Source organism: Nicotiana tabacum, chromosome 7 (assembly GCF_000715075.1).
Source record: "Nicotiana tabacum cultivar K326 chromosome 7, ASM71507v2, whole genome shotgun sequence".
NCBI classification, from domain to species: Eukaryota; Viridiplantae; Streptophyta; class Magnoliopsida; order Solanales; family Solanaceae; genus Nicotiana; species Nicotiana tabacum.
In genome coordinates, this window is record NC_134086.1 from 159,529,621 (window position 1) to 159,601,709 (window position 72,089).

Below are 72,089 nucleotides of genomic sequence, written 5' to 3' on the forward strand. Positions count from 1 at the left end.
TCAAGTGTGCTGATCTTCTCACCTTCCAAAAGGTTACGATTGCTCAACATCTCCAGTCCACGTGCGCTCATATGACCCAGTCTCATGTGCCATAGTCTTGCATTGTCATCATTAGATAACTGCACTGTAGATGCATTTTCAGAGCCAACAATGGTGCTTCCGGCCAATGTGTAAAGGCCATTCTCCAGCTTGCCTTTCAGCATGACTAAAGAACCTTTAGTCACCTTTATAGTTCCTGCTTCGCTCATGTACCTGTAGCCTTGTTCATCCAGAGTACTCAGGGAGATCAAATTCTTCTTCAGATCAGGAACATGACGGACTTGTGTAATAGTCCTCACGACTCCATCATGGTAGTGAACCCAAACTAAGCCAATGCCAACTATTGCACAAGTTGCATTATTGCCCATTACTACGGTTCCTCCACTTTTCTCATAGCTGCTAAACCAGTCTTTTCGGAACGTCATATGCAGAGTGCAAACAGAGTCTAACACCCATTTGTTTCCATAACTACTATTATTATTACACGATGTTGTTAGTACATAATCATTATCAAAATCATGTACCTGTTCAACTGTGGATGCACTCACCTTTTCCTTGGACTTTGACATTGGGCAGTCTCGTTCAAAGTGCCCCTTCTTGCCACAACCCCAACACTCTGTATTCTTCTTGTTCATACGAGACTTTGATCTGTGCTTTGATTTGCTCTTTCCCTGTTGGCTAGTCCGGCCTCTCACAAAGAGCCCACTTGCCTGGTCATCTCTATCTCCTTCAATGTGCCTCCGCACATCACTAGAGTTAAGTGTCTGCCGCACTTGCTCAAGCTTGATAGGCTCCTTGCTATACATCATTGAATTCTCAATATCACGATATCCTGAAGTCAATAAAAATAGCAAAGCACATGCAAGCGTCTCCTCCTCCTTTTTAATTCCTGCAATCTGTAAGTCCATGACAAGTTTATTGAACGCATCTAAATGATCTTGTAACGAAGTACCTGACCCCATCTTAAATGTGTGAAGACGATGTTGTAACAACATCCTTGTTGTCACTGATCGGTCTTGGTATAGCCCTTCTAGCTTTTCCCATAACTGTTTGGCCGTCTCTTCGGTACCCGTACTCACTTCACAAAGCACGTTAGGTGCAAGGGATAGTTGGATTGCACTCAATGCATCCCCTTCAATCTTCTCCTTGTCGGGAGTTGATATATCCTTAGGATACTTTCCGTCAATAGCATGGATTGAACCTTCCCTCCGTAGTAACGCCATCATCTGGATCTTCCAGATATTGAAGTTGTTGCGTCCACTGAATCTATCAATTTCAAACTTCATGGAACTCATCTTTGCTTGTTCTTCCTCCTTGGATAGTTAAAGAATCATGTTTCTCTGATACTAATTGTTAGCGGAAACGTAAAAGAAAGAACACAAGATTTAACGTGGTTCGGATCAAAATAATCCTACGTCCACCAGAGAACAGTTGCCTTTTTAATATTAACAAAGGAAGGGGAGAGTTCTCAATTACACTTAAGAGAATTTCTCTCTTAACTCTCTACTCACTACAATGTATTGTATTATTTTTGGGATGGTTTCTACAAATGAAGGAGTGCATCTATTTATAGAGGTAAATACCTCCTCTTGATGTCATTGGTGACATCAAACTACCTCCTCTTGATGTCATGGGTGACATCAAAGGAGGAAGCTTCCTCCTAGCATCCACACCAACTCTTTCCACCAACTCTTCCAATTGGCATGCCATTGTTGACTAAACATAAACCAACACCTTCAGTATTTGATTATGTTTTTTCATTCTACTTTAGTATTGTTTACTAGAGTTATATTGTTTCTAATAAATTTGGTTCCAGTTTATTATGTTAGAAGTCTGATCTCTAAAGGCTTATTGTCCAGTATTTTATACTGGAGTTCTTTTTATATACTAAATTTTAATCATGTTTATTAATCTAATTTATAATATGCTTGTTTTCATGATTTTGCATAAATGAAATCTTCAAGTAGGATATTGAAGGTGTGTATTTCTAAAACGTTCAAGTTTTCATCTTTAAATTATATGTAATGTTGCTTATATTTTATGTATTTTAATTTTAGGAAGGAGATAGATTATATGAGTTTAACGATTGGTTTTCTGCTGATTGTTACAGGAAAGATGATAGAAATTTTGAGCAAATGATTTCATCCTTTTTGTCTGGAACTCAAATGGATAGGTGTATTTAGGAAATTTTTTGAGTTGGATGAAGTTAGTCATTATGGGAAGTTGACTCATTGTATGTTGCTGTCTCAACTGTTCTATAAGGATAAAAGTAAAATGGTTTTTAAAATTTTTGGCCATGAGGTAGTATTTACATATGAAGATTTCCAAACTATTACTGGACATAAGGTTGAGGCAACTGATTATAACCTTACTGATATTAGAGAGAACCGTTTGAGGGAACAGTATTTCCCTAAAGTGAAGAGGGGTTTGAAGGTAGAGAATTTATTACATTTTATGCAAAAACGGTTTCGATTGCATTATGGTACAACTATTGAAGTTTCTGTTGATGTTGATGTTGATGTCTGTGATGAAGATGCGGTGAAGCTTGCTCAGATTTACCTATTGCAAGTCGTTCTGTTCGGTAAATTTGAAGGTCGGAATATGAGTGACCGTCCTATGAAAATCATTGACGACGAAGAGCTTTGTGCCTCTTATCCATGGGGTTATGTCGCGTAACTTTTATAAACAGAGTAGGAGTATTTTTATCAACAAATTATTTTTATGGTAATGTACTGGCTAAATATAGTTGACTTTTGATTGTGTGGCTAAATTTGATTGACCAACCGTAAAAATGGCTAGTTATAAATTTTACGCCTAATTAAAATATAGTATAATTGGATAGACTGTGCTAATATTAATATAATTTATATAGAAAGTTTAACATATAAGATTTTTAACATCTATGTTCGAATCTCACGTTAGATAGAATTTATGAATTTATTTATACAACATTTTGATATAAAATACTTATGGATCATAAATTTTTGATATTATGTTAAAAATTTCACGATAGATCGATTTTGTATAATTATCTATAATTATGTTTTGGTATGAAATATTTTATGAATTATATAAGGATTTTGTTATTCCTATACACTATTTAAAACTTTATTACCCTTAATGTCCATGTTTAGCTAATTACCTGGCACAAACAAGTTTTGTTTACAAAATATATACAATCCACTTTAAAAGGCTCCCAAATCTATTATTTGTGCCTTCAATCAAGATATTTAGTTACACCTTTTTCCTTCTTTTTTTTCTCTTCTTCTTTTTCCTTATTTTTCTCCAATCATCCATGCTGATTCGGAACAAATTAAGAAGTAGCAAAATTGAAAAACTAAATATAATTATATCTTCCGGACGCCTCCCACTCCCATAACTTCTCATAATCACATCCTTTTCCACTCCATCCTTCTTTACCGATCACTACTCATTCCCTCTACCTTAAAATGTGAGAGTAATTCAAATATAAAATATCAAAAGATAAAACGAATCTATTAATAGAAAAAAATAATAATAGAAGGGGGCCATCAGGAACCAAAATTGATCCCTAGAAGCTTAAGGCTATTGTACGGTCCACATCATGGTTTGATCTTTTCAAAGACCAGATCACATGGCTCCTATATGTGTGTAATTGAGTAAAAAAGAATAGAATTTTTTTTAGAAAAAATCAAAAATAATCAAAGCAAAAAAGTAAGGAAAGGAGCTCAGAAGAGTATATGGGTATGAGAAAATTAACATCACTATAATCAGAGTGGTGTATGACTTTCTCTAAATAAATGTGGAATCAGAAATAGAAGATATTCAAGAAGAATGAAACTAACATTGAACTTGGGTTTTCCAAGAATATTCTTGGTTCTGTTGGGTTTTTTAATAAATTTTTCACACATTATTTCTATCCAGTTGTATACAACTACAATGTCATACCACTTAAATACAAATTTTATACAATATATCTTTTGTATATTTTGCATCTGATTTATACATAGTAAAAATAAATTTTATATAACTAATTATATATTATACAATTTATCTACAACTTATCTATAACTTTCACACATTATTTCTACCCAGTTAAATACAACTACAATAACATACAACTTAAATATAAATTTTATACAATATGTCTTTTGTATATTTTGTATCGGATTTATACATAGTAAAAACAAATTTCATACAACTAATTATATATTATACAACTTATCTACAACTTTCATACATTATTTCTACTCAGTTATATACAAGTACAATATCATACAACTTAAATATAATTTTTATACTATGTTGTTCAACTTTCATACCATAGTTAAATAAATAAAAGAAAAATATATAAACAACAGAATACAATTTTTCTACAATTTCGTAAATATAATGTATATCATGTCTTCTTCTTCTTCTTCTTCTTCTTCTTCTTCTTCTTCTTCTTCTTCTTCTTCTTCTTCTTCTTCTTCTTCTTCTTCTTCTTCTTCTTCTTCTTCTTCTTCTTCTTTTCAATCTGAAATTTAGCCACTCCAAACCATATTCCCACTTGTTTCCGACAATACCCAATCCAAACAAATAATGATTTTTCAAAACCCAAATTTGAATTCAAAGTTTCAAAGCTTTTTAATAGCTGTCAATGGTGGAATTCCTTCTCTCTTTTCCTTTGCTTTACATTACTAAAATTAGGGATTGAGAGATAGAGAGAGACGTAGAGAGAATTTCTAATTCTTTGCAACAACACCCAATTCAAACAAATAATATTTTTTTGGGTGAATTCTCTAGGAAAACACCCAAATCAAATATAGGAATATCGGCTCCTTTACCTTTTTTAGGGCTGTTCTTTGAAGCTATTTTCTTCTTCATTGAAAATCAAGCTAAGCGCAGACATTAATGGAGGTGATTTTTTGAAGAAGAGAGTAAAAATTTAGAATGTTTATGGAAGAAGAGAAGAAATAAGCATTAATGGAGGGATTTTGAGTTTTGTGAAGAGAAAATCGTGGGTGAGTGCAAGATACGTGGGGGAAGGGGGGTTGAGATGTGGAGAGAAAAACGTGGGTAGTGGAAGATACGTTAGAGTGATTTTAGGACACTAATTATTATCATTAATTCCCTTAAAATGTACATAAATGGTAATTGGGTATATAATATGTAACTATAATAAAACTAGTAGGGAGGGTAATATAGTTTCATATAGTGTATAGGAATGTAAAAATCTCATTATATTAAGGCCTTTAATGACACCCGAAGAATATTGTCACGATCCTAAATACCCCGATCATGATGGCGCCTATCACAGTACTAGGCAAGCCAAACCAACATTTACCACATCGAATTCCTTTAATAAAATCATTTTCTAAAAACCAATTAAGTTTCAAAGCTTTCATAAGAAAAATTAAAGATCAACAGAAATATGCGAAAAACAATATGAAATACACTAACACAGCCCAACAATCCGGTGTCACTAGTCATGATCCTCTACATACAACCAAAACACTGTCTAGATAGTACAATATGAGTCTGAAATACAAAACACTACGATAGGAAGGAGGAAGTCAGGGCTGCGAACGCCGTGCAGCTACCTTGCGATCCCCGGTGAAACTCTGAGAGTGCTGGAAGCTCTCACTCTGATGCTCGGGCACCTGGATCTGCACACAAGGTGCAGGGAATAACATGAGTACGCCAACTCAGTAAGTAACTAAAGTAAATAAGGTCCGAGTGCTGTGAAGAGCAATTTAAAACCATATAAGAGTTTTCGACAAAAATATCAAGTCAAAACCATCAGTGCCATGATCAGTTATCTCGTAAAATTTCAGTTTCAATTAAAATAATTTGAAATCATTTACTCAACATTTTTCAACAGAGGCTTAGTGTAAAAAGAAGAGTGGAAGCAACAAAAATATCATAAACGGGCCCCTCGGGCAAGGTATCACTCATAAGTATAGCCTCTCGGGCAAGCCTCTCAGTTACTCGTGACTCAGCTCTCATCAAACAGTACTCACACTCAGCACTCCGACTCAATAATATCTCATAATAATAATAATAATCATAATAACCGTTGCGGTGTGCAGCCCGATCCATATTTTATAGTCGACTACGCTCACTGGGAGTGTACAGACTTCGGAGGGGCTCCTACAACCCAAGCGTCATATCGTTGCGGCGCGCAGCCCAATCCAATATATATATCGATGCGGCGTGTAGCCCTTTCCATATAAGTATTGTTGCGGCGTGCAACTCGATTCATATATATATATATATAATCCTTACCATTAGGTCCTCAACCTCTCTCAGTCATTAACCTCACAACCACTCGAGCATATCAGTGGAAATCAGGGAGCTCAGCCCAAATATTTTTCATATATTAAGAAGTAGAGTGATGAAACCGGATTTAAATAATAGACAGGTAAAACATGACTGAGGATATGCTTTCAAAACAAATAGAGTGAGGAAAGTAGTAAAAATACCCCTAAGGGTCTAAATAGGTCGACACAAGGCCCTAAACATGGCGTACAACCAAAAATATAGTATCAACCTCTAAAATACGGGATATCATAAGATTTCAAATCAAATACGCGGCTTAATAGCCGCTACGAGACGGACCAAGTCACAAATCCCTACTGGTGCACGCCCACACGCTTGTCACCTAGCATGTGCGCCACCTCATTTATCAAAATAATACGAAATACCGGGGTTTCATACCCTCAGGTCCACATTTACAATGGTTACCTACCTCATACCAGATGAAATACTACTCTGCGACGCCCTTTCCTCTCGACTCGGCCTCAACTCGCGTCAAATCTATCCACAATCAGAATTATAACGTCAATATATGCTAAGGAAATGAAGCCCATGCGAAAATAATCAAATTATATAAAAAAAAACCCCGAAATTGGTCCAACCGACCCCAGGGCCCATGTCTCAAAATTTGATAAAAGTTACATCAATAAAATCCTTATCCTCCCACGAGTCCATACATACCAAGAACATCAAAATCGGACCATGAACGACCCCTCAAATCCTCATATCAAAGTCTCCAATCCCAAGCCCTAACTCCCCAATTTAAGCTTCAAATCCCACTAATTTCATGTTTAAACAAGTAAGAGTCAACATAGGATCGAGTTTTAGTTTCAATAATCTTACCTCAAAGAAGTTCTCTTGAATTCCCCCTTCAATCTCCCCCAAGAAGTTCCAAAACCGACTCAAAAATGGTGAACTATGGCCAAAAATCGCGAAAATTACCTTTTAAACATTCTGCCCAGCGATTTAAAATTTCTTTATCACGATCGCGAAAAATGCCTCGCGATCGCGAAGCACAAAACTGACTGCCCTAATTTTAACCCTACGCGATCGCATACAAACCCCACCCGACCGGCCGGGTCGTTACAAATATGGCATAAATTATCAAAAAGTACGAGCCTTTGATCAAATGCATAAACACAGTCCAGAAATACAGAAAAAAGATTCTTGAGACTTAATAGTTATTTTGGGAAACTTACAAAAATGTCCCAAATAAGTCCCAACTTACCAACCTCTAGCCATTAACCATAGACTTACCAAAACTAGTCAAACACATATAAAAATTGAAAACCCAAATAAATAAGGTTCTTTCTCTCCAAGAATCACACGCAAAAATCTCCTTCCATATTTTTAAGCGTGATTAGTAACATTAGATGCAAGGCAAAAAGTAAATTTCATGGACGAGGTAACAAATAAGGTGATGTAATGCAAAAAAAATATATATATACAATATTTCAAAAATCTAAGCAAAAAAGGACCTTTTTCAATGAGTATAGTTGAAATTCATAAAAATATTAAGTTAATATACAAAATTTGAGGAAGATTGGAGGTGATTTGGACTAATTTAGTATCAAAATTCGTAATTAAAATCGAGTTCAAAAAATTCTTCTTCTACACATGTATCACGCATTGTCTCACGTACAGGTATACATGGATATACATGTGATACACAATTGATACAATATGATACATATGTGATACACAAATGATACATAGTATGATACACATTATTTTTTTTTCATGTTCATCTTCTACTTCAAATTTTCAATTCAAAGCACATCAAAACTCCATCAAATCATCCCAAAATTGATATTCAAGCTCCTTAAGATGTACCCAATCTATTATAATAACACCTACTCAAAAGAAAGCAAAAAATTGACCTTTTTTTGGCTACAAATTACTAATTGGCTAATATTAATAATATTTTATGAATTGACCAATTTTTGTAATAAACTATTTATAAATAGACATAGCTGATAGTTTTCCTATTTTCTCCCCACATCCTAAATCAATTAAAGAAAAATTAACCTAGCAAAGAGTTGCATGTACGACTGATTCGGATATATTAGGCTTATCACCTTTTTCATTAAGTTGTATTAAAAGTGCCGTAAAAATTGCACGGCGCCCCCATTTAACCTATACCCATTTTTTCTTTAAAGTTTTAACTTGTACCCACTTTTTAAACAACTTCAGCTCCCTTTCTCCTCCTCCTTCGTCTTCTTCTTCTTCTTCTTCTTCTTTCTTCTTCTTCTTCTTCTTCTTCTTCTTCTTCTTCTTCTTCTTCTGTTGTTATTGGTGCTGCTATGAAACTTCAATTCATGGGGATGATTGTCATAAGTATGTTTATCAGATTATTTAAAAGCAAATTATAAATAACTTTCTAAATTAAGTACGTACATGTATGTAAATGTAAGTCCATTTCCTTTAATTCACATTCTATTTTTTTTTGAATTCAGCTTTATACATTATCAATGCATTTTAACCCGTTGTGCTAAATTATTTATCTAATTTTTATGTTACTAATTCTACTTATGATAAACTTATTATCTGTACAAAAAATCAATTACATGATAGCATAAAACATGCTGAAGTTCAGCAAATATAGAACAAAACTTCAGCTAAAACATGCTGAAGTTCAGCAAATAGAGAACAAAACTTCAGCTACTAGAATGCTTAAGTTCAGGAATTGCAAATAAAAATTTCAGCAAATAGAGAACAAAACTTCAGCTACTAGAATGCTTAACTTCAGCAATTACAAACAAAAACTTCAGCAAATAGAGAACAAAACCTCAGCTACTATGCTTAAGTTTAACAATTACAAACAAAAACTTTAGCACACTTGGTTCATCAATTTTTGTTACTTCAGACCCGTCTACTAGAATGATGAAGTTTGCATGATTGTCTTTGTTACTTCAGACCCGTATGCTGAAGTTACGCGAAAAAATGGGTACACTTACAATTTTTTTGCAAAGCAGGCACTAGCTAAAACGTGAACCCAAAAACGGGTATAGATGCAAATGCCCGAACGCCCCATACTCTAGTATCTTTCCAAGGATACATTCATACAGTCATATTTTTTCAATGAACTCTTTTTCTCGCATACTTTATAGGCGAATGTGTAGACATTGCAGACCAGTTTGTGCTTTCTACGGCAAACAAAATGGGACTTCCCATTTTTCCATTTTTGCTTTGGACTGAAAACGAAAAAGAATCTTCTTTTTTCTAAAAAATAAATAAATTGATGACTAATAAAATGAACAAGCAAATCACTTTCTACTTCATACAGTAAGGAAAACAGAACTTCCTATCCACTTATATATTTCTGACTGAACAGAAAAGAGAACCTCTGTTTTAAATAAGTTGATGACAAACCAGAAGAAACAAGTATACTTGCAAGAAAAATGGAACTTAAGAATATTTTTTGGTCTTTTGATTTAAAACAGAAAAAGTACCTTTTCCAATTCTAAGCTCTAAAATAGATCACCAATGCCTAGAGAAAACTACTACCCATTGTATTTAACATCAAATTTTATCTCAAAATTTTCCTCTAGCTTAATACACGCTGGTTATATCTCTCTTTGCATAACAAAAACTCTCAAAAGATGTATGCACTCATCCTCTAACTTAGGCTGTATTCTGCTCTTCTGACTTGTACTGTATATATTTCGTCAGTCCCCTTGTGATCTATTAGTTCAAAAACTGGGTGAGACATCAAAAGCTTGTCATTCACGGGGAAAAGGCTCTGTCGCTTGTTCACGATGCATTCAGGGATGGAGCTGCCCACAACTTTACTTTCTTATCGACACTGGCTGTGGCCAACACCAGAACTTGCTTGTCACCTGATACATAGTTACAACAACAAAAACAGAAACAACTTAATATTGTTGGACCGTTTGGGGAAAGCAATTGCTGCCATCAGAAACCCTAGCTAAAAGCACCCCATGAATTAAAGCCCTGATGGTTATTAAGCTACAATTTTTTCAACATAAGTTTAATGGTAGCTTCCTCCTAAACCAGTTGGTCCTACTTTTTAATTTTCATTTTCACTCCAGTTTTTCATACTTTTCTCCAGCATAACTATAAGACAGAAACTGAGTCTCATATCTGTACTTGCTAGAATATATAGGAAGAAAATGGAAGATTCAGAGAAGCCACTAAAACTAAGAGGAAGACACATTGAAAGCAAGATTCTAGCGAAAAGAGACCAGCTATTGTTTTACTTAGTGACAAAAGACTTAGAAAGATAAAAGGAAAAAAAGGAAAAAAGCTGATCCACTTTATGACCTAATGTAGACAAGAAATGGAAAAGAGAGAATCACATAATATAAATCTTCTATTTGATAAGGTAAGATCACATAAAATAGAACTTCACTTGGGATTGGGGAGAGATATACCCATTGGAATTTGAGAAGGCGACCATGCCATGTCAGTGATATCACCTGCACAATAAGTGGAAGAATATAAATTTCCAAATCAAGTTAACACAAGTTGATAGCATGGCTGGCATGACTGGGCTACCAGCCACCTTAGATCACCACGATAGTTCAACTTTCCCCTCATTACCTATTAACCTAAGACATCCCCTCTCCATCTCCTATTGACCTAAGACATCATATTGCTTCATACAGAAATCCTACAATGCAAGAAACTATGTAAATGAAGCAGATGTTCTAAGACAAAACTCATGAAACAAACAAGAATAGTAAGCCCAATGGTTCTAACGCAGTGCCTCACAGCACCCTAGGAAAAATGATTCTAACTTAAAAGTATTCATGACTCCTGCGCAAATGCGCAAACCGAAAAAAGAAACACTCATGAGGAATAGACGAGCTATCATAACAATATAGAGCTCAACAGACTGAAAGCTAAGAACTCGCATTATGTGTCACTGAGATTCTAGCTAACACTAAATAAAACTTCGTTGTTCTTTCGATGGGGCGGGGCTGAGAGGATCGAACTTGGAAAATGTTTTTGAAGGATGTATTCCATTCAGGTTCATGTTGTCTAATAGGGAAAAATCAAGAAATTGAACTTTTGCCAAGAACTATAGCTGCTTCAGAATACAGGAAAAAAAAATTCTAGACAGGTTCAACACATACATAGGGATGACAATGGTGGACAGCTTTTGATAAAGGGGCTAAGTAATTTGGAAAGCATACCATCATGTGCCTTTTCAGCTGTGTCCAAAACCTTCCCAGTCTCCGGACATAGCCATTGCATCATTGAACCATGAGTGGTGGCCAATATCTTTCCATCAGGTGATAGACATAAACGATCGTAGTGTAAAGTTGTGCCATTTGCATCCTTAAGGGGAATAGGGAGCACCCTTAATGTCTTGGGGTCCTCGGAAAGATGATAGCGCACTGCAAAAGAATAATGTTGCAGGCAAGTGCCAAAGGAAAATAATTGGACGAGGTAACAATGGTACAGTAACTACTAAGAGCTAGGGAGGGAAAGACATACCATTAATATTCCACACTCTGATGCTACCATCCTTCGATGCAGTAATTATTTGTTCAGAATTCGGGGTAAAGCATAGGCACGTCACGGCACTCTGCACAGAACCCATTAAAATTTTAGACATCAAGCAACAAATTAGCAGCAAATCAAAAAAGAAAGAGATCAATAGCAAAAGTTTATCAAACTAAATGACAGAGTCAGTCGAGAGAACACTGTACACCTATAATAAGAGCAAGATTTCATCCATTAGCTGAATCATGAACATAATGGAAAAGAGATAATCAACAACAAAGTATTTGAAGCTTGAAAAGTCTTTGCTGAAACAGCATATTTCAATTGTTACTCCCTTCAGATTTTTCTAAAATTTCTCCTTTCCCTAAAATATTACTCCAATAATATTTTTCCCCCAAAGTACAAATTAGCACAATGATAAGCCTGTTCACATCTTGTTCACACTAGAACCATCATCAGATACAACTGAATGCAGATCACATTGATCTAACCCTAGAGAAAGATAGAAAAAGAGAAGATGTAAATAGACTTTCATGGCGCAAGAACTTGATATCATGTACCTTATGCCCCTTGAGCTCCATTACCCTTGAAACCTCCTTTACAGCACCATCTTTTGAATACACAATTTCCCAAACCTGTCAACATGATACATAATTCAATCAGGAACTCTTCTTTGATGACATCCAAAAAGCGAGAGAAAATTATGAAAAAATCATTTCCAAGTTGACAAAGGAGCATGACATAAATTGCATCAGGAACTCTTCTTTGATGGCATCCAAAAAGCGAGAGAGAAAATTATGAAAAAATCATTTCCAAGTTGACAAAGGAGCATGACATAAATTGCATAAAAAGAGCATGACATAAATTGCATAAAACTTAAAAGGTCCCAAAACCACACCACATGATATGCAAGCTTTATCAGAATATTTAATCCCCACCCTAAATTTATACAACCTACTTTTCCCTTATAGCTTATTCCAATTTACTTGACTCCCTTGGAAAATGACAAATATCTACAGCCTCCCAGAGTGAAAAATAATACTTAAACAATCTCAATCTCCAACTTTTTCCGGAAGGATTGGAAAGCGTTCAGCTATTCACACAGATTACATAGGAAAATATATTTTTTGGATTCCCCACTGTCTGCCTGTCTGTCTGTCTCTCTTCAATTTACGTAGGCAAACCATACTATTTGGATCCTCCTCCGTGGATGGATGGTGGGTCTACATGGTTCTGAAAGGTGTTCTACACACCATTTAATCATCTTTATCCAAACTTTGGTGCAGCTGCATTTGAGATGACTAGAACCAACTGATGAGCAGTGTCCTAATTTCTTGGATAGATCCACATACGTCCTTTGTTATAACTGGCCTTCCAACAACCACATTGACAAAATCATACATAACAGCCCGACTCACATGCCACACTGCCTGACGCTTGATACAAAACACAATAGGGCAACTGAAAAGAGTGAATCTGTGGAAGTCAACCTTTGTACGTCTCAGGAAACCGCTGGGGGGAAATTTAGCACAGGATATTAGCTTCCACTCTTTGTTTCTCCTATCTACCCTCCCACCCCCTAAACCACTCAAATAATTTTGAACAGAAAAAAGACACTTGAGTTTCTCATCTTCCAATAACTCTTACAACTAACTAGTTTCATAACATTATTTTCCTACTACTTAAACAACATTGAAATTTGACAATAAATGTAAACTCCTGACAAAAGCTTAAAGCAGTTCAGCCTCACAAATGATAAGATTGCAACATCTAACTTCACCTTGACATCAGCAGTAAAAGCTGCAGCAGCTATAAAACGCCCATTGGGAGATATAGCAGCCATATTATTTTTGAGTTGATTAGTGTCAACATTCCCAACAATCTTGCCACTTTTTCCGTGAAAAAGCACAATATCAGTACCTAAAACACCAACAAATACAAAAGCATAGCATTTCAATCATCATTTTGCTCTATGAAAGAAATAGGTTCTTCCACACAAACAAAAAAACAGGAAAGGAAAATTCTGATTGTTAGGATGTTCGTGGATATGAGGATCACAGAAGCAAAATTAGCAACCAGAAAAGAAGAACTACGACACAAAGAGTTATGGAATTCAAGCATTATGAACGAGCTGGTCACACGTCTATGGTCATATCACTAATATCTATCAGAACTCAAACTTAGTATCCACAGTCTAAAGGATTCTTGGAACATCACAACCACATAAAGGTTTAGGGTACACCTTTATGTCATTTCAAATCTATCCACTTTCTTCCAAAAGAATTATAATGTGATTGTGGGATCAGATTGGAATTTTTTTTCCAACAACACCAATTAAAAGCATTGCTTGAAGCAAGATCATTTTTTTAAAACCAAAATTCACAATGAAATCTTAATTAAAGCGATAGAATTTTAAAAGATTTTGCACCATACTATCTTTATCTTAGATTTTGGCAGTTGAATTTACAACAGAAATTTCTCCAAACAAGTCTCTAAGTTACTATGATGATTCGTCCAACAAATACAACAACAAGCAACAGAAGTTTTTATTTCCAGAGCCCAGAGAGAACCAGAAGGGGGAAAAACATGACAAACATCCAAGCCTAAGGTAGTGTTATCAAACTTTATAATTTGGACTAGGTGAAGCACTTTCAACCCAGTTCTATGATCCTCATTTGATCCTACGATCCAGTCAAAACTTAGGATGGTAGGCTGAAACTTGATTTTATGTTTTCTTTTTCCAGATTCATTTTATCCTTGTCTAATAATTTCACATGTAATATATCAACTCATTTATAAAGTAAGTGGTACTATTATATAGTTTGAAGTTGAGGAAACTTTAGCACTTGCAACGAACTGTGTGCGCACATGTGCAAGAAAAACAAATTGTATTGATTTTTCATTCTTATCTGAATTTTACTTCTGAGACTTTGTAACAAGGGAACAAAGTAATTATCAGCACAATGGTAGAGTGTGATTTTTCTTCTCTTCACAGAAACGCACACAGAGCACACCACCGAGGAAAATGCCGGCCGGACATGGATTAAGGTCTTGGACGAGGGATTCAATCTATCGCGCCTTCAGAAAGAAGGGAGTAATCCCTCTTTCCACCTACCTCAGGATCTTCAAAGTCGGTGACTATGTTGATGTCAAAGTGAACGGCGCCGTTCACAAGGGCATGATGTCACCAAGCGTGCTGTTGGTGTCGAAATCAACAAACAGGTTCATAATAAAATCCTCCGAAAGAGGATCCATGTGAGGATTGAGCAGGTTCAACTTTCCCAGTGCTCCGAAGAAGTCAAGGAAAGAATCAAAAAGAATGATCAGCTAAAGGCCAAGGCTAAGGCTATGGGTGAGGTCATCAGCACAAAGAGGCAACCTCAAGGACCCAAACCAGGGTTCATGGTTGAAGGTGCTACTTTGGAAATTGTTCTCTCCCATACCATATGATGTGGTCAAAAATTTGAAGGGAGGCTATTGATTTTACTTTGTTTCTGAGCTTGTTTTTTTCTTCATGTGCTGCTATGCAGTTGAAACTACTAGTTCTTCCCAGCGTCAGTTGTAAAACTCGCATTTTAGTTCCAAATTTTGTTTGCAATGTTAGTAGTTATGGTGGTGAAGAATATCTATTTACTACCTAATTTTTTATGTTGAGTTTGCCAATATTTTTGTTGTTTCAACATTAATTTTCTTCCACACGAGCACTTCATCTGCTAAGTTAATTACCATTTTGTTGTTTACCATTTTCCGGTTGCTATGGGGTTGCACCAAGAATCTGCACTCATCCGTTATTTTTGCGCTGGTGATGGATGCTCTGACACACCATATTCAAGGGGAGGTGCCATGGTGCATGTTATTTTTCTGATTGATGAGACACGAGGCAGCGTTAACGAGAGGCTGGAGGTTTGGAGACAGGCCCTTGAGTCTAAGGGTTTCAAGTTGAGCAGGACGAAGACAGAATACCTGGAGTGCAAGTTCAGCGCCGGGTCGAAGGAAGAGGGCATGGACGTGAGGCTTGGATCTCAAGTCATCCCCAAGAGAGAGTTTCAAGTACCTTGGGTCGGTTATACAGGGGGATGAGGAGATCAACGAGGATGTCGCACACCGTATAGGGGTGGGGTAGATGAAATGGAGGTTAGCATCTGGCGTCCTGTGTGACAAGAAAGTGCCATTGATGCTCAAAGGTAAGTTTAGACCAGCCATGTTGTATGGGGTAGAGTGTTGGCCAGTTAAGAACTCACAGATCCAGAAGATGAAAATAGCAGAAATGAGGATGTTAAAGTGGATGTCCGGGCACACTAGGATGGATAAGATTAGGAATGAAGATATTCGGGAGAAGGTGCGCGTTGCTCCTATGGGTGACAAGATGCGGGAAGTGAGGCTCAGATGGTTCGGGCACGTGCGGAGGAGAAGCCCAGAAGCCCCAGTAAGGAGGTGTGAGCGGTTGGCGTTGGCTGGTACGAGAAGAGGTAGAAGGCGACCTAAGAAGTATTGGGGAGAGGTGATCAGGCAGGACATGGCGTGACTTCAGATTTCCGAGGACATGGCCCTTGATAGGAAGGTGTGGAGATCGAGCATTAGGGTTGTAGGTTAGGAGGTAGTTGATCATATTTCTACTTCCTTCTGGGTGAGAGACTAGCCCGATAGGGTTTTGGCTTAGACTGCTAGTGGTTAATGTTGTGTCCATACTATTTCATAATACCGGGCCTTATTTACTTGTTATTGTTATTGTTTTTCATCTATTTTCTGGTCCTTATGTTGTTGTTACTATTTTTATGATTTCTATTGATGGTACTCATTTATTGTCTTTGTTCGTCTTCTTGAGTCGAGGGTCTTTCGGAAACAACCTCTCTACTCCTCGAGGTAGGGGCAAGGTCTGCGTACTCACTACCCTCCCCAGACCCCACTTATCGGATCACACTGGGTTGTTGTTGTTGACACAATAAGAAGAAATTTATACTGTCAGATGAAAAAAAAATAAAAATAAAAAAAAGACCACCGAGTTCTGGCGTGGAAAGACTTTTGGTGCAGGACTGCAAGTGCTTTTTGGCATTGTAACATTTTCGATCATGATATTGTAGTTAAGGACAATAAGTTAGAGAAGTAGATAATTAACACTTCCAGTAATTAATGATTTCGTGTCTATACCAATACACCCAATTACGAGATAATGCACACAAAATGTTGACATATCAGATATAATGTTCCATGACTTTTTACCTGATTCTCAATGATCTCCTACAATGCCAAGAGGCAGTAAGAATTAAGCATGGCTATTAGAAGAAAATGAATGGAATGTCGGGATTAGAAGGAATTGCTTCAACTGGGAACTTACGAACTTCTTTTGAAGTTGGGACAGTCAAACAACTTAATGGAACTCCTGTCAAGACTCGTATGGACTGCAACTAGCAATGAAAAATTCACTATGAATCATGCTATAAGTCCATGGCCCAAGCAAAGTAGCTTGCTTCAGCTGGGTTTTGTTGCATGATGTCTGTTTAACGCAGAGAAATCTTCAGAGAAAGGGCTTTCATATGTGCAATAGGTAATATTTGTGTGGGTTTAATAATGAAGAAACTGACTGTTTAATTTTGCATTGCATAGTACTAGGCAGACATGTTTTTTAAGATATTTGGTTTGAGGTGGGTCATGCAAAAAACCCTAAAAGTATTGTATTGCTTCTGCAATGAAAGGAAAACTACAAAGCAGCTGACTAAATCTGGATGACAGTTCCAGCATGCATAGTGGGTAGTTTGAACTGAAAGAAATCAAAGATGATTCGAAGAAAAGACTACGGCAATTCAGTATTTAAACTTCACATGCCTTAGTTTATTAGGACAATCGTGTAAGTCTATTGTTGTAAATTGTGAGGACAGTATGTTAGAATTAACTGAAATGTTCGAAAACAGGCCACTGTAAAGGATGGAAAATCTTTGTTAATCCAGCACAAACTTAGTGTTGGTCTTTCGCTGCCTCAATAATACTTTACGTACTGATAAAAATTAAGCATGATAGTCAGGCCAATCACCACTAGCTACAGTATGAAATTGAATAAACCTAAAACTCTGTTATAGAATTCAAAAATCAATATGATACATGACAGCATTCTCATAATCATGCATTCTCCAGCAACAAATATGAAACCATGGAGCTTTTACTATAATTAAGAATCAGGATAGCCATTGAGTTTTAACTCGAGTTTACCTTCAGAACATGAAACAATGATTGTGCTCCCATCAGCACTACCATAAGTTGCTTTGGTACCAACTAGAGTTAGGATCGCTCTCTTGTCGTGAACTTTATGCTGTTCCCATTTGATTTCTGGAAGAGGAAGCTTGGCCTGTTTGGAATCAGTGGCTGCTGTTTTCTCTTCACCATACATGTACAGGGAAGAACCAGAAAAAGCATCGCATGCCACTACAACTGAGGAAGCTTCATCAGCAAATGCAACTGCAGTTGGATGACCTCCAGCAGGCAAATTAATTCTCAGAAACCTGAATAAGATACACCACAGATTAGAGTTAGAAAATTGCACTTAGATTCACACTTAACAATACTAAAGCTTTTACTCGAAGCTTAATAATAACCAAATTACTGTCCTAATAATAATAAGACTGTAAAAATCATACTTAAAGCTTTTGCTCGAAGCATCATCCAACTTGAAGACCCTAACAACCCCGTCACCACAAGCTGCAAGTGGAAACCATTAGTATGGAAGATTGACATCTATCTCCCCCATCCTCCTTCCAAAATATATAAATGGAATGTGAACAACAAGTGATGGAAGATATGCAGAATGTGATTATGTCCTACAATTTAACGCATGTTTTCTTTCATTAAAGAAATTTGTGGATGAAAAATATATTTTGTTAGGGGAAACGGTCTAGACTTGCCCTTGTACTTTGTGAAAAGGTCTAACTTTTCCCTCCGTTAGAAGCTCCACTCATCCATGTCCTCACCATTACAACTTTTTATCTACAGCAGGTAAAGCTCTTTGGAGCGGTACAAAGCTTGCAACTAAATGCTACATCTAGCTTTGACCCAACACGCATTTATATCATACAACTTTTCAGTGATTGTATCAATTGCTTAAAGTTCTCTGGTCATACTTTAATACCTTAACTCTTTTGGAACTTGAATTCTTTCTGCACTGCGTTGTAATACAGTCTTCTTGTGACAAATCGTTTTCCTTATAAAAGAAACTCAATTCATAGCTTCAAGAGGGGGATGTGACACAAAAGAAGAGAATAAAGCAAGACCCCCTCGTGCTAGCTTTAACCTACAATTTTCGGCAAATGGCACCAAGTGTGGAAACAGTAACGCAACCAAAGTGATTTTGACATGAATTATATCTTTCTCACTTTCAAGCACAACTCATTTCCAAGCAACAGCGGTGTGACGGTGTCGTATAAGGTTTTTCCAACAATCATCCTAGTACAATAGCTTTCTTTAGATAACTTTAAATAGAAATGAATGTTTTTATAATCTCACAATTTTTCTAACCATGCACAACATGCTCACGGGACACATATCAGTTCTTCTAGTCTCATCCACATCCACGATGAGGTCTGATTGGTGCAAGCATAATTCTACCATGTGGGTTAGACCAAATTCAACAACGATATAAAAACCCAACATGATAAGTAGGTTGCTCTAAGTAATCTTTAGGGCTTGATTCTCAAAAATTGGAAGGAAAAAAAAAAAGATTGAGCACTATTTGATTAGCATATCAAAGATTGGAAAGTGTGTCCTACAAGGCCTGTCCTTTTGAAAAGGGATCCATCAAGACATTTAATCCTGCAAAAAAGAGAATTTCTCAAAAGAAAATGAAAAGAAAAAAGCTGGTTCCAACATGCATATCTCGACAGATTGACTGTGGCCACAAACAGGCAAATGGAGAGTTGTGCATCTTAGTAGAAGTACAGCGATCATACAACTTGCTTTGTGAGGCTTAGAGCTCAAACAAACAAATACGTAAACCAAAATTACCAGTTGCCAAAGACTGTGCATTGGGTGAGAAGCAAACTCCAGTGACAATATCCCCATGACCTTTTAGAGTATTCAAGTCCAGTGGGTGATGCCTTTTATTTGCATCCTGCAGAGCACAACCAGTACCAAAAATTACTTTCAGTTGACTGGTCATTGAATACACAGCTCAAGGTCATATCTGTAATGAAATCTAGAAACACATTAACTTGGCTAGTTTGTTGAAATATATTTGGATGAGAAACGAAAGTTGAGTTATTTATTCAACTTGGCTGGTCCGTTGAAATATATTTGGATGAGTAACGAAAGTGAGATATTTATTCAAAGTGTTGAAAAGAAGTGACCTATCACAGCAAAGTGAAGCTGTAGAAGGCAAAAACAGAATGTAGCAAAGTGAAGCTATAAAAGGAAGCTAACTCAAATTTACCATACAACGATTGGGGTCTCCAACTCTAATGAATGAAGCTTACATTAGTGGATACTTATATAAGGGGCAAGCATAACAATATCCAAGAGAATGCCATGACAGCTTTGACTTTTTGGTTAACACATCACAGTAAGCTTCCTATTGCAGTATTCACAAAATTACGAGCTCGCCGAGGACTGTAGGTTTGGCTTTTAGTTACTCATTGGACGGACATCATATTCCTAAAACTGTTATTAGGAATTTGCCAATCTCAGGGGCCGAGATAGAGAGTCAACTATGGGTTCGGCCAAACTCAATTCCAAACCTTGTTATCTTGAAAGTCCGTTGAATATGTACAAATTATTAATTTAGTACCCATTAACTTAAAAGAATTATAATCTCAAACCCATAAGCTTCAAATCCGGGTTCCATATCTGATCTCTAACTAGGCTTTGATAAGCTAAGTTTTTTATGCTTTTTCCCCAGCGAAATGCCCCTAATTGATCTTTGCGGATATCCAGCAATAAAACCTTCAACTACTCATAAGAAGTTAAGACTTTATCAAATCCATACGAGATACAACATCTTTGTACTTCTTGGCTGCTACTAGTCCAGCGCTGTCTTAGTGCTAGGGAAGTTACTTGAATATAAGTTTGTTACTTATCCAGGAAAAAAAACTACTCAGAAAAGGTCTGGTAAGTTTCACATCAATCATATGGTTACATTTCATGGCTTGTATCATTTATATCATTTCACAACAATAAATATTTTAAATAATTTAGTAATAAAGAACATCAACGAACCCTAGAGCCGGGAAAAAAAGAGAGAACTTTTGTGTGTGTATATATAGTAAATGTAAGGGATCATTCATACCTTATGATCGGCGGTGTGAGAATGAGATTTGGCTTGCGATTTCTTCAAAGTGTTCTTCTGAGATTGCTGAGGCTTCGAAGCCTTCTGAATTGTCTCCGGCTGGGCGATAGATTCAACCTCCGATTTCCTCTTCTGGAAATAGTTTCCGAACACTAGAAAAGCAATCACGGTTCCGATAATCACCGATACAATCGCAATCGGAAGCATTGAATCCATTGTTGAATCCTGTGAATCTCGAAAATGGAGTTCTTAGACCGAAATTTTCAAGCCAAGTGTTATCAATTCAGTACGAAGCTGCTGCTCGATGCACGTTGAGTGTGTGTACATTCGCTTTATATATTCCTCTCAGCGTATTTTATAAAATTATATATGGATTGGTTTTCTTTTGCTTTTTTCTTTTTTTGAGGAAAATGATCTCGAGTGAGCTTTGCTGTTTATGATTTGAAAGATATACTTCTATTAGCATTTTGGTCTTGGTTTTCAAACTTGTATTAGTGATTGAATGTAAAAGTATTTGGATTATTAATTAAAATAAGCTTTTGTTCGTAGTTAATTTCCTTAAAGAAAACGTTTAAAACTCCAAATACATATTGTATGGGTACAAATTTGACCGACCTCAACCTATGATGAGTACGACAAACGACCAAGTACCTTCGAATCAGTGTGCCGAGGGAGACGACCTTAAGGCGAAAATCAGCGTCCCGAGGGAGACGACCTTAAGGCGAAAGAAGAAATTGTACGACCCTTGTAGGAGTATAAGCCCATTAGGGGACATTAAGAATATTCCGTCGAATATTCCTTATATTTTATTTCTTATAATTTAGAAGGTTTTCTCGCTAGTATATAAGGGGGAAAAGGGACCCTGTAAAGAGGGGAGGATTATGAAAAACTTATCAATCTTAAACAAAAAGAAAACTTTGCAACTCTCTTCTCTTTACTTATTACCATTCTAGAGATTACTATATTCAGCTACGATTTACCCCTTCATCTTTGATTGATTTGTTCAAAAAAAGTTCTAACATCTTTTTGAGTCAAACAATTTGGCGCCGCCTGTGGAGATTTCTATAGCTGAAACCATAATTCTCATCTAGATTCTCGAAAGTGATAATTATTTTTCCTCAAGCTTCGTATAAACCAACAATGGCGGGAAAGAAAGCGAGGCTAAAGGCGGTAGCAGATCTCTCGAATAATCTCCTGAACTCCCTCGACGAAGCCGACAGAGAAGACATTGAAAATGCAACACCAAGCGCTACGCTGGAGGGAGATATCTCACCTCTTCCACACGGGAATCTAACGATCTTACACGAAAAGGAAACCTCAACATCCACGGCGGGGGAAGCCCCACCAGCAGTCAAGAGGCTACTAGAAGAATGGTTAACGAGTGCTTTGAGCAACATGCTCAAGAAATCCTTCCAAGGAGACGTCGAAGACGTGCCACCTACAGAAATTGCGGCTCCCGCCGATGAGCCAAGCGCTACACGAACAGGTAACACCCGCACTATTACTAATGCAGGTGACGATGCATCCATGGCCATCTTGAAGAAAATGGAAGAGATGGAAAATGAGAACAAAACACTCCGCGACCAAATGAAGGAACATCAGGAGAGGGTTGACAAAATACCGGGCGCTCCGAAGCTATTACCAAAACGCGATGTGGGTCGATTCGTCAAACAACCATACAACGAAGGGGCTGCTCCTCATCCTATTCCAAAGACCTTCAGGATGCCGCCATACTTGAAAATATATGACGGGACCACGGACCCGTAGGATCACCTAATCCATTATGTTACTGCAGTAAAGGGCAATGATCTGTCAAAGGAACTGGTACCGTCTGTGCTGTTAAAAAAGTTCGGCGAAACTTTGACAGGGGGAGCATTGACATGGTACTCCCATCTACCGGTGCGATCGATATCGACGTTCGAAGAGATAGCGGATAAGTTCGCCACCACCCATGCAGGAGCGAAGAAGGCCGAGGCTAGGGTCAATGACATCTTCGCCTTCAGGCAAATGATGAGTGAGGGACTTCGGGATTTCCTGGCCCGATTCAACAGAGTAAGGATGAGTCTACAAAAATGTGTCAAAAGGGATGGCAGTAGCAGCCTTTCAAAATGGGTTAAACAGGAACGGATCAAAGGCGACCAAAAAGCTACTCAGTAGACTCATGAAGTACCCCCTACCACATGGGAAGAAATCCACAACGCCTATTGCACCGAGGTAAGGGCAGGCGAGGATGACCTGAATGGGCCGCTTCAGCGATTGACATCAGTCCAGACCGAGACAAGGAGAGATCGATATAACGATGGGCGAAGAGATCAACCACCACCTTTCAATCGAGAAAGGCATCAGCCCTATATCCGCACATCTAACCCGCCCCCTCCACGACACGCAGACATCGTGCCGCGACACACTTCACCCTTTCGAAATGAAAGAGGTATGCCTCCACTACTATCTGCTCATAATTTTTGTGTTTCAACTTCAGAAATAGAGTACGCACTGGAGAAACTAGACACGAAGGTGCAGTGGCCGCAAAAGATGAAATCAGATTCGAGCACTAGAAGGTCAAACGTCCTCTGTGAATTCCACCAAGAAAGAGGACACAAGACCGAAGACTGCATAGGTCTACGGCAAGAAGTAGTTAGATGTTGAACCAGGGGTACCTGAAAGAACTGCTAAGAGATAAAGGAAGGGCCAACTTCGCTCGAGGGCTTGACCCATCTCAAGGACCTCCAAATCCACCATCACCAGCGCGTACCATACAAATGATTATTGGCGGCAGCGATGATACGGTAATCAACCATGTGAAGTTTACCACCACGCACAAACTCAAACGGACAGTCGCCCACGAACGGTATGATGACCTCGAAAATAGTATCATCTTTGATAAGTCAGATATCGATGGTTTGTCTTTCCCTCACTATGATGCTTTGGTTATAACTTTATGCATCGCTGACACTGATGTAAAAAGAATTATGGTGGATGACGGAAGCTGTGCATGTATTGTTCACCCGCGAGTTCTCATGCAAATGAGGCTCGAGGATAAAATAATATCGTGTTGCATAACACTAACGGGTTTTAATAATGCAGTAGAGCGGACATCCAGAGAAATAGTGCTACCTATCCTAGCAGGAGGGGTTAACCTGGAAATAACATTCCACGTCATGAACCAGGAAACGACCTACAACGCTATCATAGGGCGACTATGGATACACGTCCATGCGAGCCGTCCCCTCAAGCCTCTATCAAGTAATCAAATTTCCCATCCCATTGGGGATATTCAGCATATGAGGCGAGCCGCGCACCGCCCAAGAATGCTACCGGATCGCCCAAGATTGCACACACACCAAGCAGCTAAAAGGGGAAAATGCGGAAGCATAGCAGTCAGCCATGCCGGGCGCCAAACCTGACATACAAGTAGAGGCCATAAAAGATCCTCACATTGTAGAAGCTTGCAAAGCAACCGTAGAAGATTTTGATCCCGTCCAGTTAGATAACACCGACTGCACCAAAAAGGCTTATGTTGGACATAACCTCTCGGAGCTAGGTGAGTATCGTGAGTTTTTAGCTAACAACGTCGATTTGTTTGCTTTTCCCCACTCAGATATGCCAGGAATCCCAAGAGAGATCGCCACGCACAAACTGAATGTCGACCCACTTTATCCATCGATATGACAAATAAGGAGGAAGTTCAATACCATAATCAATGAGGTAGTCAGCGAGGAAGTTGATAAATAACTCGCCAACGGTTCCATCAGAGAATCGAAATACCCCTAATGGGTAGCCAATGTGGTCATGGTCAAGAAGAAGAACGGGAAGTGGCGATTGTGTGTCGACTTCACCGATTTAAACAAAGCATGCCCGAATGATCTTTCCCGTTACCCCACATTGACCAACTTATCGATGCAACAGCGGGACATGAACTATTGAGCTTCTTGGACGCATACTCCGACTATAACCAAATTCTAATGGCTGAAGAAGATCAAGAAAAGACCACTTTCATCACTCACCAAGGTACATACTGCTATTAGGTGATGCCATTCGGGCTGAAGAATGCAGGGGCCACGTATCAAAGGTTAGTCACCAAAATGTTCAAAGAATAACTTGGTAAGACAATGGAGGTTTACATCGACGTCATGCTAGTGAAGTCGGCAAAGAAAGAAGATTACATTTGTCATCTGAAGGAAGTCTTCAAAATATTAAGGCAGTACGGAATGAAACTGAATCCCGAAAAGTGCGCCTTCGGCGTGACCTCGAGAAAGTTCCTCGATTTCCTAGTATCATAAAGGGAAATCGAAGTCAACCCTGACCAAATCAAGGCCATCGATGCAATACCGAAAATACTAACCAGCAAAAAGCAGGTGCACAAATTAACAGGACGAATAGCCGCCGTATCAAGATTCATTTCACGATCCTCGGATAGATGCCATAAATTCTTCAATGTACTAAGGAAGGATCACGGGCTGCAATGGAATGATGAATGTATTGATGCCCTAAGAAAGCTGAAAACATATCTATCCTCGCCACCACTACTCGTCAAAGCGGACCCAGGTGAATGCCTACTTATGTATCTAGCAGTTTCCGAAGTTGCGGTAAGTACGGTTTTGGTCCGTAAAAATAAAGGTACGCAATCTCCGATTTACTATATCAGCAAAACTTTAATCGATGCCGAGACGAGGTACCCTCACCTTGAAAAACTAGCTCTGGCACTAGTTATAGCTTCACGGAAACATAGACCGTACTTCCAATGTCACCCCATAAAAGTGGTGACAACCTTCCCTCTAAGGGGTATCCTACACAAACCCGAACTATTGGGTAGACTAGCTAAGTGGGCCATAGAACTAAGCGATCACGACATAACGTACCAACCGCAAACTGCCATCAAGTCGCAAGTGCTCGCAGACTTCGTCGCTGATTTCAGCACGGAAATATTACCCGAGGTAGAACAGGAAGCACTCCGCACTTCTACGCATACCGACCTCTGGGTCCTCTACACCGATGGTGCCTCTAATGTCTCAGGATCGGGACTGGGACTCGTCCTAGAGGTCCCTATAGGCGAAGTATTTCGCTAGTTCATACGATTCCCCGAGATGACTAACAACAAGGCCGAGTATGAAGCTGCGATTGCAGGTTTGAAGTTAGCCCTCAAATATGGCGCTCGATGACTCGTCCTCCACTGCGACTCTCAACTCATGGTGAATCAGGTCACTGGGACTTTCCAAATCAAGGAGCAGAGGCTACAAAGATACCAGTCAGAAATCCACAAACTACTGCCAGAATTCGACGAATGTCGCCTCGACCACCCAGGGCGCAAAATATCAAAGCAGACGGCCTCGCTAAACTAGCTGCGGCCACCAGAAATATCAACAAAGAAAATGTGGTCACCCTCCTTCATTTCGCGATAGACCACATCGAGGTACATTCTATAAACTTAACTTGGGACTGGCGTAACCGCTTTGTAGCCTATTTGCAGGATGGAATGCTCCCGCAAGACAAAAAAAGCCAAAAAGCTCCGGGTGCAGGCAGCCTGGTACAGCCTAATAAATGGCGATCTCTACAATAGGACGTTCGGCAGCCCCTAGCCAAATGTCTTGGGCCACATCAAACAAGGCGAGTAATTGAAGAGGTACACAAAGGGCATTGCGGCGCCTACACGGCCAACCGCGCCCTCGTTCGATGCCTCATTCGCGTCGGGTACTACTGGCCCACCATGAAAAAAGAAGTCGCCGACTATATCAGGAGATGCAAACAATGTCAAAAGTACGGCCCTATGATACATCAAGCAGGGGAACTCCTTCATTCTGTCACTTCACCATGGTTGTTCATAAAGTGGGGAATGGACATAGTTGGCCCCCTCCCAGCAGGACGAGGTAAGGTACACATCCTCATGGTTTTAACTGACTACTTATCTAAATGGGTGGAAGTAGGTGCATACACCCAGATACGTGAGTAGGAGGTCATCGCCTTCATATGGAAAAATGTTATATGTTGTTTTGGCATCCCCAAAGAGATCAACTGCGACAATGGACCTCAATTCGCGAAAAAAGAACGACTGAGTTTTTCGAAAAGTGGCACATCAAATAAATACTCTCTACGCCATACCACCCTATCGCTAATGGTCAAGCCGAATCCTCCAATAAAGTAATATTGAACATATTGAAAAAGAAGCTTGAGGAAGCTAAAGGGCTATGGCCTGAACTACTACCTGAAGTATTGTGGGCATACCGCACTACACCAAAAACCAGCACCAGAGAAATGCCATATTCACTGGTCTACGGGATCGACGCAGTTATACTCGTCGAGGTCGGGGAGCCCAGTTTGAGATACTCCAACGAGAGCAGAACAAGCAACGACGAAAGTAGGCTACAAGATCTGGATGAAGTTGAAGAACGAAGGGATATGCCCACATAAAATGGGTAGCCCAGAAGCAGCAAGTAGAAAGATACTACAACAAGAGGACCAATGTGCGACCACTCAAAGTTGGCGACTACGTCCTCAAAGCCAAAACACAAGCATCAAAAGACCCTTATGAGGGAAAATTGGAAATGAACTGGGACGGACCATACAAAATCGTAGCAGCAGCAAACAAATGAGCGTTCCAGCTAGAAACAATGGAGGGAAAACTACTCCAAAACAATTAGAACGTCGCCTATCTCAAGTATTTCCACTTTTAAAAGAAGGCGTCACCTAAGTCATACTCTTTTTCCCTCACCCGGGTTTTGTCCCAATCGAGTTTTCCCTGGGAGGTTTTTAACGAGGCGTCAAAGGGGATGCCTTAAGGAGAAACATGTTGTTATTTACCTCGACCCATCGATATGGCCTCCGGATCGAAGTAATGAAGGGACTGCATATAGATAATCGAATCTCCACTGTACGTACAAAATCAAATTTCCATTGTACTTACAGAATCAAATCTCCATTGTATGTACAAAAATAGAGCTCCACTAGTCGACATGTGATGACTTCCTACGGGAATACGATCAAATTGACGAAAGTACAAGTTTGACCTCGTTCGAACTACGACGTGATTCTACTTCGACTACAGTTCGAAGCAACATTCCAATGGCCAAGGCCATCGACGAAAGTATAAGTTCGACCTCGTTCGAACTACGACGGGATTCTACTTCGACGACAGTCCGAAGAAATATCCCAAATGACCAAGGCCATCGACAAATGTATAAGTTCGACCTCGTTCGAACTACGACGGGATTCTACTTCGACGACAGTCCGAAGAAATATCCCAAATGACCAAGGCCATCGACAAATGTATAAGTTCGACCTCGTTCGAACTACGACGGGATTCTACTTTGACGACAGTCCGAAGCAACATCCCAATGGCCAAGGCCATCGATGAAAGTATAAGTTTGACCTCATTCAAACTGCGACGGGATTCTACTTCGACGACAGATCGAAGCAACATCCCAATGACCAAGGCCATCGACGAAAGCATAAGTTCGACCTCGTTCAAACTACAACGGGATTCTACTTCTACGACAGTCCGAAGCAACATCCCATTGGCCAAGGCCATCGACGAAAGTATAAGTTCGACCTCGTTCGAACTATGACGATATTCTACTTCGATGACAGTTTGAAGCAACATCCCAATGTCCAAGGCCATCGACGAAAGTATAAGTTCGACCTCGTTCGAACTACGACGGGATTCTACTTCGACGACAGTCCGAAGCAACATCCCAATGGCCAAGGCCATCGACGAAAGTACAAGTTCGACCTCGTTCGAACTACGACGGGATTCTACTGCGACGACAGTCCGAAACAACATCCCAATGGACAAGGCCATCAACGAAAGTATAAGTTCAACCTCGTTCGAACTACGACGGAACATCCCAATGGCCAAGGCCATCGATGAAAGTATAAGTTCGACCTCGTTCGAACTACGACGGGATTCTACTTTGATGACAGTCCGAAGCAACATCCCAATGGCCAAGGCCATCGACGAAAGTACAAGTTCGACCTCGTTCGAACTACGACGGGATTCTACTGCGACGACAGTCCGAAACAACATCCCAATGGACAAGGCCATCAACGAAAGTATAAGTTCAACCTCGTTCGAACTACGACGGGATTCTACTTCGATGATAGTTCGACGCAACGTCCCAATGGCCAAGGCCATCGACGAAAACGTAAGTTCGATCTCATTCGAACTACGACAAGATTCTACTTCGACGACAGGTCGAAACAACATCCCAATAGCCAAGGGCGTCAACGATATCATTCGTATGGTAAATGCAAGAAATAAACAAGCTGACAAAAGCAAGTTTTACATTATGGCAAAATATTATTTATAGTTGCCCCTACAAACGGGCCCAAGTACAACCCGTGCAAAAATCCCTAAACAAAAGCAAATGCAAACTAAGACTACGAGCGTCTTCATACCACGAATCTGAAGTAAGGTGATTTGCATCATCAAAGTTGATACCACCCCCGTCAGGTGTAAGGGGGTCGTACCCACATGATTCATGAGCTGCACGAGCTTCGGCGTGCACAGCCTAAACCTCTGCCTCAGTAGCCTTTCCCTCGGCATGAAAAGCCTTATACACATCAAGCCGAGCCTCTGCGTGGACCCATAACTCATATAAACAACGGGGCACAACCGGATCGGCTGAGGCACGAGACGTAGAAGGCTGAGAACGTCGACTCACATCCTCCGCCCTCAGCAAGGCCATCTGTCCGTTTAGTGCGGTCAGCTCCACTTCTAGCTCTTTGACACGCCCTTCGAGCCCTACAACCCGACGACCAGAGGCTTCCTTCTCCCCAGTCAACTCGAGCTCATCCTCATTCACCTTAAGGGAGGCCTCCAACTCACTATTACGGGCGACAACCTTAATGAGCTCCTCATCCATATCCCTCAACTCCTCTATTTTGCGCTCCAACTGGTCCTCTCGCTGCTTGAGCCCCTCACGAAACACTTGAAACTCAAGGTCTTGATGATAAATGTCGGACATCGCCCGATGCTTAGCACGATATTGCATATATTTGGACAATATCTTCTTATAAAGGCCCGTCCTTTTTCTCTCTCGACGCTCTCTCTCGATCTCCAAGACGAGGGTCTAAAAAAAGGGAAGGGCAGAAGTTAGAAACAAAATACAGAACGATGATTACCGCATCAATCCAACAACAAAAAGAGAAGGAAAGGCACCTACCTACAAGGACATACCAGCAACCTTCTAAGATAACTTCATATCGCTCATCGCCCCAAGCATCTTGCTTTAAGGAGCGGCACATAGATGAGCTAGGGCCGACGCCACCTACTCACTATTCAGCAGCAAGTTGTAGTTCCCCGGAACGACCACTTGACTGTCGGATCCGTCCATACTAACCTCCACATGGGTATGGCGACCCACAAATTCATTAACATCCTCTAGGTCAATGTCCGAACCCGAGCTGCCACCCTCCACATGACGCCCTCCAATGTTAGACGATGCAACACCCTCAATAGAGTGCACCAAACCAGCTCCTGGGCTAACTCCTTCCACTTGGGGAGATCTTCCCGACAAAATGGCATCGGCCATGAATACGGGCACAGGGATGTCCGGGACGTCCTGCTTCCATTAGCGTCCGTAGCCATGCCCTTTCCCAGCTCCAGCCTCTTCCTTTTCCTTGACAACGGCTCGTCCATATTGGAAGATTCATCCAAAGGATGTGAGGCTGGAACCGAAGAAGCCTCTTCCCTCGCGGCCACAACTCGAGACGGATCTCCCAATTGAATAGGTTGAGGACGACCCCCCCGAACAGACTCGCTCAAGACAAACTGCGTATCTGTAGTAGCAACGGCTTGTCTAAAGGCGGGGACTAGCGCCCTCCGCCTGGAAGCTCCTCGACCTGTCATCACAAAGGGTTGTACCATTAAGCAAGGTCTCATGGCCAACGAAGTACTAAGTAAGACATTTACCAAAGGAAACCTTAGGGCCATAATGTTGTACAAAGGCGGGCCAAGTTCGAGTTTCTGCTGCATGAGGCAACAGGCGGGCTACCCAGTCCTTGATACCCGCAATGGGGCAAGGCGGACGACCCATAGCTATAAAACGGCAAGCGAATAAACTTTACAGTGAATACAGAAGAGAGGGGAACATAACGAATAACGGTACTTACGAGTCCCGTTCCACTACTCTAGGAATCTGGCGGAGTCAGAAATGACGTGCTCAGTCTTGACAAAGAAGTACTTGTGCCAAAACTTGCGGCTCGCCCGGTCATCCGTTCCAACTACTAGCCCTTTCGTACCACGAAGCCTCAAATGAACCATGGTATCCCTGAGGAAGCCAGGCGTGAACAAGTGAAAAAGGTGGTGGACAGAAACGCTACACTTCGCCAACTTTGTATACTTAGTCAATAGCAGAAGCACCTTGAGCGTGTATGGCGAAAGTTGTGCTGGGCAAACTTGGTAAAATTTACAGAATTCTTCCGCTAAGGGGAAGAGAGGAAGGGTGTAGCCGATCATAAAAAGGTACTCATAGAAAGCACAGTACCCAGGTCTGTGGACGTCTACGTAATCCCTCCCCGCTGGAACCATTTCTATATGAGCAGGAATGCCATACTTTATACGAAGGGCATCAATATGGACCTGCTCCGTCTTAGAAAAGATGGGGTTCGGGGTAGGAGGTGAATCTTTGTGGAAGTCACTCCGGGATAAGGGGTGCCTCGGTAGTAGCTCCTCCACCATAGGAGGGCTGTCACTCTCTTCTACCATCGCATCCCCGCTGTCAGAAGGAGGTACCGTTGATGATGGGGTGGATTTAGGAACCTCTTCGTGGGAACAACGAGACCTCGACATAATATCATTTGAAGGAGTATCAACACAAAAAGAGGAAGGAAGAAGAAGCTTTAGATGGTGAATAAAAGAAGAACAGAAGGATAAGAGAGCAAGTGAGAGGGAACGAAAGAGGTCTTCAAGAAAGAAATGGCTAAAGTTTTTCAAAAAATCAAATCATTCACTTATTTATAGGGTTGGGAGGCGCCAGAATCGAGGCGACTTGGCCTTAAAGCAGCGCAAGAATCGAAGCACCAAGCCGTTAGTCCCCACATCGAAAACCTGCGTAATGATGACACATGTAAAGCTGACATCACTTCCCCGAGAAGTGTATCACACGATGTTTTGCCAAACATGATGATCAACTCCCATTGGCCACGTCATAACGTTCCCACAGGTCAAATTTCTCCAAAAGAATGCACAAAGTCCGCTCGTCGAGGACGCATCTGGCCGCGACCCCGACAAGCGGAGGGACTAATTGTATGGGTCCAAATTTGACCAACCTCAACCTATGATGAGTACGACAAACGACCAAGTACCTTCTAATCAGCGTCCCGAGGGAGACGACTTTAAGGCGAAAGAAGAAATTGTACGACCCTATAGGAGTGTAAGCCCATTAGGGGACATTAAGAATATTCTGTCGAATATTTCTTATATTTTATTTCTTACAATTCAGAAGGTTTTCTCGCTAGTATATAAGGGGGGAAAGGGACCTTGTAAAAAGGGGAAGATTATGAAAAACTTATCAATCTTGAACAAAAAAGAAAACTTTGCAACTCTCTTCTCTTTACTTATTACCATTCTAGAGATTACTATATTCAGTTGCTATTTACCCCTTCATCTTTGATTGATTTGTACAAAAAAGATTCTAACATCTTTTGAGTCAAACACATATTCCAAAATTTAGACTTAATTTAACTAGTACGTTGTCGAATTAGTTTTAGTTAAGGTGTTATTACGATCGGTATATAATTAAGCGATTGCTTATCATTTTCCAACTATTATACTCACAATTCCATCTGTTCTTTTTAGGTTTCCAACTATATAAACTGTTGTTATGAGTATTTTAACAGAAAATATGTTTCTAATTAGGGTTAGAATGTTCTAATTATTTGTGATATCATATGGACGGATAAATTGTTAAAGTTATAACTTATAAATGGTTTACATTACGTCAAGATATTAAACCAGGAATAGATAAGTTTAACATAGTAATCCTTATCTATATAGTGTTTAGTTTTTTAACCTTATTTTAGCTTAAAAAAGGGTGAATGAGAAATGAAGGAAAAATAAAATATTTGAGTTTCCCTCCTTAACATTGTCCCATATTGGAAGAGGAAAAGACTAGGTATATATACAATTGCTCTTCTTCTAACTCTTAAAGAAGAAGGCAAGCCTTGTGCCGTCGTCGCTCGTCTTCGGATTCGGCTTCGACGGATTTGGTCAATATTTACTATTTGTTAATAGTAATTATTAACGTAATATTATTAAATATCCATTTTTTGTAACGGAAAAATAATTTCCTCTGCGTTTGAATTCCCTGTGAATTCACTGGGCTCAGATTAAATTCTGTTTCTTTTACGTTTCTTTTTATACGTTATTTTATCTTCTCCAGAATTATTTACAAATGCAATTTACTAACAAACTTAAGGAACTTAATTATTTTCTGTATTTGTGTTATACTCACTGTTCTAGAGATTAAAAACTTTGTGGTTTTCTACTCCCGTTTTGGAGATTAAAGCCTTCATGGCAATTTTCTACTCCATTGGAGATTAAAATCTACATAATTTTCTACTCCAGGTTTATTCGGTTTGAAGATATAAAAACTTCGCCATTTATTAAACGTTTGTGTATGTGTCATTCTTTTACAGAAATGACGAATGACGACGGGAACCAGACTATTCCTATGGTGACTGCCAATGCATCGACAAGCCGAATAATACCGGCGTTGGCACCGGCAGAAAAACCCAAAAAAATTTCGAGATTGATTTCAAGCGATGGCAGCAATAGATGTTCTTCTACTTGACGACTTTCAGTCTACAGAAGATGTTCATGTTATGCTCGACGAAACTCCAGACAATGAATGCTTTCTCGTAACTGAGCCGTGAAAGCATTCTAATTTTCTATGCAAGAATTACATTCTTAGCGGACTAGAGGACTATTTGTATAATGTCTATAGTAATGTGGAGACGTCAAAAGAACTGTGGATTGCGCTTGAAAGGAAATACAAAATTGAAGATGTCGGGTTGAAGAAATTTATTGCCGCTAAATTTTTGGACTACACAATGGTAGATAGCAAGTCTGTTATTACCCAAGTCCAGGAATTAAAAGTCATTGATGAAGCGTTCCAAGTTGCAGTGATGATTGAGAAATTGTCTCCTTTGTGGAAGGACTTCAAAAACTACTTAAAACACAAACGCAAAGAGATGTCGCTTGAAAATCTCATTGTTCGGTTGAGAATCGAAGAGGACAATAAAGCTGCTAGAAAAAAAGGCCGTGAAAACTCAACAATAATGGGAGCAAACATTGTTGAGGATACTCCTCAAAATAATAGAAAGAGGAAGAAGACTTCTGGACCGAAAAGCAACCAAAGAAAGAAGCGGTTCAACGGAAACTGCTACAACTGTGGGAAAGCTGGACACAAATCTGCAGATTGTCGTGCTCCAAAGAAAGACAAGAAGAAGGGTCAAGCAAACATGGTTGAAAAGCACGAAGCTGTTGATGACTTGTGTGTTATGCTTTCTAAATGCAACCTGGTAGGAAATCATAAGGAGTGATGGATTGATTCGGGAGCCACTCGCTATGTTTGTGCTGTTAGAGAAGCGTTTGCTACATATGCTCCCATTGGACCAGAAGAGACGCTTTCTATGAAAAATTCTGCAACGACCAAAATTGAAGGATGTGGCATGATATTTCTGAAAATGACTTCTGGCAAGGTGGTGACTTTGAACAACGTCCTTCATGTTCTAGATATTAGGAAGAACTTAGTCTCTGCTGGACTTCTTGTTAAGAACGGGTTTAAGTGTGTTTTTGTATATGATAAGGTTGTAATAAGTAAGAATGAGATGTTTGTAGGAAAATGTTACCTCACTGAGGGCTTTTTCAAACTGAATGTAATGGTCGTTAAGAATAATAAAACTTCAACTTCTTCTTACTTATTTCAGTCAAATGATTTATGGCATATACGTTTGGGACATGTCAATTATAAAACCTTTCGGAGAATGATTAATTTGGTAGTATTGCCTAAGTTGAATGCGACAAATCAAAATGTCAAATGTGTGTGGAATCTCAGTATGTTAAATATCCTTATAAGTCAGTTGAAAGGAATTCAAATTCTTTAGACTTAATTCACACAGATATTTGCGACATGAAGTCAATACCATCTCGCGGTGGAAAGAAGTATTTCATAACTTTTATTGACAATAATACTCGATATTGCTATATTTACTTACTTAATATTAAAGATGAAGCAATAAACACATTCAAGCAATACAAAAATGAAGTTGAAACGCAACTTAACAAGAAAATCAAAATGATAAGAAGTGATAGGGGTGGTGAATATAAATCTCCTTTTGAAGAAATATGTTTAGAATATGGAATTATTTATCAAACAATAGCCCCTTACACGCCCCAATCCAATAAGATTACGGAAAGAAAGAATCGTTCATTAAAGGAGATGATGAACCCATTGTTGATAAGTTCTGGTTTGCCACAAAACTTGGAGGAGGGGGGAAGCCATTCTTACGGCTAACCGCATACTAAATCGAGTACCCCATAGCAAAACGCAATCGATTCCATATGAAAAATAAAAATGAAGGAAGCCCAACTTGAATTATTTCAAAGTGTGGGGGTGTTTGGAAAAAGTACAAGTTCCTAAACCCAAAAGGGTAAAAGTAGGACCGAAAACCGTTGATTGTGGTTTCATAGGATATGTGACCAATAGAAAAGCATATCGATTTCTGGTTCATAAATCAGAAAATCCCGATATTCATAATAATACGGTTATAGAATCAGATAATGTTGAGCTATTTGAAAATATATATCCGTATAGTCGATTGGTGAAGGATCTAAACGACCTCGGGAAGAAACAAAAGAAAGTACATTTAATCAGGAGGATCCAAGACATAGTAAATGTCAAAGAACGTCTACTTCATTTGGACCAGATTTTGTGACTTTCTTATTGGGAAATGAGCCTCGAACATTTAAAGAATCTATGTCTTTTTCGAAATCATTATTTTGAAAAGAGGCAGTCAATAGCGAAATAGAATCCACATTGAACAACTATACATGGGAATTGGTTGATCTTCCTCCTAGAAATAAACCGTTGGCTTCTAAATGGATTTTTAAGAGGAAAATGAAAGATGATGGCACTATTGATAAATATAAGGCAAGACTTGTGGTCAAAGGGTATAGACAACGAGAAACTTTTGACTATTTTATACATACTCTCCAGTTACAAGAATTACGTCCATACGAATGTTAGTAGCATTAGTTGCAGTTTATGGTCTTGAAATTCATCAAAAGGACGTTAAGACGGCCTTCTTAGATGGAGATTTGGAGGAAGAAATCTACATGAAACAACCTGAAGGGTTTGTGGTTCCAGGTAAAGAAAAGAAGGTATGTAGACTTGTTAAGTCCCTTTACGGACTAAAACAAGCACTTAAACAATGGCATGCAAAATTTGACCAAACAATGTTGTCAAATGGTTTTAAGATAAACGAATGTGATGAATGTGTATACATTAAAAATGTTCCAAATCACGTAGTCATTGTTTGCTTATATGTGGATGATATGCTGATAATGAGTAATGACATTACCAACATAAATGCGACTAAGCGTATGCGAACTAGCAAGTTTGATATGAAGGACTTGGGAGTTGCTGATTTAATTCTGGGTATTAAGATCTATAAGAATCCTCAAGGTCTGACATTGTCACAATCTCATTATATTAAGATATTACTTGAAAAATTCAAGCACTTAGATTTTAAAGTTGCAAAGACTCCAATTGACGTGAATCTTGCACTAGCAAAGAACAAAGGCCAAAGCATATCACAATTCGATTATGCTCGTATGTTGGGATGTTTAATGTATATCATGAACTATATATGACCAGATATAGTTTGTGCTATAAGTAAATTGAGTCGATACACGAGTAATCCAGGTCAATCTCATTGGATGGCAATGAAACGAGTTTTAGGATATTTAAAACACACCCACGACTTTGCTTTGCACTACAGTAAATATCCTGCGGTGATTGAGGGATAGTGTGATACAAAATTTTCACCGGTTCAATTGATTCTAAGTCCATAAGTGGATATGTATTCACTATTGGTGGAGGAGCAGTATCTTGGAAGTCGTCCAAACAAACTTGTATTGCTCGCTCTATAATGGAGGCTAAGTTCATAGCCTTAGATAAAGCCTGTGAAGAAGCTAAATGACTCCGGAATTTCTTGAAAAATATTCCATTTTGGCCCAAACAGTTGGTACCAATATGCATACATTGCGATAGTCAAGCAACAATTGGAATGGCTGAGAGTGTTATGTATAATGGTAAATCTCGTCATATACGACGAAGACATAAAACCGTTAGGCAATTACTCTCTAAAGGAATTATCACGATTGACTACGTAAAGTCAAGTGATAATATGTCGGATCCACCTACAAAAGGCTTAACTAGAGAGGTAGTTGAGAAATCATCGAGGGGAATGAGACTATGGTCGAGGACAAGTCATTGTGGTAGTAACTCTACCTAGAAGATTGATATCCCAAGATCTAGGTTCAAGGAGATCAAACAAAGTCATTAATGACGGTTCAATATTGTCAACTAAAATTTTGGTCCATTCTCGTGATGAGACAATGTTCAGTACCAAGGATAAAACATTAAGGCCTTTTAATGATTTCTAATTTGATATAGGGTATATCAAATAGTGTATCTACAGGATGACACGTTTAGGAATCACCTATGTATGTGTGAAGTGTTAGCCGCTTCAGGGAGAATTTTGTAAGGCCAGTTCTCTACACACTTATGAAACCAGGGGGTGTTCATGGCTGAAACGAACACAACAATGAGAACAAAGTCGGTTATGGGTGATTGTGAATTATAGTTGTCTAGGTATACACCAAAGTTCGACGGTTCAAAGATATCAAATCTACCGATTGACCGAGTATATCCGATATAAGTTCACTATGGAAAGTTCAAAGGGAAACCTACTTATCCAGATGCAATTAATCATTGCTTGCGAATCACACAGTTTTTCATGCATATTTTCGTGATATAGCCATTCCCCATTCATGTGGGGGATTGTTGAGTTTTATAAGCTTATTTTAGCTTAAAAGAGGGTGAATGGAAAATGGAGGGAAAATGAAATATTTGAGTTTCCTTCTTTGAGATATTGTCCCATATTGGAGGAGGAAAAGACTTTTGATGGATATTTATATAATTGCTCTTCTTCTAGCTCTTAAAGAGTTAAGAAGAAGGCAAACCTAGCGCCGCCGTCATCGCTCACTCGGCTTCGGATTTCTATCGTCACTCGGATTTGATTAATTTTTTGGACCAAATTTATTTGTTAATAGTAAAAATTAACGTAATATTATTAAATATCCATTTTTTGTAATGGAAAAGTAATATCCTCTGCATTTGAATTTCCATTTTAATTTGCGTAATTGGTCATTTACGTTATGACCGTTTTACGTAACTGACCTCTGAAGAGTTGCACCTCTTCGTTTGAACTCAACATGTTGGGGTTATAAATAGTAGTCCACTCTCTCAGATTTTCCATACGAAAATTCTCCTCCTTTCTTCTACATTATTTTAACTACAAAGAAAGCAACAGTAAGTGTGATTTGCTACCGATCATTGTGTTCATTGATACTGGGGTTTGAAATACCGCTACACCATTGTATAATTCGTTCTATCCTGGAGGAAATAATCCACAACCTCGGGTACTAGGTGAGGATTAAGTTTCTTAAGGAAACACTGTGAATTTAGTGGGGTCGGATTAAGTTCTTTTTCTTTTACATATTTGTTTATACGTTATTTTATCTTCTTCAAAATTATTTTACAAATACAGTTTACTAACATATATCATGTAATTGGTATTAGGTGTAGTGTTAGGATTGTATAACTAAAACATTGTGGCACGCAAATTGAATTTAAGTTCGATCACCTGAGAAGGTACCCGTTGAACCAATCATCGACCAAAGGCATTAAAGACAGTGTATTGAAACAGAAAATTCATAAAAGAAACAGATACAAGTAATCTTCTTCCTTAAACACATGCCTTGAGACAAACTTGACCAACTAAATTTAGTACAATTACAAAATTCAAGAGTGCAATCCTGCTTGTGTTTGAAGTTTAAAACAAAAAAACTAAGTTGCATTCAAACTCCTTCACTGCCTCATGAATGTTGGACGTAAGTTTCTATATCATTTTCCAATCCCAAAGATGGTTCTTCTACCTAAGCTGCAAGATTAGTATAAAAGCAGTAATCCAACTGCCATATGTAAATTCCAGTACCATGAAGCCTTTTTAAAAATTGATCTGTCTTTGCAATGAATCAAGTTCTTCCCTCAAAATCAATTAAAAAAGCATCAGAAACCAACAATGTGCTCCTTAAGTATATATTGCACCCTGCACCCTTAAATATGAAGAAAGTTGGCTTAGGGCAGGGGATCCAGTAGTTTCTTCAAATGGAAGAAAAAGGAGAAGAAAACATAAAACAACAATTAGTTAGCTTTCTCACTGACCTTTCGGGTGTCAACCAAAAATGTAGTTTACAAATCCCAAATACCATATTAAATTCTGAGGCTATCTACTGAAAGCTCTTTCTCTGATAGCAATTTCAGTTTCTGTAAAACAAGATGAGAAGAATGAGTTCAGACTGAGGATATATTTCTCTTGACTATTTGTGTTACGAAGGCAATGCATTAAGTCATTTTTCAGATGTAAGCCATCACCATAGTTCCTAATTTTGGCAAATCTTAAAGCTCTATAGCCTGGAAAGCTGCTTCATCAGCAGATTGCAGTTACAACAATTTGGATGTTGAAATGAGGAGAAGGCCTATCGGAGATTAATGGATAACTTTGCTTGTATGCCATCATAAGCAGACGTTTTTTTAATAAATAGCTTTGTTTGTATGACTTTGTAATGAGACTTTTTAGTAGATCCAAAATTCAGATACAACTAAAAGTGAAGTGGTTAATCTGGAATGGACCAACTTATCATATGTAAAACTTAAATTTTAGCTCATGAATCTTGGAGTTTTATCTTGAAAAACCTGAAGTCTCTGAGTGACTGATGCCAAGATTGATCATTTTAGGATGAATGTTTTGCAAGCATGTAAAAGAGTTATTCTACATCTTTTTTCTAGAGAGGAAGATTGTGAGAATTCTTAGAAAATCGAAATCAAAAGGCGCATCACAAAAAACTCCTGGATGAAGTAATATTACCGTGATGTATTGAGGTGGATCATCCAGACTAGTTGTGCCAAGGACCACTTCCCTCCTTAACTTAGATGTAAGTTTGTGACAAACCCTAAGCTGCATAGAAGAATATCAACAATATACCATTTCAGAGGCCTAAGCCTTCACTAGATGGAAAGCCAGTGGATGGAAATTAAAATTTAAGGTTTTACCTCAGATCGAGTTGCACCACCGATAATGAAAACAAATATCCGTTGTCCCATGTTCTTAAAATCAGTTGAAAAACTTCTGAGATTGGAGTCGCTAGAAAAAATTACAACAAAAAGCACAAGACAAGGTGAGGAAAGCATAATGAACTCATGTTTCTGAAAAGTGACAATATTTTTATAATGAAATCAACGAGGTCTGGATCTTCAAGGATTTAAAAAAAAAATCTATCAAAGACAATATTCCACGGGGAAACCTTGAATATCCATCGTCAGAAGTACGAGAACGTGCCCAATTTGGCGTCCTTCTTGATCTCACTGAGCGTGGATTAGTAGATTCAGCAGTCTTTGGTGGGGCATTCCTTGCAGAAGATCCATTGACCTCACGAGTTGCTGGTTGAGGACTGTTCATGCATTGATAATCATCTTTAGGCAAGTCACCTTTACACATTTTCTCAACCAACTCCTGGAAGAAGCGGATTGGTTATATGATTTAGTAAGTATGAAGTATGAGCTAAGCCATTTGAAGAGCTATTTGATTAAACATTAAAGCATTCAGAAAGTTGGAAACTAATGGAAGCTGAATGTATCCGCTGTCGCACAATGGCAGTTTAAAAAGCATCTTTTGTGAAAGCATCATGCCCGCTTTCTAAGCATTGTAGTTCCCAAACTCTAAAATAGAGTTCCAATAAGAAAGGTGAGGTCAATTGGACCTTGCGATTCCAAGTATGGAAGTTTCTGGAATATAATTTAGAACCCTCCAGTGGTATTAAGGTAAATTGGTCCTTAAGCAAATTCCATTTTAAATAAAGTACTGGGAAGGTATCTTCTATTGGGCGCATAAATAAGATCTTCCAGTCAAATTACCCTCTAATATTTTCCGTGGATTAAGTCAGTCAATTAGGACTTAAATTCTACAGTTCATGTAGAAATTTGAAGTTAAAACCTATCTGGTCACAAGTCAACCATTAGTTTCCTGTTCCAACACTAAAAGTCAACTTAATCTAGATTAATCACAGCTGGCAGCAGAAACTGCAACACTCTTACACTAACAATCTTAAAGCACTAAACTAAAGATGAAAATATCTTGTCAGTTAACTTCTGCAAAATTAAATTCAAGGAGGATTAGGAAGTCTTAAAACGAACCTCTATCACGGGATAAAATCGAAATAACTGCCATGTTTCTTCCTCTCCAGTTCGATCCTGTCTAGCTGCTTTCCCTTTCTAATATGCAAGCAACAAATTCTAGCAACTGTCAGGTCTCATTTTAGCATAATGAGCTGAAGTCTCCAGGGAAGTTTTAATGTTTACCTTTTGTGAATCAAACTTCAGGGAGAAGCTTCCACTTGACGCCTTCCGTTTTTCTGAACCCTCTAGCATTCTCATATTTTTCACAGCCTTCATATCCTCAGGTGACAGTTTTGCTAACTAAGAGAAAAAAAAGTATCTATATTAAAACTTTCAAAGGTTCCTTAGCTTCAATTTGCTGTACAGATGAACCAATATAAAGTATATCCATGCATTTGAGACAATGAATTACAACTTTAAAAGTTGATTCTAGGACTAGAATATGGATAAATGGATGAGAGATGAATTACCCTTGTGCATGAAAATGTAACTTGACCAACAATATTTTCTTATGGCATAAAAACATCTGGTTGAGAACTTTTTTCTCAAATGGTTCATTCTCAAAATATTATCCAAGGAGGCCAGGAAATTCCTGAGAGCATTGATCTAAAAGGAGATAACTCATATGGTAAAATTGTTCCATAAATTAGAACTTTTCTTGGACCTACTCTTTTCACAATTCCTAAACTACATTCAGTGACACATTATAATTGTAATCTGATTGAAAAAACGATGCGAAAGGTCAAAACAGAAACCTGATCTCTCTTAAGCCGATTGCATTATTGCTCATAAGAACAACTTTTTCTTAGTTTTTTTTTCTTTTTCTTTTTTTTATTGTATTATTTGGAACACCGCGTAGAAATCCCAACATTTTAACTTGGAAAAATTTATTGTTTGTGACGTCCTATATCATATTCTTCCGACACTTATGGCTTCTTTAGTGATTTCTGGGCATCATCTTTCTCAATGGATTACCGAAACCATTCCACTTCTCTTCAGAAGATTCTTTCTTCCCTTAAAGCAACAGCATGAACTGCTAATCCCCAATTGTTTTATTACGTGTCCATATAATACAGGCATGCAAATCCACCATTAGATCGTTGGAACAAAAGTTCAATGATATGCTAGAGACGGGAATAAGACTGTTTTAAGAAATAAGCATGCATGAAATACCTGCATCAGTTTTGCTGCTTTGTCGCCCTCAAATTTTTCTGGATAAACAGATGCATAAATCATCATCAAGCGTAATTTATTTTCACCTGCAGTATCCTACATGCTGCGAAGTTATTACAAAGACCATGCCTGGAAGTGGAAATTACAATGAGTTTGAATACTTGTATTCTGAGCCAGCATAAACATTATCACCTGCTTCGTCCTTAGAAAATGGATCATTTCCTTCGTTCCTGCATCGCCAAAGACAAGATCCTGCTCCAGCTGTCCAAGTTCCCGAAGACCCGTTTCTTTGATAACTTTATTAAGCTCACCTGCAATCTGATCAATCAAGCAATGAAATAAACTCCAGCATTTTATTGCAGGCAAGGTTCATCACAGTCAAAATTCAGTTGTTCCTAAATAAACAAAGAATACCTATACGGAATTCAACATCGGTAAGACCAATGGCATTGAGGCTGTTATGTCTCTTAAACACCTCAGTAGATTTTGTATTCAAATAAGATAATGACCATCCTCATAAGCTCTAGTTTACTGCCGATGGAGTCGAGAAGTAGCTGGTGTGTTGTTGGGGATTATACAAATTTAGAATACAAACCTAAACCAATGAAACTAGCTCCTAAGAGTTGTACATTCAAAAGTACGTCAATGTCTAATTTCTTACAGTCGGTCTCTATTCAAGTACGATTTACTTGCATTTAGAATTATTAAGTATTACTCCATAATAACTAGTTGTGAAGAAGGGCGAAAACGGTTAAGTTTGCTCTTTGAAAGAGAGGAATAAGTTTGCACATGGATCCAGTACAAAGGAACAAACCTCAACATGGATAGAGAGTCTCTCCTTTTGTTCATTATACTGTGGCAAAGCTTGGACCATCTTCTGCAAGTCTCGTGTAGATAATTCACCTCCATCTCTATGTAAAAGTAGATACGAGTTGAGTGATTATCAGAAAAATGGAAGTATCATGAATAAAATTTCGTACATCTACTCATCTTATAGCTAATAAATCACAGCTATGATCAATTGGTCACAATTAAAACAATTATAAGACGCTCTAGATTAATTACCTTGGCCTCTTCACTGCATTCCAATTATTCCAGTTGAATTTACAAGTAAATGAATACCTCAAAAAAAAAAAAAATCTAAAAGTACACACACATATAGAGTGCAACTGTTTCTGAAATGAAGTAAACAACTAATGTGCTATCTAAAAGATGTGTATGAAAAGCAAAAGCTATAATTTCAAGCTCAAGTCTCTGTCGTCAATGGCTCTCTGATCAGACAAGTTTTCCATGCTTGTTATCTGCCAGTTAACAGACAACCCTAAGAATAGAGTGTTAGCTTAGAATTATACCATGCCTAGATTCAGTGGTGAATGATTATTTGATGCTATGCGCTTCTTAAAATTATTGGTCCATAGTAACATGAGAAATATCATGATAGCATATAGTCAAAGGTTTCAGGCACATAACATGCTAATCAGCAAAATATGAAAATAAGAAACTGCTGAAATAAGCTACTTTTGAGATTGAGAAACTTGGCAGAGTCCCTCAACCTCTTGATACTTATTAAGTCTCAGAACAACATCTCATGCTGAACTTACTACAAGTTACTGAATGATGCATCATCCACAGACATGGAGCACAGTACGTACTATAACTATTATGTTACAGGTCCCTCACAAATTTACCAAAGGAATAAAATTTTATCATTTACAGCTAAAACACCAACCTCTGCTCCATCTGTGCTGCTTTGTTCTTAGAAACGAAGTTTGTAAACCTGTCGTGGAGTCGTTCACTAGCCTGGTAAAGTCTTTAAGTTAGGAGCAGAAGTAACATATGACACTCACAAGCATCAAAGGAATAAGGAAATTCTTAAAACTTACATCAGCTATATGAGTATGCCGTAGCTCCAACCAAACAGGATCCTGATCTTCCAAAAGAACTTCCTTCTTCTCAGGTGGACCACCTGATTTGCTAGGAACCTGATGTGAGATACATTTCGATCAAATACCAGGAAAATCTTGATATAAGAGATCCAGAACATGCAGCAATGCGTACCTCATGTACGTATTTATTTCCATCCATATCAAGCAGGTCATGACACATGGCATCGTATGTCCATTCATGAATCACAGGAGCAATCTAAACAAGAAGATTTGTCGTTATATTAATAATAATGAAAAAAGACCGGGCTGACTGATATTTATCAACAAAATCATTTCAAAACCTGGTCAACAGATCTGTCCAGAATCAGTAATTCACATGTCTCCTTCTGCGGAAAATTAGGAATACTAGACCGATACATAGTGATATTGTTCCATATAGCTGTAGCGAGCTTTTCAGGAACTAATTCACGGAAATTTGTTGTTGATCCATCACGTCCCTTGGGAGCTCGATAACGCACAAAAGGAAATTCCTGGATGTAAAGACAGAGGTTTAGCCAAACTAAGTTGGTCACTGGGAACTGTAAGTGGAAGATATACAGAACTCGAAGACATATATGAAAATGCAACATCTTTTATACCTCCAAAGTTTCTTTACTTTACCTAAAGAGCAGTCACAACTGTACCAACTTTATCAACAAATTCTTTTTGACAGAATAATGGTAACATAAACTGATAAAAAGCTAGTACCAGTAGTCTTTTGGTTTGTACATTTTACATAAAACTTCAGATGAAAGAGCAAGTCACACATTTGTGAAGCTTAAAATTACCTTCAGTGAAGCAAAAACAGTGGCAATTCTTGTGGCCATTACATTCAAGCAAGCATCAGTACGCCGGGAATTTTGAGCACTTTCACCAAACAACTCTTCAAGTGCTCTTTCATGGTCAGTGACAAATCCCTGTGATAAAAGCTGACATATTAATAAAGTTGCAATCTACAAAATTCTTACATCAATCAACAGATCAACTACTCAATTCCAATTAGTTGGGGTCGGCTATGTGAATCTTCTATGTCCGTTTCTATCGATCCAGGTTCATTTCATATCTGCTGCATCATTTTTCACTCATCAAAATTGTAAAATTCTTCTAATGTCCCAGTTTAAAGACAGATATTGAACTAAATGCTCCAAGTAAGGCGAGAAATTGTTTGTCGAAATATTTGCCGAAGTACCTGGCTGTCTATTGGGAAGTACTCCAAATTCATCTGCATTGTGCAAAAAAGGAAAAGAAAAAAAATGAAAAAGAAGATTCAGTCAAACTTGTGAAGATATCAATTACATGATGCGCGCAGTATTGTAGACAGAGACACATGATTATTACCTCTCCTAATGCACCTATACGGGGTATTACACTTGTGTCATTCTTGATGCGGGCAACCAGGTCCTTAGGTATTGGGGAACTGAAGTATACATATGCTCTGAAGAAAATAGGGAAATAATAGAAGTAAGATGACAAGAACCAGATGATTCACTTTCATTAAACCAAGTGCGGTGCACTAGATTTTCTAGAGAACGAGATCCTGTCACATACTTCCTGTATAAAGGTTCTCTTCCTGACATATCGGACAAGAACATGACAACGCTGCAAATTCAAAATTTAAAGGTTAGTTCTCATTTTTTTAAGTGCTGCAGAAGGAAAAGGAACCCGATGTTTTGGACAAGAATCACTGAATTAACTGACCCGATGTTTCTAAATGCAAACCAGCTTTGCTCTTATCCAATAAAGGTTAATCAAGATATGAAATTCAAAATTATGACTGCACAGATGATGAGCAGAAAATTTTGGAAATGGGTACAATCATATGGTAATTTGAAGGTAAGGGTGAGGGGCAATGGAGGTGAAGAATAGAACATTAAAGATCATGTATGAAGGAAATACACAGTTCTCATGCTTTGTGTACAAAATCAAGCAGAGATGATTATGTAGAGAAGGGGTGTTGAAAAAAAGATCATACTTCTCCTTTGACGGCTGGATGAAGTATATAGCATCCATTGTTGGTAAAGGTTGCCTTCTTCTAAAAAGATCTTCCACCACTGTCATAATAAATACACATAATGAATCAGGAAATTTTCAAGAACTAACAACTAATGATTACATCGGGCTTTGGGACTCATTGCACCAGGGTTTGGTGACAAATTCAATAAGACTTATGTGACTGAACAGAACTAGAGATCACAGAGTCTTAACTTGTGTGGGGCCAAAAACATTTTATTTTCTCCATAGAAATTTATAAGCGGAAACATAACCTAATGAAACTAGTCAGCACTCACTTCTCATTGAAATATGCTCTTTATTCTTGGTTGTCGAAGGGGTTTGATAATTTTGTGAGGGTAGATTTGTCAACTAGAACTACAATGACGCAGACAAACTAAAAAATTCATTATATGCGAAGCTCACATGAAACTCCTTGGTCTGTGATATCAGCCATTTTGCATGTGGAAGACATTACTTTTACCGTTACTTTATCCATGATAAGAACCTGCATAAAAGTAGTTCAGCAGAGAATAAGTTCCAAAAAAGGGCAATTTCCCAACGCGCTCAAGTTTAAATCAACAGAACAGTCTTCCACAGAACATGTACCAAATAGCTATAGTTTAATGTTAAATAACAATCATGATATGAAAAGATATACGTTGAGCAGATACGTCAAAAAGATATAAATTGGCATCATCATATAATTAGATGTATACAAAGCACCATAGACATGAGAAGGAATTCAGTCAACCTAGCAACAAGGAAGTGAAGGTTGTGCATGGTGTTGAAAAGTCTTAGAGCATGACAGCAAAAGGCATAGTTTCAAGTGCAGCCTGTAACTCAAAATTTTACTGTCTCCAATTCAAATTGTTGTCACCAGAAACAAATAACAATGTTAGTTGATTCACTCAATCCTCCACTGAAGACATCATTCCTAAATCCCCTCTTCGATGCACTGTTTTGTATAGTATTTATTTGACAGTAGCAGGATGTTGCAACAACAGGGAAGCTCATTCGTTTGATCATACTTTTTTTGAATACCTCAACTTCTCCCCATATTAGTAATTGAAAATTATAAATATATTTAGACAATGTAATCTAGTTTAAAATTAACAACTGAAACGTGGGCAATAATACAATGATATTTCTGTATGAAAATTATTTTGAAGTATTGTGTTAACGATACGTCGTAGATTATCTAATGATTATTTTGTATTTGCTGTAAAATTTACAATGTGTATTGCCCCCGCTTTTTTATCTCTAAACAGTAAATCTATTTAGAAATGTCAATGGTTATTACAAAAGATACAGTAACAACAAGAACAATATACCCAGTGTACTCCCACAAGTGAGGTTTGGGAGGGTAGTGTATATGCAGACCTTACCCCTACCTTGTGGAGAAGGGGAGGTTCTTAGCTTACAGTACAAGTGCCAAGCTATGCCATCTAAGCTAATAAGCAGTCTCCTTTCCTTAAGACGCATGCCCATGTTATTAGACAGTCAATCATGACTCTACATGCTATTTTTTATTTTACTTCAAGTTCACACATTTAATGTCATATCTAGGAATGGCTTAAAAGAGTTTGAGACCAATATGAAGAAAAACACGTCTAAATATACTTGATGCTTAATCTTGATAAGAAGTAATGTAATAGCTTTGAAAGTCATCGGATACCATAAAAAGTATTTGTCAACAGACACAAATTGATCATGCACACTTTGACTATTGACATGCTCAACAGGAAACTTTGCTCCGATACATGATCAAGCAATTGTCAAATGACTCAGATGACAAGTTAGAGTATTCACGTCAAATTAATCAAGTTGTATTGGGTAAGATAAATTATTACAAACCATGTATTTCAAAACTTGATAACATGGGTAAACAAGACATATTTTAGAAGTTTGTGTTGACAGCATAGCAAGCGAGTCTTGGCACAATGGTAGAGTTTCTCCTCTGATTCACAGTTCAAGCAGTGGAAACAACCTATTTGCAAAAATGTAAGGAGAAGGTTGCATACGGTATACACCACTCTCCCCCTAACCCCACTAGCTGGGAAGCACTTCATGCACAAGGTAAACCAAATTGAAGCTGGTAGGGCTCACAACACAACATAACAAAATAATAGCTTTCCCTAGACAAGAGATAAGATCTGCGAATAAGTATTTAAGACTATGAAATATAAAGAGAATATAATTGTTTCAAAGATAACAAATAAAATTTAACAAACTGATTTCATGTAACAAATCCCTCCTTTTAACATACCTTCCATGAAGATCTTGAATCTCCTGAACCTGAAGATCCAAGCATTTCATGTAATAGTCCTAGAACAAAAATACACCAACACGTCAGTGCATTAGTATAAAACCATTTAATGAAAGTGTAAAGCTCCATGCACACCCAAAGAGATCACGGGACAAAGAGGAGGAGAAAGTTCAATGCATCAGGAAGAATCAGTAATCTGGTGGTATCGACATAAGTCGATGCTGCAATAGAATTAGAAATCTTAGGCTACACTTCATTACTCCACATGACTTCTCTTCGTACATATTTCTTGTTGCCGGATTGAAAAGATGAGAGCAAAACGTTAGATGATTTCACTAGTTAATGTCTCCCGTTTGCATCTCTCTTCTTCCACTTTTCAATAGTCCAACTGCTTGGTGAACTCCACACTGCATTTATTAGAAGACTTGTACACCACATGGGTAAAATGGCTTTTATGGCCTAACTGATTTCATGAAGTGTTGCGTTGCTCGACATTAATTCTCTCTCCGCTACTCGTTGTGCATCAACGTTAAAGATTCAGCTTATTACATATTTAGGAAGGCAACCCAAAATCCACCAATAACTTAGTACAGTTGGTGAAGTTTCAAAGAGAGGGAAAAAAGTTGTGCAAGCCTCCACATACCCTTCCCCCTTTTTTTAATTTTTTTAAATTTAAGGCACTAAAGTATGAACCAAAAGGTTCAAAACTCATCAGCTCCTACTTAAAATCCAAGAAGTTATGGTCAAATCTGCACAAAGCATGTCTCTGAATATCCACCATGTTTCCTTTGTTGGGGGGGGGGGGGGGTAATTAGCATCTAAATTGCAATAGTTTTTTTAATACCAATGATTATAAGGTGTGACTCAAAAAATTTCTCATGGCAATTATACGACCTAATAGAAAAATAAAACCATCACACTAAAGCAACTGATTTGTAAAAGGAACCAAAAGGCATCGCATCTAATATCTGTCATCAGGATTTTAACGGACGGAAAGTCTTTTATCAAAACTAGTTGGATTGCTAGTATGCTACGAACGCAAATTCTCAAAAAAAATTGAGCATTGATTTCACAAGTGTTGAGTAATAAGAAATTTGAAGTAAATGCGATATAATTGCTTACGATCACGGCTGACATGCTTGAAATTCCTATACTCTGTGCCATGAGAGGACGTTTCTGAATCTGAAAATGACATTATTCTCTATGCAAATTCTGTTCTACGAATTTTTACTGAATTTTTCGAACATGCAGAATGAAGGAATTGAATTCGAAGTTTTTCTGAGAGAGAGATACGTAGATAGAAAGTGGAGGGAGAAAAATGTGGGAGAGTGCGTTTTTGAAGGGGAGACTCGAAAGAAAGAGTCGTTAAAACTTCGTGGGGAAGCACAAAGAACTCTAACGGTGGGTTTCTTTGTGCATTTCTCTTTCTAGTCCTTCAATTCTTTCTTGTTTCTACTTATTCCTCCCTTCTTTTCCTTTTCTTACACAATAACTAATACTCCACGTGTTTCAATTTTGACGAAGTAGTTTGACTCGATTCAGAATTTAAGAGTAAAAAATAATTTTTGAAATTTGTGATTTTAAAAATTCAAGGGAAAAAGTTTTATAGGGCCATGATATTTATGTGGTTATAAAAATTTTTCATTAAAAGTAAAATAAAGAGTTGAGTTATTTTCAATTGTAGAAATATTTTATTCTTTTTTAAATAGACTGATAAGGAAATTGTGTTATTTAAATTGAACGAAGGAAGTATTATTTCATTTTCCTTTCTCATTTTGCATGCCAAAATCTCCTTAGCCCTTATCCACTAGCGGCCAATTTGCATCCCAAAATGTTTTAAGTACTTTGCAAATCATTCATTTGTTGGGATGATAATGATTACTAACTTTTAAATTCCTTACAATTAAAAATTAAATTTTCGATAATATTTTATTGGTGAGTAACAGTGAAACTGAGGATCTCAATTTACTTAAGTACGAAGTAATTGTTGGGTTTTTGTTATTAATAACAAAAGATGTCTGAATGGAAAACGGTGGAAAAAGAAATGGAGGGAAGTGAAATTTTGAATTAGTTCATTTTACTGATACACTTTGTCCCTCATTGGAAGAAGGAAAGAAAATCTTTGTGTATATATATATATATATATATATATATATATATATATATATAGAAGCTCATCTTCTAGCTCTTAAAGAGTTAAGAAGAAGTGATGTCTCGCGTCGTCGCTCGCTCGGCTTCGGCTTCGGCATTGTGAGGGGATTAAATTCCTTAAGGAAGCACAAAGAACTTGTGGGCTCGGAATTATTTCTGCTTTGTTTTTTAAACTAATGTTTGTTGATTTACTGTTTTTTGAATACAGACTGTTTACAAGCTTAAGGAATTTAAATTATGTATTCATTTTACTTTCTGGTTTAGCAGACTAAAATCGTACTGATTTTCTACTCATGTTCTGGAGATTAAAATCTTCAGATTTTCTACTCCAGTTTGAGATTAAAGTCTTGGTGACTTTCTACTCAATCCGAGATATAAAAACTCGGTTGTTTGTATTCGGTTTGAAGATATAAAAACTTCACCGGGATACTAATTTTGTTTGTGTCAATTTATTTTATAGAAAAATGACAATAAGTATGGAACAACAAAGTGGTTCTACTACTGCTGCAATGACTACGACGTCTTCAAGTCGCACAACACCTAGATCGGCAATGGCACCGGCAGAAAAGCTCGAAAAATTTTCCGGCATGAACTTCAAATGCTGGCAGCAGAAAATGTTCTTCTACCTGACCACTCTTAGTCAACAACGCTTTATTAGTGAGGACGTTCCAGTCTTGGGAGAAGAGACTCCGGATAATGAGCGATTTGTGATCACGGAGGCATGGAAGCATTTTGACTTCTTGTGCAAAAATTATATATTGAGTTGTTTGGAAGATGGCTTGTACAACGTTTACAGTATCATGGAGACTTCGAAAGAGTTGTGGAACTCTCTTGAAAAGAAGTATAAAATGGAAGATGCTGGACTAAAGAAATTTGTTGCCTCAAAATTCTTGGACTTGAAAATGGTGGACAATAAGTCTGTCATAACTCAATTTCAAGAATTACAAGTCATCGTTCATGACCTCATTGCCGAAGGTATAAATCGAATCAATATTTTTATTACAGATATTGATTATATTATTAATCCTAAATTTATGATTGTAGGTATGGTCATAAATGAAGCGTTTCAAGTTGCGGCATTTATTGAAAAGTTGCCACCAATGTGGAAGGACTTTAAGAATTACTTGAAACATAAGCGCAAGGAGATGACGCCTGAAGACCTTATTGTTCGCCTAAGGATTGAAGAGGACAACAATGCTGCAGAAAAGAAGTGTCGTGGAAATTCAACAATAATGAGCGCAAATATTGTTGAGGAAGCTTCGACAAGCAAAAAGAGAAAGAAGCCGTCTGGACCAAAGAATTACCCAAGCAAAAAGAAGTTCAAAGGTAATTGCCACAACTGTGAAAATGTTGGACACAAGGCTGTTGAATGTTGTGCACCAAAGACGGACAAAAAGAAAAGGCAAGCAAATTTGTTTAAGAAGAATGATGAAATAGACGATTTATGTGCCATGCTTTCAGAATGCAACCTAATCGGAAATCCTAGAGAATCGTAGATTGATTCGGGGGCAACTCGACATGTTTGTGCTAACAAGGAGTTGTTTACTTCTTATGCTCCCACTGGACCCAACGAAACAGTTTTTATGGCAAATTTCGCTACTGCAAAAATTGAAGGAATGGGCAAGGTAGATTTGAAGATGACTTATGACGAGATTGTAACTCTAAATAATGTTCTTCATGTTCCTGAAATGCGGAAGAATTTAGTCTCGACATCACTTCTAGTTAAGAATGGCTTTAAGTGTGTTTTTGTTTCCGACAAGGTTGTAGTTAGTAAAAATGAAATGAATGTAGGAAAATATTACCTGACTGAGGGCCTTTTCAAACTCAATGTAATTGCCATTGATATGAATAAAATTTCAGCTTCTTCTTACTTGCTTGAGTCAAATAATTTATGTCATGAACGTTTAAGGCACGCCAACTTCAAAACTTTACGAAAAATGATTAATTTGGAAGTATTGCATAAGTTTGAATGCAATAACTCGAAATGTCAAATATGTATGGAATCAAAGTATGTTAAGCATCCTTATAAGCTAGTTGAAAGGAATTCAAATCCTTTAGACTTAATTTACACAGATATTTGCGACATGAAGTCAATACCATCTCGCGATGGGAAAAAGTATTTCATAACTTTTATTGACGACAGTACTGGATATTGCTATATTTACTTACTTAATAGTAAAGATGAAGCAATTGATGCATTCAAGAAATACAAAAATGAAGTTGAAACGCAACTAAATAAAAAAATCAAAATGATAAGAAGTGATAAGGGCGGCAAATATGAATCTCCTTTTGAAGAAATATGTTTTGAAAATGGCATTATTCACCAAACAAATGCCCCTTACTCACAACAATCTAATGGAATTGCGGAAAGAAAGAATAAAACGTTAAAAGAGATGATGAATGTCTTGTTAATAAGTTCTGGCTTACCTCAGAACTTGTGAGGGGAAGCTATTCTTACAGCAAACCGAATACTGAATCGAGTTTCCCATAGAAAAATGCAATCCATTCCATATGAAAAATAGAAATGAAGGAAACCCAACTTAAAATATTTTAAAGTGTGGGGGTGTTTGACTAAAGTGAAAGTTCCTAAATCCAAAAGAGTAAAAATTGGATCAAAAATCATTGATTGTGTTTTCGTAGGATATGCAACAAATAGTAAGGCATATCGTTTTCGGGTTCATAAATTAGAAAATTCCGACATTCATATTAATACGGTAATTGAATCGGATAATGCTAAATTCTTTGAGAATATTTATCCGTATAAAATGGAATGTGAGTCGTCTAAGGAAAAATCTAAGCGACCTCAGGAAGAAGCAAAAGAAAGTACGTTTGATGAGGAAAATCCAAGACGTAGTAAACATCAAAGGACAACTACTTCCTTTGGACCGGATTTTATGGCATTCTTATTGGAAAATGAGCCTCAAACGTTCAAAAAAGCAATGTCTTCCTCGGAAGTACAATATTGGAAAGAGGCAGTCAATAGTGAGATAGAATCCATATTAAGTAATCATACTTGGGAATTGGTTGATCTTGCTCTGGGAAATAAACCTTTGGGTTCTAAATGGATTTTCAAAAGGAAAATGAAAGCTGATGGAACTATTGACAAATATAAGTCAAGATTAGTTGTTAAAGGGTTTAGACAATGCGAAGGTCTTGATTAGTTTGACACATACTCGCCAGTAACAAGGATTACATCTATCCAAGTGTTAATAGTGTTAGCCGCTGTGTATGGCCTTCAAATCCATCAGATGAATGTAAAGATAGCCTTTTTAAATGGAGATTTAGAGGAAGAAATCTATATGGAACAACCTGAAGGGTGTGTAGTTCCCGGAAAAGAAAAGAAGGAGTGTCGACTTGTTAAGTCACTTTATGGACTAAAACAAGCACCAAAATAATAGCATGCTAAATTTGACCAAACAATGTTGTCAAATGGTTTCAAGATAAATAAGTGTGACAAATGTATTTACATTAAGAATACTCCAAATCAAATAGTCATTATTTGTTTATATATGGATGATATGTTGATAATGAGTAACAACATTGCTAACATAAGTGCTACTAAGCGCATGCTTACTAGTAAGTTTGATATGAAAGACTTAGGAGTTGCCGATTTAATTTTGGGAATTAAGATCCTACAGACTGACTTCTCAAGGTCTAGCTTTGTCTCAAACTCATTATATTAAAATGGTTCTTGAAAATTTCAGATATTTGGACTTTAAAGAAGCAAAAACACCAATTGATTTAAACCATACTCTTGTAAAGAACAAGGGTCAAAGCAAATCTCAATTGGAATATGCTCGAGTGTTGGAAAGTTTGATGTACATTATGAATTGTACACGACCTGATATAGCTTGTGCAATAAGTAAGCTTAGTCGATACATAAGTAATCCCAACCAAGCTCATTGGATAGCAATGGAATGAGTTTTGGGATATTTAAAATATACTCAAGAATATGTATTGCATTACAATAATTATCCCGTAGTTGTTGAGGTATATAGTGATCCAAATTGGATCACCGGATCAACGGAATCAAAATTCACAAGTGGATATATTTTTACCATTGGTGGAGGAGCAGTGTCTTGAAAGTCGTCCAAACAGACATGCATCGCCCCGCTCTACTATGAAGTCTGAATTTATAGCTTTAGACAAGGCCGGTGAAGAAGCTGAATGGCTCCAGAATTTCTTAGAAGACTTTCCATTTTGGCCCAAACCTATGGCACCTGTATGCATACATTGTGACAGTCAAGCAACAATAAGAAGGTCTAGGAGCGTTATGTATAACAAAAAATCTTGTCATATTCGTCGAAGACATAATACCATTAGACAACTACTCTCTAGTGGTTTTATCACAATTGACTATGTAAAGTTAAAAGATAATGTATCAGATCCGCTTACAAAAGGCCTACCCAAAGAGGCGGTTGAGAAGTCATCAAAGGGAATAGGACTATGGCCGAGGACAAGTCACTATGGCAGTAACTCTATCTAGAAGACTGGAGATCCCAAGATCTAGGTTCAAGGAGATCAAACAAAGTCATTAGTGACGATTCAACATTGTCAAATAAAATTTTGGTCCATTCTCATGATGAAGACAATAATCAGTACCAAAGATAAAGTGTAAGGACTTTTTAATGGTTTCTAAGTTTGATATGAGGTATATCAAATAGTGTATCTACGGGATAACACATTTAGGAATCACCTATATGAGTGTGAAGTGTAAGCCGCTTCAAGGAGAATGGTGTAAAGGCCAGTTCTCTACGCACTTATGAAACCGGAGGGTGTTCATGGCTGAAACGAACACAACAATGAGAACCAAAGACGGTTAAGGGTTGATTGTGTGACATATGGCTAGCTAGGTATACACCAAAGTTCGACGGTTCAAGGATATCAAATCTACCAATTGATTGAGTATATCCGACATATGTTTGTGAGCATGTGATTTTTGCTTCACGAAAACTACTCCAAAAGAAATTGAAAAATAAAACAAATTGCCTTTGGGTACAATTTTGAGAATTTTGCGTGATATTTTGGATAATTATTTTTGTCTGTGAATGTTTATCTTGTTTTAATTAATTGAAAAATACCAAAATATATGTTGCATACATATTTAGGATTTAATTTTGCATTTTTGAATTAATTAAACCATGTCCTATTTTAAAGAATGAAAATCACAAAAATATGAATTTTGGTAGCTTTGTCATTTTTATTGTTTAATTGTGTGATTTTATTTTTATTTGATATTGTGTGTTAATTATTGTTAAGGGTTAATCAATATCTCTTTAAAATAAGCTTGGTTTTACAATTTAGGAATTTTAGGTTTTAGGAATTAAAAGAAAATGAAAAAGAAGAAGAAGAAAAGAGTGAAAAATTGGACCAAATCGGAACTGGGCCAATTTCAATGCAAAATTAGGCCCAAATCATATCAAACGATCCAATCCAATAAGCCTGGTCTCTCAGACAGTCCAACCGACGTCGTTTCGGTGCCTCAGATCTAAGCCGTTGATTTGTTTCCATTAGACGGTTCAGTTCAACCCAACATTATTTGAAACGACGCCATTTTAGGCAAGTTGATCCGATCCGTCTGTTCCCAATGATCTAACGGTCCCAGCCTTCCCCCATAACCCGATCCATTTCAATCCGGGTCGACCCGGTCTCAATTCATGACCAAACGTCACCGTTTCCTTTAAATGAATTGATCCAGGCCGTTGATCGTGCTTGATCCAACGGCCAAGATTAAACCACCCCTCCCTATATAACGTTAATCTCTACCCAGCCCCCCCAAACCAGACCCCCCAATTTATCGTCTCTCTCAGAGATGACCCCCTAAACCCTAGCCGCCCTTGTTCCCTTCGCCAGAAAACCCGGCGGAGCCGACTCCGATGACTGCCAAATTAACACCGCTGAACCTCCATGCCTTCCTCTTTACGGATCCGTTAACCGTTTGTCTCGAATCAACCTCCAGCTTCTCGAATCTTCAATCGAAGATTCGAGCAGAACCTGAACCTACCCAAACCAGTCCCAAACTCACACCACGGCACCCCCTGACCTCCCTCGTGCCCAAAATACCTATGGCCTGGTTCGAATCTTGCTAGAACCATTCAAACCCCAAATCGAACCCCCAAGAACCCTAGAAAACCAAAAGTTGAAGTCTGTCCAAATTAAAGGATGATTTGGGGGTCTAATCGACCTTAGTAAGGTCCGTTCGACCTCAAAGAGTCCGATTCAGAATCCAAGTCAGGGTCGTCCAGTTTCCGAGTTCTTGAGGTATTCTTCCTTTCCTGTTTGTTCCATTTTGTATTTGTAAATGCATGTTTATTTGTATAGTTTAGTTTTACTGATTTTTCAATTTTTCTTTTGTCGATTGATTCTGTCCTTCTTCAAAGACTATTTATTTAGTCGAACTTGTTCTGGTCATGGTCGAGTATGTAATAAACTATATAATCGATTCGAATGAGCTCCATCGACTAGTTAAGTTTTATTATAAATCCTTGCTCTATCAATACAACTCGAATCACCTGTGTGCCTGTTCAATTCTGATTATTTGCTATTGATTGTATGTGTTGTAATTCGTGTAGTCGATTGGATAAGTGTCGTCGATTAGTTTTACATGCTTGAAACCTGATAATAATTTGATTCATACGGCTTCAATTCTGATTGAATCATTGTTGGAATTTGATAGGCTGGATTGGTTATAGCTGAGGTGTTTAGAGTTTAAATTCAGTTCATTTAGATAATTGAATCAGTGTAGCAAATGGCTTAGTTGAATATTCTGACAGTAGGGTACTAAAGTACCATTAAACTAATGAAATAGTTTAAAACAGTAGTGGGGGGGTTGATGGCTGTGTAAGGGATCATGGGCACCATTTCACAAGGTTTAGGGGATTTGAATAGAAAAATAGGTTGCCCATATCCGCGTGGGATTAATAAATTAAAAAGAATTTTAGTGGGGAACAAAACATACTCTAGTGGGGAACAAGTGAATTAAAAGGAGAACAAAACATGTAGTAGTGGGCAGAAATACTTTCTTAATTAGCTAAGTGCTCCTTAGAGCTGGAAAGGGCTGAGGTTTGGGTATAAATAGGGGTCTGGACAGAATTAGGAGGGGGACCTTTTTAGTCTGGTCTGGCTGTTCTTTGGGGCAGACTTTAGAAGAGAAAAGACTCGGGAAATCTTAAGGGTTTGAACATTCTGAAAACTGGAAGAGAGTTTTAAGAGCTAGTCTAGTTCAACTAGTGCTATCCCATTGAAACTAAAAAGAGTTTCAGCTTTAACTGTGGAGTTGTATTTTTGAGTTTTTCTTGATTACTGAATCTCAGGGGTGTTTCTGCTTGTGTTTTGATTGATATTTGGTTGCTATCAAGCTGTTTTTGGGGTCAGTTATTGGGTGTTTGTGCTGTTGTTGGTATTGCTGGGAATTCTGCTGGGTGTTTATGTTTGCTATTGGTTATTTGCTACTGTTTTATTAGGTTTGCTGGAATTCTGCTGGTTCCTTTTAAATCTGTTACTGGTTTGTTCTGTCACTGTGTTGCTGTTTGTTGCTGTTGTGCTGTGCTATCTGTTGTGCTGATCACTCCTTCTTCTTCTCCATTGTATTCCCTATCCAGGTACCCATTCTAAAAACCTGTGTTGATGTAAGCTCGAATTTGAAGTTGAAGTTGAGATGAAATGGAAATGCAGCTGTTAGTTCTATTTGACATGACTGTATAAATAAACTGAAACTGTTTCTTTATTAGCTAGATTATCACTCGATATGTCTTGAATGTATATAAGCATGTGATCTCGAGCAGGGTTGTATTTAGTTTTATGTTAGGTTAATAGGATAGTTAGATTAATTTCAGTTTTGGTAATTTGTTTCGTGAAATCATTTGAAAGCGATTCACATTGCAATGAACCTTTAGTAATGGTCGTCATGTGTTTTGTACTAAAATATGACTGTTTATTTGCTACATCATGGCATGTTAAAATTGGTCCATAAAGAGTGTTGTGGTTATTTTGTTCAAGTTGGTCCAAATAGAACGACGTACTGCTTTCACTATAAAATCAGGATGCTTACCTAATGACATGCAAATGAATAAGTAAATGCTTTACTTCAGGGGCTCGATCCCTCGATCTCTCCTACGCAGCTTGGCATGCCCCATTCGGTTTTGGGCTTGCCTCAAGGCCCACCGGTTGTTGTTCGTTCACAAGTAGAATTAGTTGGCCCATTTAATTTGGGCCTGATTTAAAGGTTTTCATATATAGTTAACACAATATAAGTTTGGGGCTTTGAGTTAGGTAGCAGGTTCAAATTAAACGGTCCGTCCTTTTGTTTGGACTCGAACTTGAACTCGAAACCCGCTTTTATAATATTAACTAATTAGGACTTCTTCTCTTTTATTTTAGAGACGAACTTAATAGAAATGTAGTCACTTTAGGATTGTCCTTTTAAAATAAACGAGATGAGCCTTGCCTAGTGAAACGCATAGATTGCGGGGCCCTCATAAATGTATGTATTAATTACTTAGAACTCGGGATCTGCCGCTTAGTGAACTTCATGGCCTTTTTCCCAAAATAACCACGCGTTAATCTCTTTAGGCGCGTACTTTAAATAACATTACCTTCTCAAATTCGGGTGCACATTTATGTGACCCAAATCCAAATCCCAACGGAGTTGAAATATGTCGCTAATCACGGGTACATTGATTGTGACGTGGTTCGAGATGCATTTCCACGACGTTGCAAATTCCTTTAAAAATAATGAATGAGACGAGCCTCGACAAACAAAAGTACACAAGCTACGGGGCCCTCTATACGTGTTGGTAAAATTACTTAGATTTCGGATAGGCCGTTTAGCAAAATTTCACGGCTTTATCCAAAATAATAATACACTAGTCGCTTTAGGCACGCCTTTAATAATATTACTTCCCTAAACTCGGGTGCGCATTTATGCGACCCAAATCCAAATCTCAACGATGTTAAAACGTGTCCAAAATCATGGGTGCATTGATGTGACGTGGTTCAAAACGTGTTTTAATAACGTTGCAATTCTCTTTTAAAATAATAATAATAATAAAAGCAGTAAAAAGTTAAAATTTGCACATAAGTTCAACATGTATTAAAATCAGATAAATAAGCCGAATATGACAATTGAGCGACCATGCTAGAACCACGGAACTTGGGAATGCCTAACACCTTCTCTCGGGTTAACAGAATTCCTTATCCGGATTTCTGGTTCGCGGACTGTAATACAGAGTCAATCTTTTCCTCGATTCGGGATTCAACCGATGACTTGAGACACCATAAATCTCCCAAGTGGCGACTCTGACTTAAATACATAAATCCCGTTTCGATTGTCCTTTAATTGGAAAAACTCCCTTTACGCCCTTGCAGGCGTAGGCAAAAAGGAGGTGTGACAGCTCTGGCGACTCCGCTGGGGACCGAACCCAGAATCTCTGGTTCAGGGTTCAAGAATTCGAGCCTGGAATAATTGTTATTATTTGGATTCATTTATTATTTGATCTTATTACATGTTTTGGCCTAAATGTGCAAAATGTTGCTTTTATCGCTTTGATATTATCTGAACTGTATATAAACTGCTACGAAACCCTTCTCTTCTCACCTCCGGGGATGTACTTACTGGTTGAGACTCCCTATTCTGTTAGTGTCATACCCTGAAATAAGAAAGAGGTCGGACAAGTTACAAAGCCGGACGATCTCGCGGGTCCCCGGTACGTAGCCCCTCCTCGACTCGAGTTGTCCGCTCGGGTACACAGTCTAGAACAAATACCCAGGTTACGAACCTAGAATAACTTGACTTCATGCCGGATCCCTAGTAGGAACGCTTATTTGCATCATGTGCATTTGTCTTTGGAGGCTCAACACAGGGGTTGGGTCTGTCTAGGACAGGTGTACCAAAACGACAAAAGACCATCCTGATGCATCCAACTTACTACCTGTGCATTTGTTTGCTTCGGACTTGCATGCTGATCGGCTTTTGAATACTTTGAGGAAAGAGAGATAGAGGTAGTTAATCGCCTGTTTTGAAAAATATCAATGTCCAAATAGCGTAGAAGCTCTGTCGGATTTTTGAGAAAATGAAAAAAAAGGGGTTTTGTTTATGAAAAATGGTTTTATTTGCCATTGAAAAGAGTCTTGTTTTCAAAAGAAGTTTGTTTTATTTACCTGAACTACGCCGGTTTGATTCTCATATGGTGCGGGATGCGTAGACAACCCTCATCGGGTCCAACCTCCCCTTTACAAAAATGTCAAAATTTTAATTTTCGTCATAAATAAGTCGGGTGACGCCGTTTTTGTCAAAATAGCCGAATGTTCCCAAAAGGGATGCCGGAAGGCTGACTTTGCATAAACGGCCGCTTGTAGTCATTTTTTGGATTTTTGACCGGTTGACTCACCCAGCCTCAAAATCTTCGTTCCCGAAGTGCTGAAAGGCCGTGTTCAGAATCGGATCTTTCTTTTAATTTGTGATTTTTTTTTAAAAAAAAGCCAATTGGTTGAGTCAAATAAATTTTCTTTTTTGCTTAATCTCCTTAAAAATGTGGAGGATGATCACGATGCAAAATGAACCTTTTTGAATAATGACTAAAATTCCTTTCAAGTTGCGGCGATGGTGGGATGATTTAGGTAGTGTAGGGCAAGATGAGGTCAAGAAATATCTAAAAGGTCTTACGGGTTTATTGGAAATCTAGCCTCGAGGGAATATCATAAGAGCTTTGGTCACCTGCTGGGACCCGTCACACAATGTCTTCCACTTCTCCGATTTTGAACTCACTCTGACTTTGGAGGAAATAGCCGGGTACATCGGAAATGCTGAAGTTCCGTTGAGGCAAAAATACTTGGTTGCTCCAAGAGTTGTCACTGTACATCGGTTTTTAGATTCGTTAAAGATCCCCAGGATGGTCCATAACCTAGATTTGACCGCAGGATTTTGTAATCCGCGCTTCATATATGATAGTACGGTCATGTTGGAGGATTCAACAACTCGGGTAACAAGTTATGCAGTAAAAGTAACCGTCAGAAATGGGACGAGCATAGATGAGTGGCTTTTATGATAACCTTTTTGGGCCTTTTGGTATTTCCAAGGAAAGACGAAAACATTGATCTAAAAATAGTCGGGGTCGTCAGTACCTTGCTCACTCAAGATGAAAGCACTCTTGCGCCTATGATAGTATCTGATATCTTCCGAGCTCTCACAGCCTGCAAAGCCAGAGGGAACTTTTTCGAGGGGTGTAACTTATTGCTACAAATATGGATGACTGAGCATCTCTGCCACCGTTCCCAGCTCTTGAGTTATGGTTCCTCGAATAAAACTTGCATAGAAGAGTTCTACACAAGAATCAAGGGGCTCAGTCTACCCGAGGGAGTTACGGCGTAGACATCATTCTTTTGGACCCTCACCGCCAGCCAAATACAGTGGACACTAGGATGGTTGCCCGTTGACGAGGTCATCCATTGCCGGCAGCTAGGACCCACTTTCTATTGATGGGGCTCAAGAGCATTCAGCCTTACGTACCATATCGGGTTTTGAGACAACTCGGGAGATGCCAAACAGTGCCACAGGAGGAAGATCTTAGTGCTTAAGTAATTGAGATTAGCCTTGACGGACAGTTCCCTGAAGCAAGAGTCCGTCAGATCTGGAGTGAATGCCAATATTTAAAAGCAGATACTTGCGTGCAGGATCAGGCCAAAGGCGAAGTGGCGCCAGGATACCTTGATTGGTACATGAGAGAACTTGAGCACGAAAGGCCGGCTAAAAGACTCCATCTCCAGGAATTCGTCAAGGCGTCGCAAGAATAGTGGGATTGGTTGGCTAAAGAGCACGAGTACAGGGTTACAATTGGCAAGTTGGAGAAGCAAGTTATAGATTTGAAATTTGAGAAAGATTTGCATATCGCTGCAGATGAGGGAGAAAAGAGAAAACTAGCTCAGGAAAACGAGATCCTCAAAACTCAAATCCAGGAAATGAAAATAACTACCAGAAACCTGAAGAGAAGCCGGGTTGATGAAAGGCTCATAAACGGTCTAAAGAAGAAAGTCCTCGAGTATCAAGAAGACTGGGAAAAATCTAAAGCTGATCTAGCGAGAATCCAGGTGAAATGGATAAAGAAGGCAGAAGAGCGAGCACGGTCTATGCAACAAATTAAGGAGGACTATGAAAGGAATATCGCTATATTGAGAGAAACAATATCCACTCTCAAAGAGCGGATCTTCAGACAAGCCCGAGATGCCAGAGCAGATAGGAAGCGCTACTATGATCTAATGGCCCGAATGGAGAAACAGATGAATGAGTTTCAGGATCAACTCCTTTACAACGCTCAAATGCTAGGGACGCGGAATCAACAAATAGAGCGATTGCTTATGGAAAAGGACAGAATCAAGGGAAGAATCGACGATATCGGGCACTACATCACCATAAAGTGCCTAGCTTGTGAGGATATGTCCCGTACCACCTTCTGTGCTTCAATAATGATTTATGTCCACCAGATCATGGAAGATTTGAAAGATCTGCAAAGGGGCCTTGCACCAAAGCCTGCGGCGAGGCCGAACGACGCCCCGCGGGCGCCAAAATACAAAACTCTAAAACATTCATAGTTTGAGTCTGTATTTTCCTTATAGTTTGAGTCTGTTGTCCGTCGGAGTTTGTATTTCCCTTTTTGGCATAAAGTCTGTAGTCTCTATCAAGTCTGTCAATTTCCTTTCAAAAATGTTTTGCCTTGTAATAAAACGTTTTGCTAGTAAAGGTTGAAAAATCCAAAAATGGTATCTTTATTCTCCGCACTTGTCGCAGAACTACGCGCGGTCTGATTTATGCAGGGACATGATACGTAGGCAATCCACATAAGATTCGACCACCACTAAAAAGAAAAAGAGAAAGGCAATGTGAATAAAAGAAAGGAAAAGAAAGAAATAAAAAGAGAGATAAAGAAAGTTTCAGAAACACCTAAACGAGGCACAAACAAAGTAAGCTGGAATGACGCATGCGGTCGAAGCAAAGACATGTTAGAAATGGTTAAACTGCCTAGGAACATTGCATCCCCCAACGTGAAATTGCAATATGTGTTAAACTCTAACACTTGTGAGCACGTGATTTTTGCCCTATGTGAGAATTACTCCCAAAAATTCAAAATAAAACAATTTTCCTTTGTGTGCAATTTTGAGAATTTTCGTGGCATTTTTGGATAATTATTTGTATTTGTCTGTGCATGTTTATTTATTAGATTAATAAAAAATACAAAAATATGTCGCATTTGCATTTAGGATTTAATTCTACAATTAGGAGCAATTAAGTTTGTTTTACAAGAACAAAAAATCATAAAAATAATGTACGTCGTAGTTTTAGCATTTAATGTCCAAACTGTGTGATTTTATCGTTAATTGCTATGTAATTGTGTCTTAATTGTTAAGAGTTAATTAGTACTTTTATAAATTAATTTAGTTCTATAGGTTAATTTAGAATTTTAGTTTTATTTTAAGAAAAAAAAAAGAAAAAGAAGCAATGGAAATAAAAGAAGAAGAAAATCGGATTGGGCCTTTTCTTCAATTTTAAACCACAAGCCCAAAGAACCAAACCCCCACCGAGTCGACCCGACCCGGTCCGCCCCATAACCCAAACGAACCACAAACCCCCCTTTTCTATTTTTCATTTTTTCATCCCCTAACCAAAAGAAAATCCTAAACCACCCGCCCCCCTCTCCTCCTCATCTTCTCCAAACCACCCCCTCTTTCCCCCTCACCTCCATGGCAGCCCTTCTTCTTCTTTTTCTTCGAACAACCACCCCCCATGGCTGCCCTCCTTTCCCCCTCACCACCATCTACCCCAAGCGACCCCTCAAGCTCCAAACGACCACCTCCATTCCCGTCGACGAACCACCAAGCCAGCTCGACGTAAAGCTGACCAACGACCACCCTTCTCTGTCGAGCAGCAGCGAGCAGCAACACCTCCAACCTCCGTTGCAACCAGCTGTAAAACCAGCTCTAAGAACATGAAAACAGTAGTTCAAACCAGTTATTTTCAAGCATCAAACCAGCACCAACAGCCCAGCCTCCCTCATCGTCGAAACCAAGCGACCAGTCTGCTTCTGTTATCCCCATAACCACCACGCCTAAGCTTCGTCTTCAACACCCTCATGACCAGCAACTCCGTCACACGCACATACACAGTCCGTCGACAAACCACCAAGTCGGCGACGAAACCAACCAGCCTCACCATCGTTACCACCCCAGCTCCCCCACGACCTGAAATAGTCGTCTCTCAGGCCGTCTCCAAACACCAGCCATCCGAGGTCATGCTCAGTCATACGTCGAGGAAGTATGTCGAGGTTCCGTTCGAGTCCTTGTCAGTTAGTCAAGCATCAAAACAGTGTTGCGAACGAAGTTGTGTTTCATCAGAAGTTCAACATTGTTCGACGTCGGATCGTTAGCATAAAGGTTAGCCATAGTTCGTTCACGGATTTTTGTCGCTTTTTCTTTGGTTTCGTTTTAATATGTGGTTTCATTTTTGATAAAATTTTCGCATGATATTCCTACTGCATATTCGTTGAAATTGTGTGTGTGTGCGTTTTGATGACTTTCCTACTGTTTTGAGTTCGATTGATGCTCAAGTTTAGTGATTGAAATCTACTCGTTTGTTTCGTTAAGTTTGTTCTGATATGAATCTGACTCTATTGTTAATTCATGAACGTTGTCGATTAGGAGTTTGTTTGGAGAGCTTGTTTATTTAGATTTTGATTATTAATTGGATAATTGATTAGATGAATTGGTTATAGCTGATATGGTTTGTAATACAGATCAAAGGGGATGGGGGTAGAATGGTAATTTCAATAGTTTCAGGGGTAATATGGGAAATGAGTCTTAAAAAATGATTAATTTGAGTGCTCCGTCCACTAGGCATTAATAATATTAAAATAATACCTAGTGGGGGACAAAACATATGATGGTGGGAATTAATACATTGTTTAATACATAGTGGGGGGACAAGACATATGGTAGTGGGCAATAATGCATTGTTTAATATAGTGGGAGACAAAGCATGTTGTAGTGAAGAATAAGGGAATTAAATAAAGAAAATACATGTAGTAGTGGGGAACAAGTGAATTAAAAAGAGGACAAACCATATAGTAGTGGGGAACCATGCATGCAAGTGTAGGGAGAATATTTTCGGATTAATTTAAGTGTTTCAAGGCAGATAAAGTTAATGGAGTTTGACTATAAATAAGGGAAGAAAACACAAGAAGAGGGCGGGTTTTTGGATAAAGAAAAACGAGTTCTCTTTCAGTTTTTTTTCAGAGAGTCTAGGCTGGATTTTTAACATTTAAAAGTTCAGTAATTTGAGGGTAAGAAAAAGAGGCTGGTTTTTAATCTAAAAGGTTCAGTGTTTGAGAGTTAAGAAACTGAAAAGTTAGTCTTTTCTTTTACTATTGAATATCAGAACTAGTACTGTTGATGTTTCATTAGTGTTGCTGTTTGGTATTTTTGGGGTTTCAATTGGTTCTTCCTGAGTTTGGTATTGGTTATCGGCTACTGTTTTCATTGGGTGTTGCTGGAACTCTGCTGGTTCCTTCTTCTTTTTAATCTGTCACTAGGTTGTTCCGTCACTACGTTGTTGTGTTATTACTGTTGCTGACTGCTCCTTCATTTTCTTGTATTTCCGTTATCCAAGTACATGTTCTACAGCTCTCAAATTTAAAGTAAAGGAAGTAAAGAGTTGTTGGAATGAATTTCTGAAAATAACTATTTCTTTGTGTTTAATTTGAAGTATAAGCAGTAGTTCACTTGATATTTCATAGTATGTATTGGAATGATTTTGAAATGCATAAACTGGACTGGTTGAATCTATTTCTACAAACATGGAATATCAATTGTAATTAATCTTAGTTGGCGATTACTAGTTATGAAATATACTGTATTTAATTCTTTTGTTCAGTAGTCGTGAAACAGTTTCAAATAGTTTATGTCACAAAACAGGTTCAAATAGTTTATGAAAATCAGCATGTTAGTTTAATAGGTCTAATTCTAAAATCGCGAGTTCACTTGAGTAAATAACATCATTTTAAATAGCAATGTAAATAATGTTAGTAACTAATGTTAGTTCTCGAATGTTAATGATTAATGTTAGCTTGATGTCAGTTCTAAGCATTGATGCATTTTTCAACAAATCGTAAAAAGAGCTCAAAAATGGCTTTATATTCCACATAGTCAACTCCAATAATCCAATTCATATAATAAAGCTAAAGTTGAACTAGATCAAAATGGTAGCTGGTTTATTAATATTTACAACGGCAGGCGGCGGATCTTAAGTTAGGTAGCGCGTTCAAACTAGAAGGTGTTTCCTTTTGTTTGGACCCAGACTTGAATTTGAAGCCCGAACTTTTAATGCTAATTGATTAGGATTTTTCTTTATTCTTAGAGACCAATAAATAGAAAATCATAGTCGCTTTAGGATATCCTTGAATAAAAAATGAGATGAGCCTCGCCGAATAAAAAATACAGAATTGCGGGGCCCTCAATAAATATTTGTTTTAAAATACTTAGACTTAGGGACAGGCCGTTTAGCCAATTTCACGGCCTTCCCCAAAAGATAACAACGCGCAAGTCACTTCTGGCGCGCTTTAAATAATTTACTCTTTTAAACTCGGGTGCACATTTATGTGACCCAAATCCACATCTCAACGAAGTCGAAATGTGTCGCTAATCACGGGTACATTGATTGTGACGTGGTTCGAGATGCATTTCCACGACGTTGCAAATTTCTTTTAAAAATAATGAATGAGACGAGCCTCGACAAATAAAAATACATAAGCTGCGGGGCCCCCTATACGTGTTGGTAAAATTACTTAGACTTCGGGATGGGCCGTTTAGTAAAATTTCACGGCCCTAGACAAAATAATGATAGGCTAGTCACTTTAGGCGCGTATTTAATAATGTTATCTTCTTAAACTCGGGTGCACATTTATGTGACCCAAATCCAAATCTCAACAGAGTTGAAATGTGTCAATAACCACGAATACATTGATGTGGCGTGGTTCGAGATGTATTTTCACGATGTTGCAATTCTCGGTAAAAAATAATAATAATAAAAGCGGTACACAGTTAAAATTTGCATATAGATTCAACATGTATTAAAAATCAGATAAATAAATCGAATATGACAGTTGAGCGACCGTGCTAGAACCACGGAACTCGGGAATGCCTAACACTTTCTCCCGGGTTAACAAAATTCCTTACTTGGATTTCTGGTTCGCGGACTGTAATACAGAGTTAATATTTTCCTCGATTCGGGATTCAACCGGTGACTTGGGACACCATAAATCTCCCAAGTGATGACTCTGAATCTTTAAATTAAATCCCGTTTCGATTGTCCTTTAATTGGAAAAACTCCATTTTACACCCTCCCGCGGGGTGTAGGTGAAAAAGGAGGTGTGACAACTCGTGAAAAACTCCTTTTTACGCCCCCCCCCCGCGGGGTGTAGGTGAAAAAGGAGGTGTGACAGCTCTGGCGACTCTGCTGGGGAGTGAACCCAGAATCTCTGGTTCAGGGTTCAGAATTCGAGCTTAGATAAATTGTTATATTTGGCTTTATCTGATTTTGTTACATGTTTGGGCCTAATGTTCTAAATGCTACTTTTACCGCTTTGATATTATCTGAACTGTATAAACTGTGCCGAAACCCTTCTATTCTTACCTCCGGGGATGTGCTTGCTGGTCGAGACTCCCTATTCTGTTAGTGTCATACCTTGGAATAAGAAAGAGGCCGGACAAGTTACAAAGTCGGACGATCCCGCGGGTCCCCGGTACGTAGCCCCCTCCTCGACTCGAGTTGTCCGCTCGGGTACACAGTCTAGAACAAATACCCAGGTTACGAATATAGAATAACTCAGCTTCATGCCGGATCCCTAGTAGGAACATTTGTTTGCATCATGTGCATTTGACTTTGGAGGCTTAACACAGGGGTTGGGTCTGTCTAGGACAGGTGTACCAAAATGACAAAAGACCATCCTGATGCATCCAACTTGCTACCTGTGCATTTGTTTGCTTTGGACTTGCATGCTGACCGGCTTTTGAATACTTTGAGGAAAGAGAGATAGAAGTAGTTAATCGCCTGTTTTGAAAATCAATGTCCAAATAGCGTCGAAACTCTGTCGAATTTTTGAAAAAAAAAAAGAAAAAAAAGAAAGGGGGTTTTGTTTATGAAAAATGGTTTTTATTGGCCATTGAAAAGAGTCTTGTTTTCAAAAGAAGTTTGTTTTATCTACCCGAACTACATCGGTTTGATTCTCACCGGATGTGAGATACGTAGGCAACCCTCATCGGGTCCAACTTTCCCTTTTTGCAAAATACCCAGAAAATGTCAAAAATTTTAAGTTTCATCATAAATAAGTCGGGTGACGCCGTTTTTGTCAAAATAGCTGAATGTTCCCAAAAGGGATGCCGGAAGGCTGACTTTGCATAAACGGCCACTTGTAGTCATTTTTTTGGATTTTTGATCGGTTGACTCACCCAGCCTCAAAATCTTCGTTTCCGAAGTGCTGAAAGACCGTGTTCGGAACCGTATATTTCTTTTAATCTGTGAAAAATGAAAAAATAGAAAATTGGTTGACTCAAATAAATTTTATTTTTTGCTCAAATCACCTTAATAAATGTGCAGGATGAGCACGATGCAAAATGAACCTTTTTCAATAATGACTAAAATCCCTTTCAAGTTGCGATTATGGTGGGATGATTTAGGTGGTGAAGGGCAAGATAAGGTCAAGAAATATCTAAAAGGTCTTACGAGTTTATGGGAAATCCAGCCTCAGGGGGATATCATAAGAGCTTTGGTCACCTGCTGGGACCCGGCCCACAATGTCTTCCACTTCTCCGATTTTGAACTCACCCCGACTTTGGAGGAAATAGCCGGGTACATCGAAAATACTGAAGTTCCATTGAGGAAAAAATACCTGGTTGCTCCAAGAGCTGTCATTGTCCATCGGTTTTTAGATTCGTTAAAGATACCCAGGACGGTCCATAACCCAGATTTGGCCGCAGATTTTTGTAATCCGCGCTTCATATACGACAGATACGGTCATGTCGGAGGATTCAACAACCCGGGTAACAAGTTATGCAGCAAAAGTAACCGTCAGAAATGGGACGAGCATAGACGAGTGGCTTTTATGATAACCTTTTTGGGCATTTTGGTATTTCCAAGGAAAGACGGAAACATTGATCTGAAAATAGCCGGGGTCGTCAGTACCTTGCTCATTCAAGATGAAAGCACTTTTGCGCCTATGATAGTATCTAATAACTTCCGAGCTCTCACAACCTGCAAAGCCAGAGGGAACTTTTTCGAGGGGTGTAACTTGTTGCTACAAATATGGATGACTGAGCATCTCTGCCACCGTTCCCAGCTCTTGAGTTATGGTTCCTTGAAGAAAACTTGCATAGAAGAGTTCTACACAAGAATCAAGGGGGTCAGTCTACCCGAGGGAGTTACGGCGTGGACATCATTCTTTTGGACCCTCACCGCCAGCCAAATATAGTGGACACTAGGATGGTTGCCCGTTGATGAGGTCATCCATATGCCGGCAGCTAGGACCCACTTTCTATTAATGGGGCTCAAGAGCATTCAGCCTTACGCGCCATATCGGGTTTTGAGACAACTCGGGAGATGCCAAACAGTGCCACAAGAGGAAGATCTTAGTGCTAAAGTAATTGAGATTAGCCTTGACGGACAGTTCCCTGAAGCAAGAGTCCGTCAGATATAGAGTGAATGCTAATATTTAAAAGCAGATACTTGCGTGCAGGATCAGGCCAAAGGCAAAGTGGCACCAGGATACCTTGCTTGGTACATGAGAGAACTTGAGCACGAAAGGACAACCAAAAAACCTCACATTCAAGAGTTCGTTGAGGCATCATAAGAACCGTGGGACTGGTTGGCCAAAGAGCGCGAATACCGGGCCGACATAGGCAAGCTGAAACAACATGTTAAGGATCTAAAATTTGAGAACAAGGTGCAAGTTGTTGCCGATGAAGGAGAGAAGAACAAATTAGCTCGGGAAAGCGAGGTCCTCAAAGCTCAAATTCTGGAAATAAAAACAGCTGTCAGAAACCCGAAGAGAATCCGGGCTGATGAAAAGCTCATAAACGGTCTCAAAAGGAAAGTCCTCGAGTATCAAGAAGACCTGGAAAAATCTAAAGCTGGTCTAGCAAGAATCCAGGTGAAATGGATAAAGAAGGCAGAAGAGTGAGCACGGTCTATGCAACAAATGAAGAGGGACTACGAAAGGAGCATCGCTCTATTGAGAGAAACAATATCCACTCTCGAAGAGCGGATCTTCAGACAAGCCCGAGATGCTAGAGCAGATAGGAAACGCTAATATGATCTAATGGCCCGAATGGAGAAACAAATGAATGAGTTTCAGGATCAACTCCTTTACAACGCGCAAATGCTGGGGACGCGGAATCAACAAATAGAGTGATTGCTTATGTAAAGGGATAGAATCAAGGGAAGAATCGATGATATCGGGCACTACATCACCATAAAGTGCCTAGCTTGTGAGGATATGTCCCGTACCACCTTCTTTGCTTCAATAATAATTTATGTCCACTAGATCATGGAAGATTTGAAAGATCTGCAAAGGGGCCTTGCACCAAAGCCCGCGGCGAGGCCGAACGACGCCCCGCGGGCGCCAAAATTCAAAACTCTGAAACATCCATAGTTTGAGTCTGTATTTTCCTTATCTTCAGAGTTTGTTGTCCGTCGGAGTTTGTATTTCCCTTTTTGGCATAAAAGTTTGTAGTCTGTACAAGTCTGTCAATTTCCTTTCAAAAATGTTTTGCCTTGTAATAAAGCATTTTGCTAGTAAAGGTTGAAAAATCCAAAAAAAAAAAATGGGGTCTTTATTTTCCTCACTTGTGTCAGAACTACGCACGGTCTGATTCATGCGGGGACATGATACGTAGGCAATCCACATAAGATTCGACCACCACTAAAAAAAAAAGAAAAAAAGAGAGGGCAAAGTGAATAAAAGAAAGGAAAAGAAAGA

At 38.5% G+C, this 72,089-nt stretch overlaps 3 protein-coding genes and 1 non-coding gene across 5 annotated transcripts; 1 reads left to right on the forward strand and 3 right to left on the reverse strand.

The window, feature by feature from the left end:
• Positions 1-3,742: 3,742 nt before the first annotated feature.
• LOC142162490 (small nucleolar RNA Z221/R21b) lies at positions 3,743-3,828 on the reverse strand. Its single transcript, XR_012693751.1, has one exon. It is a non-coding gene; the product is annotated as a small nucleolar RNA Z221/R21b (small nucleolar RNA).
• Positions 3,829-9,717: 5,889 nt separating this feature from the next.
• Positions 9,718-21,393, reverse strand: LOC107795466 (uncharacterized). Its single transcript, XM_016618110.2, has 10 exons — positions 21,053-21,393; positions 19,777-19,882; positions 18,417-18,477; positions 17,992-18,281; positions 13,568-13,707; positions 12,348-12,422; positions 11,779-11,869; positions 11,475-11,678; positions 10,710-10,754; positions 9,718-10,154 (listed from the first exon to the last, which is right to left on the reverse strand). The coding sequence occupies exons 1-10, from the start codon at positions 21,266-21,268 to the stop codon at positions 10,069-10,071; spliced, it is 1,314 nt and encodes a 437-aa protein (XP_016473596.2). The 5' UTR covers positions 21,269-21,393; the 3' UTR covers positions 9,718-10,068.
• A 17,638-nt stretch (positions 21,394-39,031) lies between these two features.
• On the reverse strand, positions 39,032-50,263 carry LOC107795470 (protein transport Sec1a-like). 2 transcript variants are annotated; one of them, XM_016618112.2, is made up of 22 exons: positions 50,047-50,263; positions 48,925-48,983; positions 47,082-47,163; positions 46,639-46,717; positions 46,215-46,265; positions 46,005-46,101; positions 45,856-45,888; positions 45,455-45,583; positions 44,969-45,157; positions 44,800-44,883; positions 44,625-44,723; positions 44,471-44,541; positions 43,556-43,652; positions 42,934-43,059; positions 42,742-42,837; positions 41,752-41,868; positions 41,587-41,664; positions 40,698-40,906; positions 40,447-40,537; positions 40,262-40,351; positions 39,559-39,660; positions 39,032-39,442 (listed from the first exon to the last, which is right to left on the reverse strand). In XM_016618112.2, the coding sequence occupies exons 1-21, from the start codon at positions 50,117-50,119 to the stop codon at positions 39,607-39,609; spliced, it is 2,004 nt and encodes a 667-aa protein (XP_016473598.2). In that variant the 5' UTR covers positions 50,120-50,263; the 3' UTR covers positions 39,032-39,442; positions 39,559-39,606. The 2 variants fall into 2 exon arrangements, with proteins under 2 accessions (XP_016473598.2, XP_016473597.2); XM_016618111.2 differs by having other exon boundaries at positions 39,314-39,449.
• A 1,276-nt stretch (positions 50,264-51,539) lies between these two features.
• LOC107795471 (uncharacterized) lies at positions 51,540-52,571 on the forward strand. Its single transcript, XM_016618114.1, has 2 exons — positions 51,540-52,050; positions 52,120-52,571. The coding sequence occupies exons 1-2, from the start codon at positions 51,540-51,542 to the stop codon at positions 52,569-52,571; spliced, it is 963 nt and encodes a 320-aa protein (XP_016473600.1).
• Positions 52,572-72,089: the final 19,518 nt, after the last annotated feature.

What these genes read in the sequence shown, in the direction of transcription:
- LOC107795470 (XM_016618112.2), bottom strand. Translation starts at nt 50,119, where the DNA reads ATGTCATTTTCAGATTCAGAAACGTCCTCTCATGGCACAGAGTATAGG. An exon ending in ACTTCCCAATAGACAGCCAG is followed by an intron (nt 45,584 to 45,855) that starts GTACTTCGGCAA and finishes CTTTTATCACAG; the next exon opens with GGATTTGTCACTGACCATGA. An exon ending in GCAGCACAGATGGAGCAGAG is followed by an intron (nt 43,653 to 44,470) that starts GTTGGTGTTTTA and finishes ACTTTTACATAG; the next exon opens with AGATGGAGGTGAATTATCTA.
- LOC107795471 (XM_016618114.1), top strand. Translation starts at nt 51,540, where the DNA reads ATGACAATAAGTATGGAACAACAAAGTGGTTCTACTACTGCTGCAATG. An exon ending in TCATGACCTCATTGCCGAAG is followed by an intron (nt 52,051 to 52,119) that starts GTATAAATCGAA and finishes TTATGATTGTAG; the next exon opens with GTATGGTCATAAATGAAGCG.
- LOC107795466 (XM_016618110.2), bottom strand. Translation starts at nt 21,268, where the DNA reads ATGGATTCAATGCTTCCGATTGCGATTGTATCGGTGATTATCGGAACC. An exon ending in CAGAGTGTGGAATATTAATG is followed by an intron (nt 11,679 to 11,778) that starts GTATGTCTTTCC and finishes ATTCTTTTGCAG; the next exon opens with TGCGCTATCATCTTTCCGAG. An exon ending in GCCTTCTCAAATTCCAATGG is followed by an intron (nt 10,155 to 10,709) that starts GTATATCTCTCC and finishes ACTATGTATCAG; the next exon opens with GTGACAAGCAAGTTCTGGTG.